The sequence below is a fragment of the Peromyscus eremicus genome, chromosome 5, assembly GCF_949786415.1.
Source record: "Peromyscus eremicus chromosome 5, PerEre_H2_v1, whole genome shotgun sequence".
In the NCBI taxonomy this organism is placed as follows: Eukaryota; Metazoa; Chordata; class Mammalia; order Rodentia; family Cricetidae; genus Peromyscus; species Peromyscus eremicus.
Window position 1 is genome coordinate 108,796,646 of NC_081420.1, and position 72,089 is coordinate 108,868,734.

Here is a 72,089-nt window from a genome sequence, read left to right on the forward strand (position 1 = left end):
TCACAGTTCAATATGATAAAGAGACTCCTGGACTTCAAACCACACAGAGATTCCTTTATGTATTCCCTCTGAGGCAGAGGTCAGCCTGGCATAAATTTACATAAGTAAGTGGAACCCTCCAGACATGCTCCAGGGTGTACTTCTAAGTCTATCTTCAGGAAGGGGCTGATAAGCTTTTTTTACTAAAATGTCAAAAAAACAGAGACTATAAATTTATCTCTTCATCTCTTGTACTCCAACCCAATATAATTTAGATGTAGTTTGTCTCTGTAATTATTTCATGGGGAGTATCAGGAAAGAAATTAACTGCAATTATCTCTAGATGGGTGAGATTCTGGAACATTTTTCATTAATATTATTACTATTATTAGTTTAATTTTCTACATTGTTCATGATTCCTATTTGTTATTAAAGATATCAGCCTCTGATTTCTGACATTATAAATAGGAATCATTGAATAATTGTCTAATACACTCATAGTTGTACAGGTATCCTTATACATGCAATAAGGGAGCTATTAGCAGTAGAAGTTGATGTATCACCCCATGGGGACTTCTATATGACCAGTCTAAATTTTTTTCATACTAAGATCATGTGAAGTTGTGTAAAATATTATCTTTTGAAGACTTTTCTTCTTCACTATAAACATCTGCCTTAATAAAAAATATTTTAGTTATTTGAAAGTGTGTAGAAGGGGATACATTTGCTATGGCAACATGAGAAGGTCAGAGCATCACTTTTAGGAGTTAGTTTTCTTCCTTTCATCATGAGGGATTTTCCACATGGTTAACAAAAAAATGATAACCTATTAACATTGGGAGGTGGTGAATAAGACTTGTGACACTGCTTTTTCTACTTCTGAATGTTTGAGAGTTTTAATAATAAAATATATGCATGAACACAGATTTATATTTGTAAACACCTATTTATACGTATTTTGTGAGTTTATCTGTGTGATTTATATGTCTATCCATCTACTTACCTATTATATGATGATGACATTTCTCTACCTATGATTAAAATAATGACTTACTGTGTAACACGAACCTTAAAAAGTCTTATTAAATAAAAAAGACAGATCCAGAAATTTGGGTTAAAGCCTTAGAGAGATTAGGGAAATATGGAAAGCCACCAGCTAACCTCACCTCACCAAATCTGCAACTTTCAAAGAGCAAACGACTTCCTGTCTATCCAGGCTTGTATGCCTTGCTTTTCTGCCCTCTTGTTGACTCTTAGCCCAGCTACCTCAATTCCTCTTCCTACACAACTCTGTTATTGTCTGTCTGTACAGATGTCTAGATCTCTATGGTTGGTATTGGAATTAAAGGCATGTGTCACCACACTTAGCTCTGTTCCATAGTGCAGCCTTGAACACACAGAGATCCTGCCTGCTAAGGGATTAAGGGCATGTGCTATTTGACTTCTTTGTTTACTTAAAATGGCTGGCTTTTCCCCCCTGATCTCCAGGTAAGCCTTATTTATTAATGCACAAACAAAATATTACCAAGTTTCAGCACAAATAAAATATCACCACATTACTGAGCATTTCTTCAGTGCTGGTATGGATAAGAAGGACTTGACTGACATTATGTACCTAATCTGCAAATGAGTTTTATATAGATAAACTAACTTAAACTAGAGAATTTATTCATAAACGGTAGACTTTTCACAAGGTTTGTGAAGACTCCTAAAGTAAAGAGTGCCTGTCTTTCTGCCCTGGGACTCATATTAGGAATGCCACTTTTCATTTTTGGCCTCAGGCCACATTACAAACTGAGTTTATGTCATTTTATTTTCTATGGTCAAAGTACTGCCTACTTCTTATATTCCACTACAATGTTTAGAGTAAAGTAAAAGGATGCAGTAAGTTCTTTTTTACCCGTTAAACTCCAGGGGAAAGTCCTTTCCTTTCCTCTTTCTTTCCTTGCGCTTGGTTTGTGATTTGTTCACAATCAAAGCCTGCTATTTTGAGATACAGTTTTCCCCAAGATATTCTAAAGGCAATGAATTAAAACTGCATTCCAGACAGTGGAGAGAAGTCTTCTTGACAGACTGCAGTTCCGCTGACCCAAACTTGCCCTGGCACCCAAGGGTGAAAGAGCACTTGAGAGCAGCAATCAGCATCCCATTTCCTTCCTCTTCTGTGGACGGGAGATATTAATTGCCTGATAGGCTCTACCCCACTGCCGAGACTCTCTCTCACAAGTCTCATTTCATTGTACCTGTTGTTTATTGCCAAACTAGCATGTCATATTTAGAAGTCAAAGGGGAAGCGCTCCCCTCATTATAGAGGTTTGAGGCTGTTGAGCTGTTAAATAATGAGTGAGAAAAATTATTATTGTTTAACATGAAAAAAATCAGTGGCATGGAATTTTAAGCCAGCATTTCCATTTGAAGCCATGAATAATGTAGTTATGGTAATATAGTTGCTATTCATAATTACGAACACTTCATTCCTCCACATGTTCTCATGTCACACAGAGCAGGCTGGTGAGATCTGGTCTGCTTCTGATTGTTTTTGCTGCATTTTGCATTATAAATTATACTCCACTCAATCCTGACTACCCCAACTGAATGGCAGCCGTTGGCAATATTAAAGTCAACAGCAGCATGTCTCCAAACCACCTCTGTAGGACAAAATGTATCTGTTAAACTGGAGTTTCACTCCAATCAAAAGTTAGATCTCCTTGATATCAAGTCACTCATTTAACCATTTTAATAATGAAAATTGTTTGTTCTAAGTTTATGGATCAGGGTCCATCCTGTACATGGAGCATTCCAAGGCCACTAGGGAAAGTCTAGATATTAAGTATTTCTAAGTTTTGTTGTATTTTTTTTTACAGCAGTGAAGACCACTGGTATTTTCTTGAATCACATTTTGTTACAAATAATAGAATTTCCACTTTAGTTGACTCTAATATGAAACCACTAGATTGTATTATTTTTGTTTCAATTAAATATTGTAACTGCTCAGTATCTTGACACATCTGGTATTATACACTAAACAGGAAATAACTGTATAAAATACCTATCAAAATTAACAATTCTTTAAAAAAATATCTGTCTCAACCTGGTACTATACCTCATGTCAATGCATAAACACAGCTCTCACCTAAAAGGGGAAATGAGAGTTTTCTGGAGTGAAATATGAGTGACCATGGTCTGGCAAAACAGATTCAAGTTAACCGAAATTCTGTGTTCCCATGTGAATGGAGTTTTACAAAGTTTTTATGCTGATAGAAAAGAGTGTCATAAATCAAGGCATCTTTAAAGTATGTTGGTGGGAAGATTAAGCAGGATGTAGCAGAAATCTCAGCTATGGATCATAGATGCTATCTGTTGACTCTGTTTTTGGTTTTAAAACTAGGGTTTTATTAGCTTATACAGTCAGAATCCTTTATATCTGTTAGCCATAGGATGTTAGGGCCAGATAGGTAAGGAATGGGTTACTTAGAAAGTAAATGATAGCACAAGATAAACTGTAATTTGGCTCTAGACCTGTAACATTCCAACCTCTCCGCATCACTGAACTTCTCATCGGTCAATCAGCCACTAAAGACGGAACCTTTTTCCAGGGATTATCCTTCACACTTAGTTGGTAGACATTTTTCTTCCTCTTAAATATTTTTATTGAACAAACTTTGTTTACATAAAATATATTCTGGTCACACTCTTCCCCTCTTCCAACACCTACCAGATCCTCCACACCTCCCTAAGCACCCAACACTGTGCCTTTCTTAAAATTAAATAAATCATTTATTTATTTTACATCCTGACCACAGTTGTCCCTCCAATCTCTCCTCCCATTCCCTCTCTCCACCTCTCCTCTGGCCCCCTCACCCCACTCCTTCTCTGTTTCTGTTCAGAAAAGGGCAGGGCAGTCCAGTCATCCTTGTTCCACATCTAGTATCCTGTTATGAGTGAGTACATACCATGTTTGTCTTTCTGAGTCTGGGATACCTCACTCAGGATGATTTTTTCTAGATCCATCCATTTGTCTGCAAACCTCATGATGTCATTGTTTTTCTCTGCTGAGTAGTATTCCATTGTGTATATGTACCACATTTTGTTTATCCATTCTTCAGTTGAAGGGCATCTAGGTTGTTTCCATGTTCTGGCTATTACAAACAATGCTGATATGAACATAGATGAACAAGTGCTCTTGTGGTGTATATGGTATATGCCCAAGAGTGGTATAGCTGGATCTTGGGGGAGATGGATTCCCACTGCTACTCACATCACCAGGCAGGCTACCTGGAAAACAGGACTCCAAGAAAGACATAGGGATCGCCCAATGACAGAGAAATGGAATGAGATCTACATGAACAGCCTGGACATGAGTGGGGTTAGTGAAGGGTGAGGGTCGAGGGAAAGAGAGCTTGGGTGAGTGGGAGATCCCAGCTGGATCAACAACAGAGAGGGAGAACAAGGAATAGGAGACCATGGTAAATGAAGACCACATGAGAATAGGAAAAAACAAAGTGCTAGAGAGGCCCACAGAAATCCACAAAGATACCCCCACAACAGACTGCTGGCAATGGTCGAGAGACAGTCCGAACTGACCTACTCTGGTGATGGGATGGCCAAACACCCTAATTGTCGTGCTAGAAACCTCATCCAACTACTGAGGGATCTGGATGCAGAGATCCATGACTAGGCCCCAGGTGGATCTCTGGGAGTCCAATTAGCGAGAATGAGGAGGGTTTATATGAGCGAGAATTGTTGAGACCAAGGTCGGATAAAGCACAGAGACAAATAGCCAAACAAACGGAAACACATGAAATATGAACCAATGGCTGAGGGGTCACCAACTGGATCAGGCCCTCTGAGTGGGTGAGACAGTTGATTGGCCTGATCTGTTTGGGAGGCATCCAGGCAGTGGCACCGGGTCCTGTGCTCATTGCATGAGTCGGCTGTTTGAAACCTGGGGCCTATGCAGGGTCCCTTGGCTGGGCCTGGGAGGAGGGGACTGGACCTACCTGGACTGAGTCTACCAGGTTGATCTCAGTCTGTGGGGAAGGCTTTGCCCTGGAGGAGATTGGAATGGGGGGCAGGCTGGGGGGAAGGTGAGGGGGCGGGAGGGGGAGAACAAGGGAATCTGTGGCTGATATGTAGAACTGAATTGTATTGCAAAATAAAAATTAAAAAAAAAAAAGAAAAGGGCAGGGCTCTCATGGGTATCAATAATGCATAATATATCAAGTTGTATTAAGACTAAGCACCTCCTCTTGTATTAACACTGGGCAAGGCAATCCAGTATGAGAAATAGGTTCCCAAGAGCCAGCCAAAGCATTAGGGACAGACCTTGCTCCCACTGTTAGGAGTCCCACAAGTAGACCAAGCTATACAACTGTCACATACATGCAGAGGGCCTAGGTTGGTCCCATTCAGCCTCCCTGGTTCTTGGTTCAGACACTGTGAGTTCTTATGAGCAAGGTTAGTTGTTGCTGTGGGTTTTCTTGTAATGTCCTTGACGTCTCTGGCTCCTACAATCCTTTCTTCTTCAGCATGATTACCTGAACTCAGCCTTGTTTAACAAGTAGGATACTCTGTGACCAGAACCAAATACATTGAGTGTGGAGGTACATACTTGTAATCTCAGCATTCAGGAGGGAGAAGCTGAAGGGCTACAAGTTCAAGAATATCTTCTACTCATAGTGAGTTCAAAGTTAGTCTGGCATACATTTTTGACAAAATGTAAACCAAAAACCATCAAAACCAAACCTGAAAAAAAGAGCCTATCTCCCAATAACTCACTGAGCTAAGTATTACATTTTCAAGAATTTGAAACTGAAAATATTTCCTTTTAATGACTTCTCAATTAAGTGACTTCTCACTTTAAAAAAATGCAAGTACTTTTGGCATCATCATATTCCTACTGTCCCTAAAATGGCTAAATCAAGACCTTATTTTAAAAAATAACGTTAGATGTGACTTTACAGTCATGATGAGTATTAAAGTCCTTATGCACAAGATAAAAGGTAGCTTTCATTTTACCAAAATTGACTGAGAATGAACAGTGAACTAACAAGATTATATATATATATATATATATATATATATATATATATATATATATATATATATAAGAAAAGAAAGAAGAATGGATGACAGGCAATGAGGGAGAATATTATGAGCAAAAAGCTTATAAATACCCCTGAACCTGGAATAACACAAGCTAAGAGTGAAATTTACAAAGCAAATAAAATTGAAAGTATAGTCCCAGACAACTGCATTCTCTTGTTATCTTCTAAAATATCTTCCATCTGTCAGAGGCATTTTCCTATATTGAGGAAACATCAAAAGTCCTTTCCTTTAGTTTCCACTAAATTTTTTGTCAATGTGGGTATGTCCAGAAGCATGTCTGTCCAACATCTTTTCTTTTTAAACTTCTTTTTCTTAGAAAATAGGTGGGGTTTATGACAGAATGAAGTGGATTGCTCTCAAGGGGTGCAAGTAGACAATTGCTAAAGGATCATTACAGAAAAATTTACTCTCAAGTGGTGAGACTGAATGATATCCAAAGAGAACTTCATGTCAGCCTACCTTTCAGGTAGTCTCTATACTATTTCTAAAGTCTCTAGAGGTAGCTGTTTCTTCTGATGTGCATTTTCCTGTCCAGGGGATTGACAGGCCTCTTATTTGAGGCCTAAGATCTTTACTAGAAAGCCTCTAGCTAGATAGAAATCTTAGAAGGTTTAGGTAGTTATCTTTTAGTGACCTCCAGGCTGTTCAGAATGTCACTTCTCTACCCAGGTTCAGAGATAGAATTCAAGAATAGATAGATTCCATTCTTTTGATCAATAATCAAAGGCATGATGTTTTGACTCCAGGAACTGATTGTAAAGGAGAGCTCCATTCCCAGAGAACTTAAAAAATTTTAATATCTGAATAGATTCCTAATAATCCATAATGAAGAACTGAGACTCTAAAACCATCCAAGAGGTAGGCATCAAGTGAAGCTAGATACTTCCTGCTCAAAGGGGTCATATAAAGATTTAGTGTCTATAATCCTGTTCACTTATTGCCCTGAGATTAGAATCTAGGGGGCCCAGATAGATGGTGTTAGACTGCTCTAGGACTATCTGAGGGAAGATCTGTGAATGATCTGTCATAAAATTAAAACAGCCATTAAGTACATAAAATCTAAAATCTAACATAATCACTAAGATTATAAAAGGTGTAACTCATGGATTCTACCATGAAAATTTTGAAGGCCAATTCCAAAGCTGGTTTTTGAAAGGGATGTTGGTGTCTGGAATGGTTTGAACTTGATATTTTAGATTATGCAAAGTAGATAAGACAATAGTAGAACTATCAGTAGAATCACTTTGTATTAGTAGACCCTGGCAACCAGGTTCAGGATGAAAGAGATGGGACTGGCCTAATTAATGTACATTGTAGTTTATTCTAGCCATTGTCCTGAACAGGAGATAGCTGTTGTGAAATTATGGAAGTACAGGAAATGAGGAGAAGTCAAAGACCCAAGTACTGTCTTACCTAGTATTTGGAATAAAGGTGTAAGCCCAAAATAAAGGATGAGTTTTCATCTTGCATATCAGAAGACATGAACAAATGGCTGGCTGGAAACAAATTCAGATAGACGAGGATGATGCTTCAAGGAAGGAGAAGTGAATAGTAGACTTCCATTTTTGTAATGTTTTAACAGTCCAGTTTTTAAGAATTTTTTATGGGCTGACTGTACTAAAAGTCCATGTTTCCTCTAGAGATTATCCTTTAGGGAGTAGAAGACATACCATCATTTGGGTATCTGTTTTTTATCAATAGTGTTCTATTCAAAAGCTAGAGAGGACATTACTAGAAAAGTATAGGTGAGCAATAAGTAATTCCATAGACAGCCTAAAGACACAATGAAATATTTGGCCATGGAGTCCTATTCATGCCCATTAACTGGCAAGAGCTGAAGGGCAAAAGTGTGAAATACATAGTTAAGAACAGTACAGAAGTTCCTGCTACCATGTAGAGTATTTATGGTCCTACCCATAACTTCTGTTGAAGTACCCTTCACTTAAGGTTGTAGTTCACCATGTCTGGACAGCTCTCTGAGCTGAACACAAAATGGAGACCTCTCTTTCTGGCAGGTTTCCTTACCTATGTGGATAGTTTCTTTAGACTTGGAGGCCTGACCTTATCTGGCAGCTGTCCCTAAACCTAGATGCCTGATCTATCTTAAGTGTGACATCTGACACAGATCCTTGAAGATGGTTTCCCCTGCTGCCCATGGTAGGACCTTCCTTCAAAATGCAAATTAGATGATGCCCCAGCAGCTGTCTCCATCCTCTGTTTCCCTTCACTTTGAACTTAAATTTAGCTGTAACACTGAAATTGCCTTCTGGAAAGCATTTTTTTTTTTTTGTCACACTCACATACCCACATCTATTTGAACCCTGTTAACTTCCTCTGCTCATGCCTCTGTCATGGACTGACCTGTAGCCAAAAATCTTCAAGGAAGAAGGAGACCTGCAAACTTCAAGATTTATGTGAAGTTCTACCTCTACTGATGGTGATGGTTGAGTCAGAGGCCAACCAAAACTGATGCCTTTCTAATGCCAGAAGCATGATTTGAGGCTCTGATCTTGTTATCCTTTAATTCCTTGGCCAGTAAGTTCCCCAGTCATCTGTCTTATCTCATTAAGGGCAAGGAGTCTTAGAAGTTGCCCAAATTTTCTGATAAACTGCTACACTTATTTTCAAAGTGGCTGTACAAGTTTACACTTCCACCAACAGTGGAGGAGTGTTTCCCTTGCTCCACATCCTCTCCAACATAAGTTGTCTGCAGTGCTTTTGATCTTAGCCATTTTGACAGGTGCAAGATGGTATCTCAGAGTCACTAGGACACCTTGTGTAGCCTTGAGGCAGGGGGAAGGGCTTGGACTTGCCTCTAATGGATGTGCTTCCCCATGGGAGGCATTTCCTTCTGTGGGAGTGACTAGGGTGGGTTAGGAGGGGCAGGCTGGGGAGTGGGAGGAGGGAAGAGGGAGATCTTTGATTGGTGTGTAAAATGAATAAAATTTTTTTCTTAATTAAAGAAAAGAAATTGCCCAAGATACAGAATACATTCTATGGTCTACTTTTTCCAGGTAGAGACTGAGTGGGATATCTCATTACTATGTAAAGCTGTAAGAAATTCTACATATGTTTTTGCTCCTCTCTCTCTCTCCTCTCTCTCTCTCTCTCCCCTCTCCAATCCTCCATCCTTTTCTTTTTGCCCCCTCTGTCCTTTGCCTAGATCTTTGTTATAGCCATATTTAGGAAACATATTTGAGTCTTGGTACCCAAAGACAATTATGAATTCCTTGTGATATCAGGAGCAGATGGAATATGAAACCAACTTAAGAAACATTTTTCCTTTCAGAGGAGAAAGAAACAATTATAGTTTACTTTTGCACAACTTTCCTAAAATGTTCTAAAGAGCCAATAGAGCTGTCATTAGTTTGCAGCTACTGGTCATTTCTCTCCAACTTTATATTTAAATTGCCTGGTTATGTTGTTTGTGTAAAGATAAGTTAACAACTTTTGTTCTAAAGTTTAGAGATTAAATTTGTCTCAATTATGAAGATTACATGGAAAGGTAAAGCAATATGAATCAAAGGGGATTTACTAATATAGAAAAGAAAGAATGCTTGATCACCATCTTTATAACAGGAACTAAGCATGCTCAGGAGTCCTGTGTGTCATTTTAACCTTTGTGCGTGTGCTCCATGACTTTGAACTCATGATGCCCAGAAGCATGTTTGCTTACTGTACTTTTTAATCTGTAACCTGTACATGGTCAACAAAATGAGCATTTTTGGAAACTTGCCTACCCCAAAGTGTTTTCCTCTATGAAAATATACAAACCTTCTGAGGGAAAACTTCATGCTTCCTTTGTTTATGGCAGCCACTGCTTTGGAAAGGAAGGCAGTGCTCACTTTGTGTCATATAGGTATGAACTTGTTTTGTACTGATTTATCTTTTGTCTGTGCTGTTTGGCTTTTCCCTTGTCCAGATGTGAGTCTCTTAAATTGCTTACATGATCACTTTAGTGTGATTTACTGCTCTCTCCTCCATTTTGTGCTCTTACTGGCATAGTCCTAGAACACTCAGCTAAATATTAAGCTTTACCAGACACCCAGCACAAATCACTCTTTTCTCATTTCATTAAAGAGTCAATAGAATAAAATACAATTGGTCTTTATTTAGTTATCTACCGTAAAATAAATAATATTAGGCTAAAATTTTCTGATTCTCGAAATTATCTTCTTCCTCCTCTTTCTTCTATCTTTCCTTCTCTACTCCTTCCTTTTTTCTCTAAACAAAGTTATTTTTTGTCCTAAAGTCTATAAATCTCTGAAACAGAAGCACTGAATCCCAGTAATGTGAAGGATGAATGATGAAGTAGCATCCTATCCAACTACTTTCAGAAACATTACTGTAACTCATGATTATTGATTGCCTGCTGAGTAAAAGACACTATGTTTGGCTTTCTAAGTGAATTAATATTTAAAGAGTTTGAGATACACTGTAGTAAGCCAAGGCTACGGAATACGTAAACAATATCAATCTGCATCGAAAATTATTCATTTGCTAAATTTTCAGCAAAACTCTCAGCAGAAATGAGAGTCTTGGATCTTAACTTGCTACATGCGCTAGCAGCTGTGTGACTTGGATCAAGTTCCTTAACCTCCATGAGCATGAGTTTGCTTCAATGTAAAACAAATGCTAATGATGCTTATCACTTTGCTGTACTCTGAGAATTAGATGAGAAAAGGAGTGCTTAGGGCTAAATAAATGTTAATTTACTAACCTTTGCTAACCACTCTAGCCCTCAGCTTTTTCTTTCTCAGATTTTTTGACTGGAGTAGTAAATTCAAAGCTTTCACATTTTTATGAACCCAATACCAGATTCTTTGCGCATTTCAACTTGCAGGTGAGTGCAGAGTACTAGTTATCATCTTGGAAGTTAAGATTGAAATTCAAACACCCTATTAATGTTATTTGATGAATAAATAATATACACTTTTCCCCAAATCTATACTGTTATTTATATATTTTTAAAGTTTCTCCATTGATCTCAAGAATAATATGTGGGTTCCATGGAAGTTTGAGAGAGAAAGAGAGAAGACCAAAGCAACATGTGATATTGAATCAGACTAGGTCTCAAGGTAAGAGATGGTTCACAGAAGCCATTTTGAACAGTTACAGAACTACTGCAACATTTATATCTTCTGTCGTAGTGTTAATTAATCATCCTCAAAGCTACCAGCTTCAATCCTTTGTCTTCCTGTAATAGATTGATTTCCAGGAACCATGACTGAGCAGCTCATCCTGAAAATTAAGTATCTATGCATAGAAGAAATTCCACAGTCTGTGCTGCTGGAATGTTTTCATTCTGTAAAGGTTAATCTTCATTTTCAACCTGGCCATTAACCTCAAAGACACTCCTATGTATTTTCTGAGAGACTTAACTGAAGAACGGCCCACACTAACTGTGGTTGGCATCAGCCTATGGGATAGACCCTTGGACTGTGTAAGACAGGCAAAGGAAGCTGAGCAGCAGCATGCTTCTTTCTCCTACCTGACTACAGGCTCAGTGTGACAAGCTGGCTCAAGATCTAGCTGCCACACTGTCTCTGCCATTTTGAATTGTATTCTTTCAAGCTCTGATCAGAGTAAACCTTGCCTTTCTTAAGCTTCTTTGTTCATATGTCTTGTCATAGCAACCAGAGATATAACTACTACAGATTCAGTAGGCTATTAAGGGACAGCATAATTATATATGCTGTGGTATTTGGGGGAAGTTGATTTGGAAAAATCTGTAAAATGAAGGTTATGCTAAGGGCAAACTTGTATTTTAATAGAGCTTTAAACCTGTACTCAAATGGAACACATTCAACAACATCTCTTTCTCCCAATGAATCTTTACTAGATGTAAAATTACCAGAGAAAAAAGTGTAAGCCCCACCCACTTGCTTGACACAATTCCTGTTTTACATAATGTGGTAGCTGTGCATAAGTGATTTGCCATCTGCTTGTTTTCCCACACAGGCTAGGGAAAAATAACCTGGGACTGAAGTTCAGTGATAGAACACAGATTGGTAAGACGCTGATAATAGTCTGAACCAGAAATATCTTTTTAAATTCTAGTTAATTTTTTACAATGTCATAACCAGGTAAGCATTTAAATTGTATTTTTAAATGTATAAGATAATAATAAAACTATTTTTATTACTTATGTGAAAGCATACAGATCGAGAGTAATGCAGTGTTTGTTATATCCCAAAGCAGAATTAGATCTGCTTAGGAGAGATCAAAGCTAGTTTTTCCCTAGAGTAAATAACTCCCTTTTTCAAGATGTACCTTATAAAGTCACTACTGTACCTGGAGAGCACAGAAGATTGTAACAGAATACAGAGACCAGAAATAACTCAACTGTAGACAGCCTTTCAGTTTTCTGCAAGTGCAATCATCACACACAAAGTAGGAAAAAAGTTTTTTATTTTTTAACTAAACAGATTTAGGAAAAATGAGTATACATAGATGAAGTAAGGAATGGACCCTTATTTCACAAACACAAAACCAAACTCTTAATGGATTAAAACAATCTGAACCTTAACAGAAACCATACAACTATTGAGAGAAAACGGGAAATTCCTTCTTTTGATATTGATATTAACAAAGACTTTTTCATGTCTCATCAAAATTTCAGGCCACAGATAATAACAAAGAAGAGTGATGACATCAAATTAAAATATGAACTGAAACAACAGCCTAAAAATGGAGAAGGTATTTCTATCCAAAGGATATAAGAAACTCAGTTAAGTCAATAAGCAAAACATTTAAAATCCTAATTGAAGAAATCTTAATAATGTTCCCCTAAAGTAGGCATGAAGTAGTCAGCAGGTATATGAAATGGTGTACCAAATCACTAATAGTTAGGGAAATGTATCTTGAAACCATGGTGAAAAAATACCATACATCTTTTAGGATAATTTTATTAAAAAGACAAGAAATATCAAGTGTTGGTGATGGTGTGGAAGAGGAAAAGCCTGTTATCCTGTCAGTCATGATGTCAAGTGGGTACAACTATACTGGAAACCCTGTGGATATTACCTCCAAATTAAAACTGTCATAACCCTGTTACTAAATAGTAACTTTTCTGGGTACCTAGCTAAAGAAATTAAATCAGTAAAGGGTGGAGATTATTACACTCCTGTATTCATTCCAACATTATTCATTATAATGTGATATGGAAACAACCTGAGTATGTGCTGTTGATGTATAAGTTAATAAAGCTTTTTATTAATATATGTGTATACACACACACACACACATACACACACACACACACACACACACACACACACACACATACACATATATATCTCGACATGGGTAGATAGACCTAGAACATATTCTAATTTTTAGACAATGAAATAAAGAACATTATGTTTTCTTACTTATATTCACTTATATGAAGAATTTCTATACAGGTTAGTTTTAACTACCAAATCAACCCAATCTTGTGGGAAGAGATCCTCACTGGGGAATTATTTAGATTAGGTTGGTATGTGGGCTTTTCTGTGGAAGGTTATCTTCATTGTTAATTTATGGTGCCATCATGGGTGGCACCATTACTTGGGCAGGAGGTCCTGAATAATGTGAAATGAGAAAGCTAGCTAACAGCAAGAATACATGCAAGGATCCATGTGTTAATTCATCTCTGCTGCTGATATAGATACAGTGCTTAACAGTGGACCAGAAACTGGAGTTGTAAACCAAAGAAATCCTTTCTAACTGATGTTGTTTTGTCAGGGTATTTTTAATCACAGTAACAAAGAAGGAACCAAAACGTGTTCTTTAAAACATAAGGACAACACACTGTTCAAACTTTTGTCAGCTTTCAGTGTGTAGTTACCTTTTAAGTCCCTACATTCCTATTCTTGCAAATTATGGTTTCTAAAATAAGTACCAGCCCTCTGGTATGCAAAGTATATTCCTTGGTCAAGTGCTTGGAGAAGAAATTGAATAAGAGAGACAACAGCATTAACTTTCTGAGATAGATTAAGACTTATGTCTGAAGGGGAAAAAAAAAACTCCATTGAGTATCACATGGTACACATTGCCTGTACTCCTCTCCCTCTGTTGGTCATATTTACATCTCTTTTTATTAGGCCGTGGCGACAGGACTCATATCTGAGCTGTGGAATCATCTTATTGCTCCTATAAAATATTTCTGATCCTTAAAAGGGCCGTGGTTTTACTGTGTAAAAGGATCTTGTGACAGGACAAGTCAGTGTAGAAGTTCCTCCATCTTGAATTCTTGCTGAGGTCATTCCAGGTTTAATGAGAATTTGATCTTCTTGATGGAGAATCCCTCAGAAAATTACCTAACTTTATTTTAGGAACCAAAGGTCAGGATGTTCTGGCTAACTTATCTTAGTTTCTGTCAAACTGCCTGCTTCCGTTAAAACTGCTTGCTTCTGTGAAGCGCCCCTACAGCTGCCAAGTGAGATGGTAGGACTGGTTTCTGCCATTAATAACCTAATGTTCTGCACACTCAAGGCCACACTTAGGTCCCTGAATACCTAACAGTGATCCCAGCCAGCTGGAATAATGACTTTTAATTGGCTATAAACTGTATCTGAGTGGTCTTCTCTGGTGGGCTACTGTAACATTTAAAACTAGGATCTGTCAAATACATAAATAATGAAAGAACAGCTATATCAGAGTTTGTGGAGATCTTAAATAAATGAGTATGCACTTACCTCCATACCTATGTACTTTAGATGCATCATTGTTTCCACTGTCTGGAAATGCATGGCCAGAAATACTTTCCAGTAGCCTTCCCTGAATATTCTGATGCCCTTAGAGTTTTAAGAAACTCTGACCTAATCCCAGTGACTAGTTTTATAGACAGAATGAGGGAATCCAGGAAGAGGACATGCTTGTTATTGGTAAGCATGCAGTCTGTGTACTATTTCAGTAATATTTCTATAACACAATGTAATATCCATATAATTGTATTAACATTCTTCTACTTATAATGGCATGATTGCTAAATGATATCTGCATTTTGTCTTCTTTGAAAACTCTGCTTCCAATGAGTTATGAAATTTATATTGCTATATAATGATACAACTATAATTTTTGAGATTAAACATGTTTTATCTGGAATAAACACATTTCAAATAAGAAGAGACCAGAGGATTCTATACAAATAGAATTTAGAGTAAATCAATGCTAGAGAATGAATACAAATGGTTCTTGATAATTAGAACTGTGATGACACAAATTTTATTTGAACCTATGCCACTAATAAAATGTAAATTACAATATACTGCTCTTATAGTTCATGCAATATTAAAATTAACATGAAAGTTCCACTGAACACATGGGTACTTTATTACTTACAGTATTGTGAAATGATATGTAGATTTAGTCAAAATGAAAAGGGAATTTATTCAGAAATTTCATTGGAAAATGTGTAGCATATTTTTAAAGTACGTTCTAACACTGGGTAAATGACACCTGGTTACTCCACAGGATTTATTCTTTGAATCAGAACAAAACTTTGATACAGCTGTCACATCCAGTTGAGAAATGTAATGTGTTCTGAGAAAGAAGCTTAGCTTCTGGTCATTTAGTAGTTTGTACATAAATGGTCAACTCTCCAGCTTTTCTAGCCACTGGATTCCTAATGTATATACTAATTCTAGCACGAAGATGTGTGAGTGGATATCCACACGAGCTCTGTGAAGTTCTACAACAATGAGTCCTCTATAGATATGTGTGTGTATATTTACTTTTTTTGTATGTTTGTTACCTTACACAATATGTTTGCACATTCTACTGTAACCTCAAATGTAAATTACATACATTATTCCCAGTCAGCCTTAAAGAATCATCATTTTGAATTCTCAGAAACCAAATTTACAGTTCCCTTTCACTGTCACTCACTGCATTTATCTCTAAAATTATAAGCAAAATCAACCATCTCTTTCTGTCTCTTCTTAGAAATAAGTAATCTTCATTGAAAAGATAACAAACATCCCTATTTGAATATTATAGGTAGTTCCAAGTAAAGACATCTCCATACCCTTGGGAGGTGAAAGGCACTCAAAAAGAAGTCATCAGATGTGATGTGTGCTATAGAAAGCTACAGAATAGTAAAGGTAAGCCCAATAAACCATAACTAGAGCTGAAATATAGAACAGTCATTTAGGAACTGAACTTCCTTGCAGATTAATTACATTAAGAGTTCATACCACTCTAGTAATTTTGGCCAACATAAGGAATACAAATGACAACTACTAACATTGATGTAAGGTAAGGGAAACAGTCATACAAGGCTGATGACAGTGTAAGCTTGAATAACCGCTCTAAAATTAGTCTGGCATTTTCTCAAAACCATGTAAACCAACTATACCTCTTTATCATACACCTGAAGGGCTTTATATATTACTACAGGGACATTTGCAATATGCTCATTGCTTCCATATTCACAATAGCTGAGAAGAAGAAACAGTTAATGTTCATCAACTGAGGTACTGCTGGTCAAAGTTTGTAGCAGTACACTTCTATAACTATAAACACAGATACTTACAAAAGCAGTTTTTGAACAATATTATTCTTTAGAAAAGCAATTCTCAAGCTTTTTAGAGAAGCTTGGGGTTCAAATGACCTTTTTATAGAGGTCACCATCTGCATATATGATACTTACATTATGATACATTCATAACAGTAGCAAAATAAAAGTTATGAAGTAGCAATGAAAATAATTTTATGGTTAGGGTCACCACAAAATGAGAAACTGTATTAAAGTGTGGAAGCATTAGAAAGGGTGAGAACTACAGTTTAGAAAATATTAGTAAATTCTCCCTTACAGCCTGTGATTTCCCTATGAGTAAAGGTAAATCTAACATTGGTTTTAGCCCTTCTTTCCTTCATTTCTTCACTCTTTTTTTCTCCTTCCCCTCCAACTATGCTTTGATTTATACATATTTCTGAGTAATTGTATAACACATTTCTGACAGTTCTATAGTTGAGATGAATGCTGAAGTTCATGGTATACATAATGGACTACTGGTGATGACATCAATTTTCCTCCTGATCCTGAGATTTTTCACACCTTCACCCAGCATTATTTCTTCTCTAGCTCAATGTTCTCTTGGGTGATTTGGTCAACTAAAAAAAGATGTCTTTGGCTTTAAGGGAATCCTTTTCTAAAGCACATTAGACAATGGCAGAAAAAAGTTAAAAAACAGGACATCAGGGTCTTCAAATAGGAAGGAAACAGGTCAATTATTCAAATTAAACGATCAAATATAACCATGAACAACCACACTCAGAAGTCCACACCCAAAAGTCTTTTCATTGTCAGGTTTTGTGCCTGAACATCAAGCTGAGCCTCTAATATGAAATGGCTTCAAATGTAATGCACAACACCATTAGGGGAGTCTCCTAAAATGCAAACCATGGTCGTCTGATGAAGGGCATTATTCTTTTATTCATAAAAAAATCACTATGGGAACAATCACTAGGCAAAATAAAATGTTACCATAAGTTTAAATCTGTGATTAGAGAAGAAATAATCTTCTGAATGCCATGCTGATTAGGGAGATAAAGCAGAAAGTCTTCTAACATGACTTAAATTATAGCAGATAAGACAGGATGCTTCTTGCATATGCAAGTAACAAAAATATTGGTCACTGGCATCGAGGATAATAATTGAAAATGATTTTGTCACTCTAATAGTTAAACATGTGCTCAATTTATCTAAATCCTATTGGATAAGGAAGATACAACTTAGAAAATACTAGGCTTAGTGTGAATCAGACTATTGTAGATTATTTTGTAATATTTTAATAAGGTCTTACGTTACTTTTTCTATCTACTGAGTCTAATTTCAAAAGATAAAAGATTAGGATGAAGGTCACTCTATTCCAAGGGTACAAAAACTGCCAAGAATCTATGTAGAAAAGCTTATTTTGGAGGAGCAAGGACTGGTCCTCAGTCCTTTAAAAAGAGTTAGCTATATCCAGGGGCACTGTTAAGCCATAAGTAATATGAGACTCCATGCTTGCTTGTATAACCCAATTGTAAGTACTGCCATCCCATATTTGTCTAAGTAGTATTTATTGAGAACCTAGAGTCCCTTGTAATAGAACATGGTGCTCTTTTGTTATGTATTATATTTGTCAGTCATTTGAGTTTTTCCCATAGGGAAATAATATGTGGGTAGGAATAACAATCAAAATTGCTAGGTGAACACTACAATTACGTATGAAAGGCAGCTATATGATTTAAATGTTTAAAGAGAACAAATTATGACAACTCTAAGTTTCCATTCTTTAAGGTGGTTTTTGCTTTATGGGGGCAATACAACCGTTGACTTTCTGTCTTGTTCCTTTGCATTACCTTGGGTATCTTTCAGTATATTAATAGTATGAGTCAGGGAAATAAGAATAATCATTTTAAGTAGACAAGTTAGCTAAAATATCTAGTAAGTAACTTTTTCTATAAGTTTGTTCTGACTTAATTTTTTCAAATGAAAAAAATTGCATCAAGGAAGGAAGGAAGGAAGGAAGGAAGAAAGAAAGAAAGAAAGAAAGAAAGAAAGAAAGAAAGAAAGAAAGAAAGAAAGAAAATAATTAAATAAATGATACTCTTGGGAAATGTGTTTGTCTTGTGTTCCTATAGCCTCTGCTGTGTGTCTCAGCCTCCAGCATGGAAAACAGAAGCATGTGTATAAAAATGTAGGCTTTTGAAATGTCTGTCCCAGTTGCAGCTGCGAGAAAGCTTGCCCCAACTGTAAAATGAATGCTTCAATCAGGCATAAATCTGGGTCTTCTTAGAAAGAATAAAGTCTTTCTGAAAAAGCAAAGCCAAAAGGAATATGCCCCACTGGACCAGCAAATGCACTTTGCATTTTGCTGAAATCATGGAAACAGGGGCAGGAACCCTGGAAGTCACGAAGGGCAAGAAGCATTAAGGTTCAGCTCAATCACAGGTGAACTATAGAAGGAGCCCAAAGAAACAACTGTCTGCTGGCATGTGCTTTGTGACCAGGGAGAATTATCATTTTTCATAACTTTGTACACTGATATAGAAAAATTCTTTGGATTCATCCATTGTGATACAATGCTAAACAGATGCACACTTATATGTGGTTTTGAGATAAAATAAAATTACACTCATTGTGGAGCAAAACATAAGAATTAAGCTTAGACATATAAGACCAAAATGTTGGAAACGGCATATCAATTGTTTAAGAAAACATATAATTAATATTCATTACCAGTAGTGAGGCAACAATGGGAGTTAGACATCCATAATATTTAACCTGAAAACCTAAATTTAGATACCAGGTAATAAATAAAAATTATATTTATTGCTAATTTATGTGAGTACTGAGAATAAATTTCTATTAACCTACAAATATTTAGGCATCCATTCTGAATGATCATTCTTCTGAAGAAAGATATAGATGAATTCCATCATGGATAAAGTATAAAAAATTAGTGAGACACATCTTCTATTATTATTTTAATCAGCTAGAAAAGTGCATTCCAAATTTAACATGCTTAGGATTATGTAGAAGTATTGTGAAAACAGAGCCTGACTTGTTAGGCCTAGAAAACATCTCATGATTATGGACTTGTAGTCAGTACCTAGGTGAGACATGATGATATTGATCCATAAATCACACATTGGCTGGCAAGGGATAGAAAGACTATGTCCTCATTATACATAATCATAAAATGAATCAAATCACAGACCAAAATAGAAACCAAATTACACAAAAATATGTATGTAAAACCACCAGCTTCAAATAAAGTTACCTCTGTGGACCAAAATGAAGACATAAATTTATTGATTGATAGGAAATTTTAAGGTAGCTTTATTTTTTTAACTTATGTTAGTATTTAATACCACTAGGAGTTTTTCTCTTCAAAATAAAAAGTAAAATCACCTCCTTACATATTGGTACACAACCAGTGTTCTTGAAATATTAAATTATTTAAGGTACTGTTGCTGTTGATTTCTGTTTCTGAGTACATTCTCTGGGCCCCTTAAGCAGGTCAAGCTAAACCATTGTCACGCCTATGCCCATGGAGGCTCCACCGCTACTGGTCCACAGTGGATGAGTTCCCATTAGTTTAATTTGGTTGAACTGCTTAAGGGGAACCTGGCAGTGGGATCAGGATCCATTCCTGATGCATGAGTGGACTTTTTGGAGCCCAGTGCCTATGGTGGGACATCTTACACAGCCTTGGTTCAGGAGGAGGAGCTTAGACCCCCCTCAACAAGGTTCTGCTGACTCCCTATGGGAGTCCTTGCCTTGGAAGAGATGGGAATGGGGGATGGGATAGAGAGGAAGGCTGGGAGGGTGGGAGGCAGGAGGAGGGGAGCATCTATTGATGGTATGTAAAATGAACAGAAAATTTAATAATAATAAAAAAAGAAAACTTCTCTGGGACTTTGTGTGCATTCCTCCCCTGTACTCCTCATTGCTATCAGATGAAATTAGATCCTTATCTCACACTGCACAAAACTCAACTCCAGAGTGCAACATAAGCAAAGATCCTCTGAATCTGAGAGAGGAGAATAGCATGCCTGGTAACATAAACCTAGCTGACTAACTATGGCTTGAGAAGTCATGGACCCTAAAGGAGAACTCACTATTGCCACTTAGCTAACCCAGTGTAATGTCTAACTGTTTTAAATACTTACCTTTATATCCACTGATTTGGAAGCTATCATTCCTCATCTATTTTTTTTTTTTTTTGCACCAGACAGAAATCATTACAGAAACCCACAACAGACCAAAATACACGCAGAGAGAACCATTTACCATGAGGTGCTCAGCTACAAGTTAATACATTTGTTTATTATATGACACCTTATGCCTAAGCCTTAGGGAAGATTTAAGAAAAAGAGGTGGAAAAATGGTAAGAACCTCAGGACCAAGACATGTTGTCTAAGATAGTGTGTTCTATATATAATCGGCTGTACCTATGAAATCTCAAAAATGTAATCAACTTAAAAATAATGCATAACACCAGTTGATACGCCAATATGAAAGGGGGAAATTGAACAATGACTTACCTCTAGATAAAGAGCTTCAGGCAATGGAGAGAGGATGAAAGACCTATGTTGAAGAAATTTGGGGAAGGGTGATGATCACTGAATACCACTGAAAATGCCACATGCTACATGGAAAGCTACTACTGTGAGAGCTTTCACGTGTGTGTGTGTGTGTGTGTGTGTGTGTGTGTGTGTGTGTGTGCATTGCTTAATGTAGTTTCCCTATGAGAGACCATCCCTTCCACATACACCATAGGTTATCAAATAGAAAAGCTGGTTCTAGTATAGGTTGCTTACTTTCAAGCCACTGCTCAGTGAGATATCAAGGACACTGCTCCCAAACATTACAGGATATTCTCATTGCTTTTGGTTACCTTCCAGGACTTGATGGTAAAGCCCTATTGCTGAAGGACACTGATACTTCACTCATAGTCAATGGATAAATTAGGCTGGTGGCAGCCAAGCAGCTTCTTCTTTTTTGAATAGCTTCCGTAGTACTTGAGTAGTACTTGAGTGTTCCTTTTTACGAACTACTGAGGAGAGAATTCATCAATGGTACTATTCAGCTGGGAACCTTAAAATCTAAAACAGAGACTTTTAGTGTGATAAGATATCCCCACTGATGCAATACTGGCACAGATATCATATGAGTAAACAACAACTTTATGATGAGATTTAAAGTCTGCTTCACAAGACAGAACCCTTGCATGTTACCATTAACTAGGCCAAAACCCCACAGCTGACTAGATCATAGATCACTATAGCAATTAATTGATTAATTGATTGATTTTAATATTGGTATTTTATGACTTAATTCTGCCTGTTTTGCTTTTGTTTGTCCTTTCAGCTTTCTTTTATGCATCTGCTTTTTCATTTCTCTGACTTTCTATAGACTATTCCAATAACTTTAAAAGTATGTTTTTGTTTCTCTAATGTATGAGGTTATTTGTTGGTAGACAATGTTCAGTGAACCCAGAAGGCATATATATATAAACATCATCTTTTCACGCCCATGTCAGGTAACCATTTGCCTCTTTTAGTGTCACAATTAAACAGCTATGTTTATTTTCTTCACTTTCCATTGCACTGTATTTTTCTTGTACATATACTAAGGACCACTTTAAACCCTTTTATAACTGTTGTCTCACACATCAAATACGATCTGAGGAACTTAAGTGGAGGAAAATTTTGTTGCATTTAGGATTTTCTATTACTTGCTCTTCTCTTATTTCCTGTGTTGTGTGCTCATCATTTTGCCTCCCATACATCTTGACAGCAGAACTGCTATTAACATTTCATTCTTCAGGAGACTTGTGTCTTTTTCTCCCTAAGCTTGTATTATTTGTTTTTTTAAAATTTATAACTGTTTTTAGTTTCATTTTTAAAAATTATATTCTACTATTCATTTTATTGTGTGTGTGTCACAGGAGTTAGACAGGCTTGTCTAGCAAGTGCCTTTAATGGATGAAACATCTCACCATCTATTATTTATAATTTTGTTCTTATTTATAATTTCTGTTGCAATTATCCATTTATTCTATAGACAAATATATTACTTCTTTACTGTCCTATTTACTGTTCTATTTATCTCATGTGCTATTTTTTAATTTCATTTGTTGTTTTCTACTTTTAGAATTTTCATTTAATTTCTATCTTTTCCTGTTTACTTTTGATGAATTTTTCACTTCTCTGAAGAGACATATTTATTCATTTATTCATTGATTTGCTGTGGTCTGAACCTTGAACCTTGTTCATCAATACAAATATTCTACCTCTGAACTGTATCCTGAGTCTTTCATTTTCGCAGATGAATTTTTAATTACTCATTGACACATCCTCACAAAGCATGTGCTAAGGACAGACATCCAGGGGTGCTCAGTATGATCACAGAGGTGTACTGCATTATAAGTCACTATGCATTTGCCCATGGCTCCTTTGCTAGGATTTCCTCATTACTGACGTAGTTGTTCTCCAGACAGCAGAGGGGTGAGGGGTGATCTCACTGACTCTGGTCAATGTTTAAAAGCTTCTTGTAACTCTACTCCAGTAGACAGGAGTGGAGTACCCAGAAGCTGCCAGGTTTGATGGAAATCCAAATGTTTCTCTTGTTCTCCACTTATATTATGTAAGGTTAGTGTTCATTACATCGAATGAATCTCATGTGATCCTTCCCTTTTAGGTGAAAGCACATCTCATTATCTTCTATTCATAAAAGAAATCTTAGCCACCCACCCAGGTTACTTGTATAATGGATCAGAGTGGCATTATATTTTACTCTGATGTGTTAGCAGAACTACTATTACTTTTAAAAGTTTTCATTTTTATTTTTATTTGGGAGATATAAGGGTTCCATCTGTGATACTTTCACATTGTTTTGTGATTTAGAAGATAAATAAGAAATTCAAAGAATTCAATATTATTTCTAAAAAAACAGAGTTTTAAAGTAAGTCAGTGATTCAAGAAATGGTTAACGAGAATAAGTGTATTTTTCTTTATATTTTATTATATTCACATTTTTAAAATGTTATTATGTATATTAACAACACAAATCATTGTGTATACTTTTATGAATTAGAAAATAAGTTTGTCTGTTATTTTATTTTGTGTTGTTAAAGTGGATGCCTTTTGTGTATAAATATATTTATACAAAAATTACTTCGATATGTATATAAACAAATAAGTCTTAGCTGTTTTCTTGCTGTGATAAAATGCTCTGAAAAAGCAGCTTAAGGTAAGCTCACAGTTCAAGTTAGACTACGCAGTCAATGCTCAGGAGGTTGGAATTGCTGGTCACATTGCATATACAGTCAGGAAAAAGGAGCAATGGGTATCCATGACACTTTCTTCTTATATTGTATAGCCCAGGACCCAAGCCCAGGAAATGATGCTGTCCAACTTTTGGGCCTGCCTTCCATCTCAATTAACCTAATTAAATATTCCTTCTCTGGTATACCAGGTGGTTCTAGGTCTTGTCAGTTGGACAATCAGCATCAACCATCATTACATATATTTGTAGCACAGTTGAGCACACTTGAAATATTACCTAGAACTCTAATTTCGTTTTATTGATGTAATTAGATCCTTAATTATTTGTTTCATGGTATGTTTACTAATGAAATATTTCAGTAAGTAAGCTAATCAAATTCCTTTATTTAGAAGAGTAGTCCTCAGTTGAAGAAATGCCATGTGGCAATTCTTGGAGGAGACAGTTTTTATTGTCAAAACTACTTGAGTGTTATCTCATAAATCAAGTCCAGCAGTCTTCTAACATCCTGTGGTGTGTTTAGAACTGTCCACCCATCCACATGTCTGCAATAATGAATTCTTCAGGTCAGAGTGCCTATGGTTCAGGTTGAGAAGCCCAGGAATGGACAAATATGTTTAGGATCTCACTAAGTACTGAAATATTTTAATTTTCTAAACATCAAATTTGTTTATATTCTCTGACTGCTCTAGAACTTACCAGGTTCTTATAGAGAAAGTGGCTCAGAACCCGAGGTTCAGCAAAGGGCAACTATGACCAACATACCAAGCCATATGTTTTCCTAAAATTGCTGGTTCTTAAGAAGGCCATATCTCATATGAGGATGCACTCTTCTACCAGACAAAACCAATCTCTAAATATCCATAGCCAGAATGAGTCTGAGTCCTGACATCTGGGAGTATAATGCCTGTTCCTCTGTGATCTTTCTATGAGCAGGCCACATCACATACAACAAATGTCTATTGTTCAGTTGCTTTATTCCTTGTTGATAGAATATCCAGACAGAATTCTTCTAAAAGCAACATGATTTTAGTCTAATTTGCACTGAATTCCTTATTTGGCTGCTGCTTTTCTCACAACTCCCTCTTATTCCATCCTCTTTGAAAACTCTTTATGTTGCCTTCTTTTATTTTATTTTTGTAAAAAACAAAACATAATTAAGGAATGATTCACACATACATATTTTAAATACATTTACAAAGTTTTGCAACTGTAGCAGCAAAACAATTTTAGAACACTTTCAACACTCACAAAACATCTCTGGACTCCTTTAATTGAAACAATTCTAGAGGATGGAATTTGATTGCAGGAACAAAAAAAAAAAAAAAAAAAAACATGCTGGGTGGTGGTGGTGCACGCCTTTAATCCCAGCACTCTGGAGGCCAGCCTGGACTACCAAGTGAGTTCCAGGAAATCCGGTCTCAAAAAACCAAAAACCAAACCAAAACAAAACAAAAACCTCATCCCTTGCTTTCACACATTAAGTGAAAAAGATAAAACAAAACTGCAAGTGGTCTTTGGGTGAAGCCTGTATACTTCTCCACCTTGGCATAGGAGTCTTTAGACTGTTGGACTAAACTGTCTACGTCATCCACAATCTTCCCTTTAGTGCTTGCTTTGGGATTGAAAAAAATGCATCCTGCAGTTACTTTCTTCAGAGGCTGCTAAGCTCATAAATTGAAGCATAGCCATAATAAAAATGACCAACTTTGTTACCAGAACTGTTAGGTTTAGATCCTCTGCTTTGGCATCCATAACAAGCTAGGAATGGCTAGTTGTCTTCCACAGACCAATTAAAGAGACAAATTGTAGTGAAAATCAGAGAGTGGAGATGTATTTGATGTGGCCACAATCGTAAAAGTTACAAATAAAAAAAGTCTAGGTCTTCTCAATTCAAAGTCCAACTTTGTAGTCTTAACATGAAGTTTTGGTTTAAATACTGGCAAGAAGTATGTACTAATTAAGCAGTCCCTGTCAAAGACCTGTCACTCAGGCATAATTGTCTTGGCTCCAGTCTCTACCACAAAGTGTCCTGATAATTGTCAGAATTGGATGATATCTTTTTCTGGGAGAGAAGTTCTTTCTCTTGTTGGCACCATGTAGTGGGTAGCCATTCCAGCTTTGTTCTGGAAGTTCCAACCCCCATTGAGACTTCGGCAACTGTCACGCCTACAAGGCGGGGCCAAGGGAGGCGCCTGGGGACCCGAGATCTGGATCGGCGAACACTCTCTTGGTTCCAGGACCCGGGATGGTGGAGGTGGACAAAGCAGAGCTCCAGAGAACACCGCTGGACTGTGATACACCTTCCCCAGACCCCGCGACCTACATATCCCTTAATTTGTAAGTTACGCCATTAAATAAATCTCCTTTTAACTACGTGGAGTGGCCTTAATAATTTCACCAATAGCACCATGTTTGGCCTTTTTCAGGATGATAATCCTGAGGAAATTCTAGTGTTAGGACCCACTGTCACAATAGTCTGATTGCCAAATCCAGGGGTGTAGAAATATCTTCCCTCCTGCCAGGACAATGTACAGAGGAATTCCTGGAAGGAAGTGGAGTTTGGAAAGGCTGATTGACTAAAACTTCAGTGACAGTTGTATGTAGAGTGGAATACTTCTGGTCCATGGCCTGATGGTAATTTATCTTGGGCTAGCTTTATTCCCTTAAGTAGCTGTCCCTTGCCCATGACTATGTCTGCCCTAAAGTCCTGGATTAACAGGCAAAATCCGTTTGAAACGCATTAATTAGATAAAATTCTGTTTTTGACCAACCAAAGCGCTGAAAATGCTTTCTGATGACATTTGATGTCTATAGCTAAGGTTTCTCTGCTTAGCCAATGCTTCTCTGATGTTTCCACACATGTATCTAGACTTTTAACTGTTTCTGTACTGTTACTACATAAAGTTCATGAAAATGCTTCTGTGTTGGGACATGAAATTTGGGATAAAAATATTTTTACTCATATTGGACTTTATAATCTATCATATTCTATTCCCTTTGAGGTTTGAATTGTGCTTTCATTGACAACAGTTACTGACTCACTTAGGCACACTCTTAGGATAAAGGAAAATAAGTTGAGGAAGGAATCTTTGGTCATGAACACAAAAATTCAACTTGCATATGTTTTAGTAAAAGGATATTTATTGTGCTACATCCCTGAGAAATGGATGGAGTCTACTTCCTGTCAAAACTGTATGTGTAGTTGTCAACAATGTCAGCAGGAATTTCCTCCATTCAGTGATGTCACATTTTTTTTTAATTTTTATTTTGCAGTACAATTCAGTTCTACATATCAGCCACAGATTCCTTTGTTCTCCCCCCTCCGGCCCCCCTCATTTTTCCCCCAGCCCACCCCCCATTCCCACCTCCTCCAGGGCAAAGCCTCCCCCAGGGACTGAGATCAACCTGGTAGACTAAGTCCAGGCAGGTTGAGTCCCCTCCTCCCAGACTGAGCCAAGCGACCCTGCATAGGCCCCAAGTTTCAAACAGCCAACTCATGCAATGAGCACAGGACCCAGTCCCACTGCTTGGGTGCCTCCCAAACAGATCAAGCCAATCAACTGTCTCACCCATTCAGAGGACCTGATCCAGTTGGGGACCCCTCAGCCATTGATGTCACATTTTTTAAACTATTGGATTTATTTACTTCTTTGTTTATTTTTATTACTTACTTTGGTATTTTTCTTCAAGTGTCAGGAACCAGGTTCTTTTCAAGCCATAGAATAATTTCTTAACCCTGATTATCATGATGCAAGTACAGGAACAAACTGGGGACAGCCATTTCCATTGCCTATATCAAGCCTATGATACAGAAAAAAAAATTTAGACCTCCTGTAAGTCATATGTATAAAATTGTGTTAGGATAACTGGAAATTAGCTTATTGGAGATGTGATGGGGTGCTTAGGAAGCCTCTCCACCAAAGATAGTATTGGGGTAGAAATAATCTGAGTTTCATAAATGCAAAAAAAGTGAAATAATCCTGATATCCCTTGGATATTAGGACTTCCCATAATTACAGATATAGGATGTGATTGTGTGTGTGTGTGTGTGTGTGTGTGTGTGTGTGTGTGTATGTGTGTATGTGTATGTGTGTGTGCATGCATGTGTGTGCATATGTAATTGCATTCATATACATGTATAGGGCAAAAATGGTAGAAATATATTAATCTTCAGAGAACTTACTATAACTCAAATGCATTTTAGCTACTATGTTTTATTTGCCACAGCTCTATTTTATTTGATCATTTTTCTGCATAGCTTGGCTCTCCTGGAACCTGATCTGTAGACCAGGACAGCCTCAAACTCAGAGATCCCCTTGCCTCTGCCTCCCGAATGCTGGCAATAAAGGTGTGTGTTGCCATCCCTGGCTACAACTCCTTATGTTTAGTTTAAAACTAAATTGGCTTGTTTCTTTAGTCAAACCTATTCCTTTCACCAGAATGTTTGTGTAACTACCATCAAAATCCCACCCCACTTGAGAATATAAACAGAATATAATTATGAGAATTAAATTTAATTAATAAACAATATATATGTATATTAATTCAAGATATATTTGGTTTATTACCATATATATACATATATGTATATGTATATATATATATATATATATATATATATAACTTAGTCTTCTCTCATACATTACAGACCATTATCAGTTCCCTCTTCTTTCCAGTCCTTTCATCTTCCAAAGTGCCACTCTTTCTCTGTTTCCCTTCAGAAAAGAGCAGGCCTCTCAGGAATATCAACTGAACACAACATGACAAGTTACAATAAGATTAGGCACAAACCCTCATACCAAGGCTTTTATATTTACCTATCTAATATTTTAAGTGCCTGTAACTTTTGTGTTAGTTAAATAGTTTAACTGAGCTTCATAAGTAGAATCCTGGTGTTCAAATATTGAAGGCCAAGTAATACTTAACTCACATCATAAAATAGCATGTAGGGGCAACAAACAAAGTTTGACTTCCCATCACATGTCTCCTGGCACCTATCAGGTTTACTATCTTATTTCTCCTTAATTCAAACTTTTTACTACACTGCATTCACAAAAATTTGGAATCTACTTCACAAGTGTTTATGTCAACCTTTTTCTTACACTCTACTGCATTCAAAACTATGTAGTCTCTATAATTCAAGTTCATATAAGAATTAAAGATCCTAGCATGCGAGAGAGAGTTAGCTCCCCTGTGATTAGTCACAAAAGCCCATTGCTTCATTGCTATCACCAATGGGAAAGAGCGAACATAAAAACAATGAATTTGTTTGAAACTTTCCAAGAAGGTACTTTGATAGTCTTCCAAAGAAAATAAAATCAGGATGTCCGTAGATCTTCAGGATGTTTAAAGTAAGTCTTTTACACCAGAAAATTACACCAGATGAAAGTTCACTTTAATTTTTTTAAAAGATTTATTTAGTTTCATTTTACATGTGAATGTTTTGCTTGCAATTATGTCTGTGAATCACATGTGGACAGGGCCTACAGGGACCAAAGGATAACATACAGAACCCTGGAATTGCAGTCAATGTTGTGAGTCTCATTGTGGATGCTGGGAATCATGCCGGGTCCTCTAGAAGAGCAGCTAGTGCTCTTAACCACAGAGCCACCTCTCTAACCACTTTATTTTGTTCTTGTTTGTTGTTTGTTTCAAACAGATAACAATTTGTAAAATTCACTATGTTATAAAGTGTGTAACGCAAAAGTAAGGAGAATATGTATGAGAGCATAAAGGGTAGGTGATATGAACTAGAACCTTGTTTTAATTTTCTTAATGCATAAAATAGTTTTACAAACAAATTTTACTATAATAAAGGGAATTCTCTAATCCTTACTGCAATGTCAAAAGCAATAAATACAAATAATTCAATTTCTTATGCAATACAAGCTAAAAGTTAAAATAAATAGAAAAGTGTGAGGAAGTCAAATGTTAACAATTTAGCCAAAAAATTATTTACTTTTTTTTTAATTATGAAATGATGTTATAATTTATTACCAATTGTTACTATAACCGTGTCATCAGTTGGGAAGGAAGTGTTCAAACACATGAGCCTACAGGTAAACATTCATATTCAAATCATAATAGTTGCTGTTCTGTTTGTTTCTGACAGAAACTGCAATACTGCAGAGGTGGCCTTAACTTCTCTTTTTAGATGAGGGTGACTTTGAATGTTGATTCTCCTGCTTCTCACCTGGAATTACAGATATGTGGCACCACACCCAACTAAGACTAAATTAATCTAATGTATAGAATGCCAAAGATTACCATGGCCAGAGATGTGTAGGACAAATTGGGAAAAGATATAGCAATGACTTCCATAATAATAGAAATATAGAATTTTGCAATATTTACAGCATAATGCTTGTCAAAATTCACAGAACTCTTACCACTTTCGAAAAGGATACACTTTAATGTATATGACTTATACTGCAATGGAGTTGACCTTTCCCTTTTTAATTATAGGGTTGGGCTTGTGGTCTTTCTATATTGAAGTAATAGCTTTCAACTTCATCCTTTTGGCACTTTTAAACAGAGATAAATTTGAGAAAGTACTTAAAGAATTTTTAAAATGCTGAGTAAAAATTTAAAGATAATTATTTTCGATCATGTTGGTATTTTTCAGTGGCATTCTCAACGAATGTGTTTATTAAAGAGAGAAATCCTATGCTTCCCTAAAGTTTGAGACATATTAGAAGGAATAATACACTTGCCTTAGTGTGTGAGAATTTGTACATGTTCTTGCTTGTTTGTTTGTTGTGGTAGATACTGGGAATCTGGGCATTGATAAGATCTACAACATGGGTGACTTTATGTAAATAGGAGTGATTCAAAACCATCTTTTGCAATTGCTTTTAACATTCAGATCATTTTCCCAATTAGAGAAGAAAGTGTTTGACAAACTGTTTGGGTTTCATCAAATTTGCAATGTTTGAAGAACAGATCAAGATGTTTGATGAAAATAAGCAGCAGCTGTATTCGCCCTTCCCTGTCGCACACAGAGTTATTTGGGAGTCGTTCATAAATCCTTATTGCTCACCGACTCAGTGAACAGATGGCTTTTGGAGGCCATGTTGATGGCCAAGAAATCATCTCATTATTATCATGAAAAGCAACTTCCACTCATCATCTAGATGAATGGGACAGTGGTATTTCTAGCCCCAAAAGGTGCTAATTAAAATTTAAAGACCGTTATTTCTTTTTTCAGATGGAATCTTCATGAGAATCAGGGCATCACCAAGACTCTAAGATTTCTAGTCCTTCCTGTTAGGATACTTGATTTTAATCTCCAATTTTAAATTCTTAATCTACATCTAGACATGTTGGCCCCCATCTGTCATGCGACCTTCCAAACATCCATCTCCAACTATATCACAGATGCTAGAGGAAGAGTGGGGGAGGAAGCAGTTCTTATTGAGTGCAGGATAATTTATATGCATTATTGCATCCTTTTTACATAAAGATGGAAAGACTTTGGCAACAGTGAGTATATACAAGCTTTAAGATAAGTCCCAAACTAATTTAAAACTACTTTGAATATTTGTTTTGCTATAAAAATAACTAAGGCAATCTGGCTTAATAGAATGAAATGGACTTTGAAATCTAATTAACCTGGATTCAATTCCTTACTCTAGTCTCACTAATCATTCGACTATGGAAAAATATCTTACCTATGTAAACATATATATAATGGGGAAAATAGTATTTTTGGTGATTTTATACAAATGTAATGAGCAGAGATATATGTGAGTTCATAAATGAACTTGGCACAAAATTGGCATTTATTAATACAAAAATACCTTTGTTTTGCATTAAAATTCGATGCCAATCAAATCATCTGCAAAGTAGCAAGGTATGATGTTAAAAGGCTGATTTGAAATTCTGGTTCAGTTGGTAATTTATGCAACATAATGGAGTCCTAAGGCAAGGCAAAGAGTATGATTTGGAAGCTTGACCTAAGTCTTCTTTTCTGCAAACAGTGGGTGGCAATTCTCAAAAGATAAATTGAAGTAATATTGGAAATAGTTCTGTGGACCATATTGAGGTTTAAACTTATATGAAATAAAACATGTATATTTTTTTCAGTGTAAGACCATATACTATCTTCAGTAGAAATATTATTTGAAAGCAACCAGTACTTCAAGAGTTTCTATTTTGAACAAACAAGACCAAGGGTATAGAGAAGTTATAAAAATAGACATAGTATAAATACTCATTTAATCGCAAACCATCACAACACTTGAATCTTTTAGCACATGCAAAACGTAAAACTTAAATCTGTCTAGCTTGATGAACCTGTCTGCATCAGTGCCATCTCTCAAAACAAGAAAGTAACGTGGAAGTCCATCAGTCTTAATGAACACTTCTCATGTTTCAGGCTCTGTTGTCATTGTTCGAGATTCTCCCATGGAGCTGCAGATGGGATAAGTTGGACAGGGTTCAGATTGGTGAATCAGCTATTAATGAATAGGCGTACAAGACTCTAGCTGTGGATAGATTAACACAAAATAACCGCAGACTAATGGGACTCTCCATTCATGCCACAATTACAACATATTCTGTAATTCTCAGAATGGACAAGTGAGTATCTCTTCTCTTTTACACTATCCCTTAGTTTCCTAATAACATCTATTCTGTCTAAAATAATGAATAAGTCATGTTACATTTACATAGCACATTAGATTTCAAGTATTCTCTCCCACATAAATTCAAATATGCTGTGATAGAAATATTGTATCCTTATATGTAAAACGCTTGGCTCAACTCTGACTCTTGTCTCCATAAAGCTGTTGCTTTAAGAACAGTTGATCTTAACAATGGTCCTTTGAAGAAGACTGAGAAGGAACTGCCCTATTACAAAGAGTACTGAAAGCAAACACATACAGTTGCTTAGGTGGTCTCTGAGGCTCATGGGCAATCAAGGCCAATGCTCTTATTTTTCTGCAGGTTTGTTGTCATCTCAATGTTTTTATAAAACTCCCCAGTGACATTAACACTCAACTTAAGGAACACAATTTAACAGTCACCTCCGTTTTAAAGTGAGCAAGTTAATTTTCTCCATTAAGCCTTTGAAAGAATCACTGTGTTTGAATCTACTTGCTGTAATGGATGCAAATTTTAAATTTCAGTGCTAGAACCAAGCAAGGCCTTAAAACATGTCACCCATTTTAGTAAGTATCATTCCCTAACATAGTGATTTATTGAAAGCAGTGCTTTGAATTGGATACATAAATGCAAATTTTTAAAATTTTGTCATTTGGTCAAGTTTGTTGCTCAAATCATTATTCTTCTCCCGTGTGTGTGGGGGGGGGCAACAGAAAAGAATAATATAAGACTTTTTCATTGAATAGTGAAATTAATTAAATAATTCATTTCAGATTATCATCCCCATGCCTGGCAAAGAATAAGTGATCATTTCTCATGATGACAGCCTTTACTTTCTCTAAATGTTCATTCTCCTTATTCCGTTTTGAAACTTTTGCTTGAAGGAAGTGGGTTAAATACTTGACAGTTTTCTCTCTCTTTGCATTTTAACTGGAATCCTCTAGACCCACATTTTGTATATTTAATTCTTCTCATTTTTCTGGTTTTACCTATTCAAGCTACTGTAACAGGACCCAATGTCTTATAAACACCAGAAATTTAACTCTCACAGTTCCTGAAGCTGGAAGTTTAAGATTTGGGAGCCAGTAGATTCAGGGTCTGCCAAAGACATAAAATTTCTAGCCCATAAAATTTTCTTTTCTCTGTGTCCTAATACAGGTGACAGGGAGAGGGACTTGTGTGTGTGTGTGTGTGTGTGTGTGTGTGTGAGTGTGTGTGTGTGTATGTGTGTACCCTTGCTACCCAGTCACCTCGTCGGAGACTTCAACTCCATCAGGCTAATTCTTCAATTTTAAGTTTTAAGATAGCATTGACCATGTTTCTAATAGTGACTGGTTCAAGCTTGCAGGAGTTCTGCAGCACTGGGTAGCTCTCTCAGAAATGCCTCCATGCTTGTAACTGCCACTGTGTCGATGGCTAAGGGTACTATCCTCTCCCTACATTTTTGTCTAGTGTCTCATAGTACAGGCAATTTAGATGGATTATTTAGACCCAGAAGAAAAGTATTCAAAAAGAAGAATCCACTCATAAAATAATTAGGAATTTTTAAAAAATCACCAATTACCACCCGAAGAAATACATTCATGAGATTTTGGACTTCTATCATTTCTAATGGACTTCTTTAACTGTCCCTAACATTAGATTGACCTTCAGAGAAGAATATAGAAATAAAATTCTAACCTACCTGATAACTATATATTTAGATGCCTTGGATTCTTCTCCTAAAGCAATAAGATATAGGTAAATGAAAGCATCTTGATGTTTCCTTGATATTATTTACATTCTGAAATTTATCTGAAAACTATGATACTTTGAATATCAATATATTTTTAGGGTAATCATATTTTAAATTAATATCATCCAAAATATATGCTTAGATACCTAAATATTTTATTTTATTCTTTCATGTTCTACTATGAGGCAGGACAACAGCCATATTTTGAAAGCAGATTCTCTTCTTCAGGTCACCTGTATGCCTTATAGAAGATCTCTACAGATCTTCAATTCAATTTAGTTAAGTTTGCCATACTTTTACTGTGCTCTGCTTATGAGACAGGTGCACTATTTTTTTTTCTTTGGAAATAATAAAGTATAAAGGGCACAACCTTTTCCTTAAAGAAGCTATGACTTGTTGGTAGAGGTAAATATAAACACAAATAAGGAGATTACTTGAGAAGATCTATATATCAAATCTATGCAAATGAAAAGGGGCAGCACACATGTTCTTATGTTTTTTTTCATGATATGAAAGCTATCACAAACATGTAAACATATAGAAAAACTTTATATGCACAGGAGTAATTTAAAATCCAAACATTAATACCTTCCTAAATTAGATTTTCATTTGTACCCTAGCTTTTCTTTCATTTAGGCCATGCCTTACAGCTTGCCTGCTGGGTTAGGTCATTTAATTAAATTAAATGGTTAAGAGTACTTCCTGCTCTTGCAGTGAATCCAAGCTCAGTTCCCATTATTGATGCCAGGTGACTTACAACTATCAGTACCTGTAGCATCAGGGGACTTGGCTTCTTCTTTTGACCTGTGCAGGCACCTGTGCTCACCTGTGCATACTCCCTCTACATAATTCAAAATATCATAAATCTTTGACACGAAGAAGGCACCTGGGTAGGCTCATTTGTTCCACATTAATTTTGAAATCTAGGTGCTTTTAAAAATGTGATTAGTTTCAGAAAAAAATATACTATCAAGAGTGACTGAGGACCACATGATTGAAAGTACTTAAGGGTCAAATTTTTGTTTGTAAGTTCTTTTTATGGGATTCAAGATAAGGAGCAGTTTGATTACTTAAAAAAACGTGTAGATGGTTCTTTATCTTGATTGACAGAGCAAGTTATATAACTATATAACCTCTTCTCTACACGGTGTATCTCTTCCCATAATGCATGTTATTTTAGTCATATGTATGTCCAATTTTGCTTAGGTGTAGATGGGCAAATAAGAGATTCTCCATAAAAGTTCATTTTCAAGCACAGTTTGCCTTGTTGTATATTCACACAAAAGCCAGTCTAAACTGGATAAGCTTATTGTTTATAGTTCAGGAAGGTGTTTCAGGATGTACTTGCGTAGACATGGGCATTGTCAAGGGGTTTCAAAGAAGACTACCACATTTCCATTGTTTAAAGCAAGTGTACTTGAAGCTTGATGCAGGTGGCATCCTAGACTGCTAGCTAGAATTCTAATGCAATTCTCACAGATTAATGTGTGTATAGCTCAAGCCAAGGGGGTCCCAGGTTGTTCAACTGTTGCCTATACTTGTCTGCCTCACTCTGTATATCAGTCCCAGTTTATTTTTGCTGTTGTGATCAAATATCATGACAAAAGTTGTCTTGGGAGAGAAAAAATTTATTTAATGTACAAATTTGGGTTATAATCCATCATTGTGGGGAAGTAATAGAGGTCTCAGTTTGAAGAAGGTCACATCTACAGTCAAGAGCAGAAATTTAAATGCATAAATGCCTAGTATTAGTTAGTTTTTTCTATTCATGTACAGTCCAGGGCCCCAGAACAGGGAATAGTGCTACTCACATTCGGGCAGGGTGTTCCCACAGCAAGAAAGATAATCCAGACAAGCTAGATAGTCCCTCTTTGGGTCTCTTGTCAGCTGATTGTAGGTCATGTCAAACTGACAGTTAAATGGGATGCTCACCCTGAGATTACAGGTGTGCACACAATGAGCTGTCAAACATCTTTTGAAATACAGGTGAGGACCATTTCTAAATTTATTCATTTCAATTTTGATAACGCTACAACTTCTTTTCCAGATTTAGTTTTCTTTTGCTTTCTTTCTTTTTTTAAAAAAATCTTGAAATTCAAATTTTCATGGAGAAGAGGAAGCTCACCTTCACTCTTGCAATCACTATTTAGAATAAATATTCAGAAACTTTTGCTCCCCTAACATGTTGGTTCTTTGCCCCAAGCCCTATGTTCATGGTCACATTTTGTGTTAATGGGAAAGCATATTCATTATCCACTACCACACAACAAAGTTCCAAAGTGTAGTAGTTATAAAGAATATTCCTCATCTTGCTCATTTTGTGGTGTATTAAATCTAGTGCAAGGTATTGAGTTCACTATTCCGTGTTCTCATAAATTTATTGACAATCTTGGCTTGGATCAGAGTCAAAACATTGGGGAGTATCCAGCATTATGGACAGTCATGTGACTTCTGGAACGAGTCAGTTTTTCATAGTCTGTTAAGATGAACACTGGAAAAATGCTGTCCAAAGAGTAGAAAGTGGGCTCCTTGACAGATGAGTTCTCAACATGGCAATATGGTTCTACAGAGCAAGCAAGTGTCAAGGACCCACAGAGGATGTGAGCCAAGATATTAACAGTAGAGCTTTAAAATGTAACCTTGGAAATAGCAATTTTTCACTTCTGATAAGCTGTGCTCTTTACAAATGGGTCAATAGGCTTTGGGCATATGAAACTATAAGGGATTACATAGAAAAAAATGAAAAGCAAGTTTAGAAATTAGGTTAAAAAAATGTTTCTCACGTTTCCAAAATCATATGTGTCAAACTTTTTCTTAAAATAAATTAAAACTAATTATAGAGCCGGGCGGTGGTGGTGCATGCCTTTAATCCCAGCACTCGGGAGGCAGAGCCAGGCAGATCTTTGTGAGTTCGAGGCCAGCCTGGTCTACAGAGCGAGATCCAGGAAAGGCGCAAAGCTACACAGAGAAACCCTGTCTCGAAAAACCAAAAAAAAAAAAAAAAAAAACAAAAAAAACAAAAACAAAACCTAATTATAGATTTGGAAATTGTGGAAATCTTCAGTTAGGCAGAAATAAACATTTTTATCATATTTACAGTCCCTTAAAAGGCTAATGAAAAAATCCCTATCATTTTATCAAGGTTCTAAAAGATTAACATTATGCAAATAATAATCCACAGTATGTGACACAGTAGGTTTTTCCTTGATCTTCTAGATCTCATGGAAACATGTATTGTCAAGAATGGATAAGAAACAAAAGGTGAGTTAAAGAACATTCATGTTTTATACATTAGAAAACCACATGCAGATCCTTGGAGCAAGAAATTCACTCATTACTTAGCATTAATGAAGACAGAATTAGGACTAGAATATGGGCCTTTTTAAGTTCCAGTGGCTTTCTCATTTTACCATTTTACAAGAGTTTACTATATTTAAAAGACCAAAGTGGATGGGGAAGTCCTAGATTATTCATTTTTAAAGGTACAGATTGATGAAAAGAGAGGCAAAGAAGAGACTTAAAATTCTATGAATAAGCAGACAATTTCATTTGCTAATATTGTTATTCTGATATTTTTGATAGAAATTACTTTAGTCAGAATACATTCACATTATTTATTCTAAGAAATGCATTAAAATAAAATGAAAAATTGTGGACCCTTAAGCAGGAAAAATGAACTAATTTGGTCCATGCATAAGGAAAGATAGTGTAAATTCTCAATGTTACCTTCACACAAACTTCAATTTTATCACTCAGACCAGAAGATTTCTACATGGAAGATGAAGTCACACACACACACACACACACACACACACACACACACACACACACTCACTGCACAAATACACAACACACATACGCATAAATTTAAACACGCATTAAAGCAGTCATATTCTTAATACTAATTCATAGTGTTCATGATAAATTCATCAGAACTCAAATGAATGATATTCATTCCTTAAAGTGACAGTTGAAAATTCATTTCTTCTCTCTGTGAACAAGTATTTGTGTTAGGTGAAGGTAGAAGGGACAAAGATCTGTGAAAATGGCTAAGGAAAGTGTACTAATACAGATGTTTGAATCACTTTATGAAACAAGTCACTTTACTGAGTGATGGTCATATTAAACTTTAAAACTGGTTCAAACCTCCTTATCATCACTGAGTGAGGGATTTGGAGTGACAATTCAATATATGGTGTTATACTTTATTTATAATTCACAAGTGGCTTTGAAATTTTGACTTTACCCTTTCTACCGGCTGCTGTCAGTTTCTATTACAGCTGATGTCTAAAGGACAGATTGAGTACAAGAGTAAAAAAGTAATTGCTACAGTGAGCTTTGATGATGTCACCAGCTTATCAGATGACTGGAACGTGTCCTTTTATTTCACTTCTGAAGGTCAAATCAAAAACCGCAGTCTTGTTCTTTTGTATTAATGTGTTCAATGTTTCCTCTTTAGCTTTTAACTGTGTTTTTTTCCCATACAGCTCTAAATCTTAAACATCCCAACTCTAGGAAAATTTCAAACACAGTATTCTGTGTCTGGGAAGATGGGAACTTCAGTTTACCCTTGTAAAATTTGTGGAAGGAAACTGAAGGCATATTTAGGAGAAATCACCAAAATAGTGGAATAATTGAGTATATATCATATATACATATGCATATATGTGTATAAAGATATATTTATATATGTATATAAACTGTGTATATGTGTGGTAAATATATATGAGGTTAAGAACAATAAGTAGAGTATGGGAAATAATGAAACAGCATGATCAATGCAACAAATAAACCAAAACCAATTCCAACCAAGTAAACAAACAAACAACATTTTTGTTTATCTTTTATTTTCCAATATTTCTTCAAATTTGCCTAGCTTTGTTAAATTGTACATGTTAAAATGTTATCTAGGACCCTCGTAAGCAAAAGTTCAAAGCTCTGGTCAAATGGTCAAACACCATCTCCTCATAAAATGGAAGGTCTAGTTATTGATGGCCGTTAGACAAACAATTGTCCAGATAAATAAAATTATTAATAGTGGCACTAAAAAGGAATTTAGAGTATCATGAAGACATGCACATAGTTCTGTAGATTTAAGAACCTCACATTACTTATAGCTTATTAGTTACTTTTTTTAAACCTATGGAAAAATTGTTTGACAAGAGCAACTCAAAGAGTAAAGAGATTGGCTCATGGACTAAAGGAATATAGTCCACCATGGTGGAGAATGCATGTAGCAGTAGCATGAGATATATGGTCTCATTGCATCTGCAGTTAGGAAGAAAAGGGGAATGAATGCTGATCCTTATCTGGCGTTCTCCTTTTCTCTTGTATTACCCCATATTGCAATGTTACCCGCACAGTTGGCGGGTTCTTTCTGTCTCAGTTAAACCTCTCTGAAAACACACCACAAACATGCCCAGATGTGTTTCTCCTGGATGATGGCAAATCAAGTCAAACTGATAACTGTGTAATATGATTTTATTTTGAGAAGTATAACAATAAAGTGCATAAATCAGAAGAGCAAAGACTTGAAATCAGTTTGAATACAGAATTGATACTTCTGTATTATTTTCAACTTTTCTCTAGTATTTAGTTGTATTTATTTGTTTTAAGTAAGAGAAAAAATCCCATATTAGAATTTTGCTGAAAATAATATGATACGATGTGTTGGAGATTTGGCACAGTTGTTATGTAGTGAATTCTTAATAAAAGGCATGGAGGAAGTAAGGCTCTAATGTGTTTTTCAGAAAAGCTGATGACATTAAACTCAAGAGTAGAGCTCAGAACCATGTGGATTACACACAGCAAGGAAGAAAATGGAGTTTGGGAGATAAAGTAGAAGAAAAGATTAGAGTTATTTAAGAGGTTAAAGCTTATGAGAAATTCAAAGAAGCTATCTCCAATCTTTATCACCTTTTTATTTCACTCTTTAGAGCAGGAAAGTGCCAAGGAAGGTAACATTGGGATAGAAGCAGTGGAATTAAGTACTCTGCCAAGAAGTGTCACATCTGACTTTTGTGTTCTTCCTAGTATCCTCTCCTTCTTTTCCTGCTTCTGACATGGAAAATTTTTACAAATTATTACAGCATACTCTCATCGTCTCAGATGAGGTGATTAGCTTTTATGCTAATCTTTCTCCTCATGGATGGCCATCACACTCAGATTCTATCTTCTGGTTCCAAAGGAAAATGAACATGTTATATTCACCATCTTTAATATTACACTGGCAAAAATCCGTTTAGGGGCTCAGTAGATGGAGCAGTTGATTAAATGTCTTCTGTTCATGAGGACATGAGTTCAAATTCCCAGAACCCACGAAATAATCAGGCAGTGGCATACATCTACGACTTACTGGGCAGCTGCAACTGATGGGTTCCAGATTCAGTGTGACAGTCTCAGCAAAATAAGGTAGATCACAAACAGGATGACACTTAATATTGACCTCTGACAATCATGCACCCTTGTATGCACACACACACACACACACACACACACACACACACACACACACACCAAACAAGCATACACATACAGCACTTGGGAAAATTCATTACAATATCTAACAAAGGATATGTAGCAAAATTTATACAGAGTTAGTTCTTAGCATGCGAATGCTTAGTGTGTGCCTGAGGATGCTATTGTGATGCGGTCCCTGGCTTTCATTTTGAAATTTCATTTCATTTCATTTTACTCACACAATCCATCCTGTATATGTAACAGTTCTCTCCACAACATGTTTAGCTTCAAGTCTTTAGTTGTGCTGAATGTATTTCTCAGATTTTCTTGCAGAAGAGAAATATAGGGTCTGTGTTCATAGCATTTGCCTTTGTTTCTTCAAAAACTCTTTATTTCAAGATTCTTGTTACTAGACAAAATTCAGGAATTCTTTCTAAAATACTTAATGGGATCTGGTTCTGAACTGACAAAAGACTGCATAGGAAAGAAAAAATATAATTCTTAGCTGTCTCTTGTGTGTTCTTCTCCACTTCTTTAGATTGAAAGAACTAATTTAAGACTGTGGGGTGGGTAATGCATGATAAAATCAAGTCAATGGTAAAGAAAAAATTTTAGCAAGAATGTAGTATAATAAAAATAAAACCAATTATGTATCCATAAGACTAGGTATAAATATGTCAATTTAAATAGGAGCCGGTATAACTAATGTGTAATTTCAAAGGCCTAATATAAATAAAACAAAATCGATATTGAAGAAATCAACATATATTATAAAAATAATTAGATTTTATTGCCAACCCTGATAGCTACTGTATATTTATGTGGAATTTTATTGTGCCATGTTTAATAAAATATCAGTGATTTCTTGAGTTTTACGAAGCATTTCATCATGTTAATATTCTATTCCTTTCACATAACTTGAAATAATTATCAAATATTTCTGCACAACATTTATTTGAATAAATCCATCAGCCTCGAGAAAATGGAAGCCATGCCACTTTCCCTCCCACTTTTAAAATATTAACGTTATTTAACCTGTTTAATTCATTGCAAAAACATCTTAGCCATAAAAAGTGATATACATGGGTGCCTATGCTCTTGATGACTGTTTTCTCATATTCTTGTAAGACACCATGGGACCAGTCTTCATTTTCTTTTTCTTAACTACTAATCATATGATAGAAGAGAGCCATTCTTCCAGTCATCAGAATTACTTCAATAATCCAGTTTAATTTCTTGTGCTCATAAACTACATTCTGAAATCTATACCTCATCCAGTTACCAAATTTACTTTAGAGTATGTCAGTGCATATCAGACATGAAAACAAAGCAAAACAAAAACCTTATTTCTTACAGGCTTGCAGCTACTACCCTTATAAATTACTAGAATAATGAAAGCAGCAGTGTAACTCTGATGTAATGCTTGTCTAGCATGTGTAGAGATGGCACATTCAGTGTTGTGTTAAATTTTCACTGTTCCTTAATGAACGTGAAATGTTATGAGTATTCTAGTTTCCTTCAATAAACATTTAAAATAATCCCATTTTCATTGCAAAGACTAAGAGTGACAGATATCGTATCTGTTTCATGTTAGTTTCCATGATTATTCAATCATTAAAATTTCTACAGTTCTAATAATTATGTTGTATCCATTTCTCCTTACTTCTAAACTCCCTCATGACACAATTTTGTGTGCCATTATAACTTATTTTCTTCCTTCTTGAAAAAGGATGCTCCAACTTAATGACTATATATTTATCCTTCAAATTGTTTTTAAAAAGTTTTGTTCATGTTAGTGATTTCAGAATATGTTTTTTCAGACCTAATGAAGATTTGTGTTGCTTTACTTGTCATAGGAGGTATTTTGTTGGAAGTAAAGATGGGCAAGATGTACATTAAAGATGAGATATGCACATGGTCTCTGAGGAAACATAACAGCCAACAATTGAAATGGGAATGTTCCTGCCACCCTGCTCTGAATGTCCATTTCCTTCCAAAATGCAAATACAGACAATCTAACTCAACATGTGGGAAGATTGAAAGTTGAGACTTTAGTAGACAAAGAGATATGAGAGTGGAGTCCTTGTGTATGGGTTTTGTTCCCAAATAAAAGAGACATTTTATCTCCTTTGTCTCCTTGCATTATTGAGGGAATATTAGTAGAGTTATATCTATGAAGAAAGGGCCTGTAGCAGACACTATATCAGTCAGCACCTTAGACCTAGAGCTGCTACTCACAGAACTGGGAATAAAAGACATCCATAAGCCACTTCGTTTGTTGTATTTTGTTGTAGAAGTCCCAGTGGATTAAAATAAACTGTGGTAATTTCTTAAAAAGTATCAGTCTTCTTTTATGGCCTACTTGTTAGCATAGCTACCATTTTTGTTAAATTTGTTGATTCACTTCTCAGATGTCTTTTTCACCATGTCAAATTTGTCTTAAAAAAATAAAAAAGTCCCCTTACCTGATGCCACAGAGACACTTAGTCCCTATCGCTAGGGATGTTGCCAATTTAATCAATAACTGGTACATCATTTTCAATTTTTCTATTTCCAAATGTCTGTCAACTTGGAGACATTAGAAAATGATGGATTTTAAAGTTTACCACCCAGGAAACCTGGGTTATAACTACACATTCATCATTCCCAAGCTCAGGCTTCAATATTGGAATTAACTATAGAGGGTCTAATAGTAAATTACTTCTAATAATAGAAAATGTAAATTGAAAAAGGAAAGAAAAAATTTAAATGTAGTAAGTGGTCTCAGAGGTGCAACTAAAAGTAAAAGATTGGATAACCCAATGATAAAGTTTCCTAAGTTTGACTTGAGATAGAAGGTTTTATACATTATGCTGATTTTAGTCTACAGAAGAACCAAAGTATATGCAAGGATGCCATCAAATTCCACTCTTAGCAGAGGATATCTAAAGTAGCTCGTTATACAAATGTAAGTACACTAGGTAAACAACTTAACTAGCTAGTAAATACGGATGGACACTGCTTCTCTTTGCAGACGATTCTGAAGTATAGGATTTTTGCCACAGAATGGAGATTCTTGTCAAAACTAGATTTTTCTTATAATAAATCATTTGGGAGAACTTATGTGTGGAGAAAATGATAGCTTATAACATGATGTTACAAAAATTTAACTTGACATCATTTTAGCAATATACATTTCTCTTCTCTCAATAAATTTGTATAAATTGCAGAAAGTAGCCAGAATGTTATGGCAAGACATCGTCCCTCTCTCAAAATTCCTGACTGGAATCTGTTATTAGATCTTGTTTTCTTCTATTTGAGTCTAAAGATCCTATTATTCCCGTGTGTGTGTGTGTGTGTGTGTGTGTGTGTGTGTGTGTGTGCATGTGAATGAATATTATGTGGACACACATGTTTAAAGAGGTAGAGAGATGGTATAGCATTTTAAACAGATTATTGATTTAGTAATGAACATCAGATATTCACTCCTTAAGAGATTGGCTAATAACTCATAAGACCACCTTTACAAGTGCTGTTGGTATTCTAGATCTGAAAAGGAAAACATCCATTCTTCCATGATCTAGATCAAGGGACATATTAGTGTCAATGATTACTCAAAGTCCTATTTTTTTCTATATCAGGCTGTTATAGATGAAAACAATTATTGTTCTGGAAGAGACCATTTCTTATTGTTAGTCAGATGATGTCATTTTATTCAATTTAATTTTATAGCTGGGTACATCTCAAAAGCAAAGATTTTGTACACATGTGAAGAAATGTCACTCTATTGGTTATTTTTCTTATCACTATGACCAAATAACTAAAAAATAAACAAGATACAGCAAACCAAATTTTTTTGGGACGAAGTGTTTAGTGGGCTCAGAGTTCTAGGGTACAACCCATGATGGAAAGGAAGTTCTGGAGTGGGAGTATTAGGCAGCTGGTTATGTATGCTCACAGTCATATATGTACTGATAAAAAAAATATTGCGGCTTAGCTGGCTTTCTCCTGTTGCCCCTTTCATTCAGTTGAAGACATTATGTCGTGGATGGTTCCATCATTCATAATAGGTCTTTCCTTTTCAGGTAAAACTTAGTGGAAACACTATTACATTATTTGACTCAAGTACTATTGTGATATATGGTATTAGGAAATTTAATACACTGTAATTTCTGTTATTGTGTGCAATGATCTACAAATATTAGCTATATGTAATTGAATTTCCTGATAGTTTTATAACTTTTTCTGTTTGCTGCTGTTAGGACTGATGAAATTATAAATTAGAAATGTGGATTTCTTTTTATTAATTTTTGTTTCTATTCATTTTTGTTTCTCTTACTTTGCTGTTCTGCTCACATTTTGGTAAGCAAATGATTAGTGCTGCTGCGTTTTCCTGCTTGATTTGACATATTTGTCATTGAAGAATGCTAGTTTGTATCTAGTAATTTTATTTTTCTAAGTTCTTCTTTATTAAGAAGTTAATATATTCACACACATTAGACCTTCTCTAAAATGAATAAATAAATAGATAGATAAACAAGCAAACCAACAGCATTCACCTGAACGACTAAGAAAATACAATATACCAAAATATGTGGATCACAAGTCACTGTTGAGAGTAAACTTTTAATTTAAACATTAGAAAAGAGGGAGCATAAGCCAGTTAAATTAATAGAGCTAATACTTCATACTCAACAAAAATTGACACAAATATACACAAAGGAAAAGAGAAGAGAACCATAATTAAGACTAAAATTAATATTTAATGACATATCATTATGAAAGAACCAACAGAATAAAGAGAAGTATTTGGGAAAATTGTCAAAAATTGATAAACTATTCAAAGTCCTGATGAAGAAAAAAATCACAAGTTATGTATACCTTAAATAACAAAGGATTTTACTCCTAATTCTACATAGCACAGAAAGAAGTAAGGACCATTCTGAGATATCCATATGCATTAATTTGACAATTTGGATGAAATGGACCAACTCCTAAAAAAAAAGGCTACCATAACTCCCCCAATATGAAATAGATGATTTGAATAATGTTACACCTATTAAGGACATTGGTTATAAAATTAACTCTCCCAAAATAGAAGTCTCCATGCCCAGATGGTTTCACTAGAGAATTCTAACAAGTGTTGAAGACAAATTAGCACCGGCTTCACACACAATCTTCCAGGAAGCAGAAAGAAACAATTCCTAATTTATTTTATAAAACTAGGTGCTACTCTTAGTGCAGATCTAGTTAAGGATGATACCAGATTAGAGAATTGACGTTGAGGTGTCATAGAAAAAAAGATTTTTTTTTCAGACATACTGTCATGATTCCCAGGCTAGGCTCATACTATATAGTAGACAATGACATTGAACTTTTGGTTACTTGAGTTACTTCTTGTGTGCTGGGATTACAGGCAGGTACCAGTCCTGATTTATGTGGTGCTGGGATTGAATCCAGGATGGTGTGCATGCTAGGCAAACACTCCATCACTGAGCTACATATATCACCAACCAAAATTAAAAAAAAAAAAAAGAAAAGAAAAACTATTGAAGTATTAGGAAATACAATGCAGGAATGTGTAAAATCATACTCAATGGTTAAGTAAGATTTATTCCTAGGTTGCAAGTCAGGCTCAGTGTTCCACAAGCTAAAAATGAAAAATAAATTAGATTAATCAATGTAGAGATAATGTTTGACAAAGCTCAATACTGATTGCAGTTAAAAATGGAGGGAAAACAGAAATAAAAGAGAACCTTTTTCAATTTGATAAAGAGCATATACAAACACCTTAATTAACATGTCTAATAGTGTTATGGAAGAATATAAAGCCATCTCTTTGCTGTTATGCAACACAATGCTAGAAATTCAAGACAATGGAAATAAAACAAAATAGAAATTAATGTTGTACTAAGTGGAAATGAAGAAATTTGAGTGTAATAGCAGATGGATGGTTAATATAAATAAAAAATTCTGGTAAATGACTAAAAATCACCAGAAGTAATTATGCTTAAGAAGCAATGAGATTTTTACCCCAGAAATAGAAAGAAATATAATTTCTCATCACTGAAAAAGTAAAAATCTTCTATGTAAATTTAGAAAAATACGTGTGATTTGTTTACTCAAATCTATAAAATGCTAATGAAACTGAAAGATTGAAATAAATTTGTAAGCATACCATACTATTGGTTTCAACATACAGTAGAGATGTTCTTCCCAAATTTATATGCCAGTTAAGAGTAACTTCTGTAACAGTTCCAGCTATGTATTTTATTGTTGTTTTTGAAACTCTCTCACACGGCTGCTTGCAAACCTTCTGTGTCAACCATGCTGGTCCTGACACTTACGATTGTCCACCTGCCTCTCCCACTGCTTGAATTTTAAGTATGCATCACTAGGCCCAGCTCTTGCAACATTTTTGTAGACAAAGCTAATAGTATTTAAAAATTCATATCAAAAGAGAGAGAGAATAACATACCTAAAACAACCAAAAATTAAGGATGGAGGAAGAATGTGTTTTTCTCATTTCAAGCATTATCTATCTACTGTAACAAAGACTGGGTGTTGTTTGTGGAGAAAGAGACACAGAAGTTATTGGAATAGGATAGAGAACCAAGAAACTGGTCAACACAGTTGATGCACAACTGATGTTTGACAGATATACAGAAATAATACAGAGAAGGAATGAGCTCTTCAGCAGACCCTTGGAGGAACAATTGATTAACCATGGAAAAATGATATACCTTGATCTAAACCTGAAAAATTTGCAGAAACTAATTTGAAGCAAATATATGAATATGAAATGTATTTTGAAAATCAGGCAATATTTTTAATGTTTTAAGTGTGAGCCAAAGATTTTAATGCATGTCTCTTAATGGACTTGAATTAAAAATAAAAAACAGATTGTTTCACAGAGCCAAATTCTTGCTAGGTAGTGCAGGCTGGTCCTGAATTTACAATCCTGTCTCAGTCTACTGAGTGAGTTCTGAGATGCAGATAACAGACTACAATTTCTAGCTAGAAGAAATGGTTGCTATTTAACAGGAAGAAAGTATATAACCTAATTAAAAACGGACAAAGTCATGAAGAGGCATCTTGTAAAAAGTGTTCTAAGAAGTTCACATAACTTTTTGAGAAAATATTCACTATTATGTATCATCAAGAAGGAACTGCAAGTTAAAACAATGATATTTCAAACAAAACTCTATTAGCATTAGTTCTGCTCCCAAACATACATGTTACCAAGCGTACTGAGTAGCGGGTATCTTCTTATTATTGGAGGGAATGGAAAAAATCCCCCACCATTTATACAAAGCTAAATGTATCTTACACAAAATACAGTGATAAAACTCACTGGTGTTCATTCAAATACTGAAAACTTGTATCCACACAAAAACCTGCACATGGACATTTAATGCTGCATTATTCTTATTAGCTAGAAAATATAGACACCCAAGCTGTAACTAAATAGATCAATGCCAAACAAACCATGGCACATCTACTCAATGTAATATTTTACTCAATAAGAAAATGAAATTATTTTTAAACCAAGAGGAAATACAGAGTATTCTCAACTTCATATTGAAAATGAGAGAAATCATTCCAATTAGCTCATATAATGTCTCTTTTCATGTAGATGGTGTCCTGCGGAGAAAAACATAGAGCTGATGAGAAGAGGTGAGTGGTTACCAAGAGTTTGGTTGGTTGAGAAGAAATATAGAAGAATAAGAACAGAGTATGTTTTATTATTTTTATCATATCATCTTAATTATTTGACAATTTTATATACTTATGTAATGAATTAAGGACTAAGACATTCTACATGTTCTATATTGTAATATAATAGTGGATAAATATTGTTGTCTATTTGACAATATCAACACTGTGTATCAATCTTCATGTAAGTTGTGGACCTAAGTAAATAATAATAAATTAATATTGTTTTTCAAGTGTAATTGTGCCCCACTAATGAAAGATGTTGATGACTGGGAAAAGAATGTGACTGATACTGTAAGAACTCTATACTATCTGTCCACTTCTGTGTGTGGGTGATGGTTGCTTATTTACTTCAGCAAAATGCAAACTGCACTAGCTAGCATTTCATTCCATTGAGGCAATAAGGCAAAGACAGTGGAGGTGCAGGGTAAATCTTCCATATGATTGGAACCAGGCAGACCTAAAGAAGAATCAATATTTTGCAAGGGAGGAGGGGACAGAGTTGGATTTCAAAGTAAAGATATTGAATATTTGTCAAGGGGTCTCTGTTAGTTTGCAAATTTGTAGCAGAAGATTAAACAAAGGGAAAAAGTCTCATTTCAGATATTAACTAAAAACTAATTAACTTACCTGACTTGCTCATAAACAATGACTTACCCACAAGCAGTTGATTTAAGAACTAAGGGGGGAAATACAATATCTGCTGCTTGTACAATTCATAGGAGAAAATACTTTGATGCCAAAAGAAAATTTAGACTTGCATCATGTCCACATACGTGGCATCTTCATTCATTTGAGGTTTGGGATTTATAAAGAAAATATAAGGTTGTAAGTACAATTTATGTCTTACTTTTTTATTTTGAAATGTTTCCCAAATAAAGATCTTTTTATTACCTTTTAATCAACCTGTGTTTTATCTTTGTCTAGCAAATGAACTGCATTTTAAATCAATGTCTATTTTCTCCATTCTTATTTTTCAAAGTCATGTACATATATCACTCAGAACATTTAATTACCATGAGATAGAATGCCAGGGTTCCCATACTAAATTGATATAATTTCTTCCTTGCAAATATGAAATATGTTATTTTATTTAACTTGTGTAACTTTATTAAGATTCTCCTCTAGGCTTTTAAAAATACTGACAGTTTGTCCTGGGAATTACATTAACAGTATTGGATTTTTATGATGATTAATGAGTCTTAGCAAAGTTTGTGAAAAGTTTAATACAGTCAATGAAAACAATAGGAATTTTAAATTTTGAGACTTTTGTGAATATTACCAATGCCACCACTAAAAAAGCTTTTTCCTTCTCCTCACAATAATCATTTATTGCTTTTCTTTAGCTGTGTTCCTATTACACTTGTACTTAGCACACGTTCCCTATGGATATTTGCACACTGCTCTCTCTGGAGAAGCCAGATCTTTCCTTACAGACTTAGCAATGTCTAGTTCTTTGAGACCGAATTAAATGTGGCTTCCCTTTTACAATGTTTCCTTGATGCTCTCAAAGTGCTCTGAGCGGTCCATACTTCTAGTTCTCATGTAGTTCTATTGGTCAAACCGATCTTGAACATCCCTGTTCTCAACCTAGAATAAATGTTCAGCTATATGTTAAAATAAATTTATATCTGTATATCTTTCTACCTTTCCTGTATGTACCACTTGGTATATTATCAAAAATGCTTATCTGTTGATAGAGTAAATGAAAGCATGCTACAATCATTTGTTTTGTTTTCTCTTATTTTCTTTATTTTATTTTATAATTTAATTTATTTTACATATCAGCCACGGATTCCCTTGTTCTCCCCCCTCCCACTCCCCTTTTCCCCATCCCACTCTCCATTCCCATCTCCTCCAGGGCAAAGACTCCCCTGAGGATTGAGTTCAACTGGTAGATTCAGTCCAGGCAGGTCCAGTCCCCTCCTCCCAGGCTGAGCCAAGTGTCCCTGTATAAGCCCCAGGTTTCAAACAGCTAGCTCATGTACTGAGGACATGTCCTAGTCCCACTGCCTGGATGCCTCCCAAACAGATCAAGCTAATCAACTGTCTCACTTATCCAGAGGGCCTGATCCAGTTGGGGGCTCCTCAGCTCTTGGTTCATAGTTCATGTGTTTCCATTCCTTTGGCTATTTGTCCCTGTGCTTTTTCCAATCTTGGTCTCAACAATTCTCGCTCATACAAACCCTCCTCTTTCTCGCCAATTGGACTCCTGGAGCTCCACGTGGGGCCTGGCCGTGGATCTCTGCATCCGGTTCCCTCAGTCATTAGATGAGGTTTCTAGCACGACAATTAGGGTGTTTGGCCATCCTATCACCAGAGTAGGTCAGTTTGGGCTTTCTCTCAACCATTGTCAGTAGTCTATTGTGGAGGAAAAAAAAAACTGCACAATTGATTTGTTACAAGACAGTTTCTGTTTTTTAGTTTCTATTATTAAGAAATTTTCTATTCATTTTACATATCAACCACAGATCTCCCTCTCCTTCCTCCTTCTGCCCTCCAGCCTTCCCCCCAACACCCCCGACCATTCCCACCTCCTCTAAGGCAAGGACTCCCATGGGGAGTCAGCAGAGCCTGGTACATTCAGTTGAGGCAGGTCTAAGCCCCTCCCCCTGCACCAAGGCTGTGTAAGGTGTCCCACCTTAGGCATTGGGTTCCAAAAAGCCAGCTGATGTACCATGGACAGATCCTGATCGCACTGCCACTTACATTACTAGCAATAGTGGAGAGGGTACCTGAACTGGCCTAATCTGGTAATCAGATTGGTGAATACCCTAACTATCACCATAGAGCCTTTCTCCAGTAACTGATGGAAGCAGATGAAGAGATTCATACCCAAGCACCAGGCCAAGCTCCAGGAGTTCAGTTGATGAGAGAAATGAGGGATTTTATGAGCAAGGGACATCCAGATCATGATGGAGAAACATACAGAGACAACCAAACCTAACTGGTGGAAACTCATGAACTGTAGGCCAATAGCTATGGATCCTCCATGGTACTGGATTAGACCTTCTGCATAGACGAGACAGTTGTTTAACTTGAACTGTTCAAAGCAATTTCTTTTAGGGACAACCACATTCGTTTTCAGGGTGAGTAGACCTTGCTGTACTTTAAAATAAAGCAGCCAAAATAGCCAAATCAGTCAAACTCACTTTTTGGATGACCTAGAGTAATTTTGGTTTTCAAAATACTAACTTCACCTTCCATGGATGTCCTGTCCACTGTTGTTTTTAATATGTGATGTTTGGTATCACATGTATTAGCTACTTTTACGTGTTAGTTATATTTCTAGTATTGTGATAAAACACCATTACCAAGGACATTTATAAAAGAAAGCATTTAATATGGCTTATGACTTCAGAGGTTTAAAGTACAGGATGGTGGAGCAAAAGCTTGGCAGCAGGAAAATAGGAGAGCTCAAACATGTAGATGACGGACTGTGACTGCCATTGTTCCCTGCAATGCTTCCTGTTCTCCACTCCTGCCCCCCTTTACTCTTCCTCCATTTTTATCTACTTCTTTTATTTAATATAAGTAATGCTGGCTGTGGGTGAAAGACGACAGTAGGATATGCTGAAGAGGTAGAAGCAGAAGGATTACAAGTTTGGTGCAACCTGTGCTAGACCATAACAACAACAACAATAATAATAATAATAATAATAATAATAATAATAATAAAATAAAGGAAATAGGGATGGCAGATTGATGTGGGAGTGTTTTTTAAATCTCAAAGCCTGCCCCATTACAGACCCTTTTCCAAAAAGGCCTCTTAATCCTCCCCCAAAGAGTTCCACCAACGGGGGACCAAGTCAGACATAGGAGCTTACAGAGCCATTCTAATTCAAACCTGCACAGATATGGAACTGAGGCTCAATATTGAGACTCCACTGTACTAGCTAGGATTTCTCATATGAAGATGTGTATTTTCCTGATTTAAAACCCCTTGTTTCATTTGTTGGGGAGGGACTGCTTTGGGAACCACCTACAGGGAGCTCTTTACCTGCTACAAGTTAATTAAGTCTTTTTTCTTTGTTCCCAGTTGTGTTCAAAGGTTTTGCATTCACCACAGGACTATGTTGTCCTGGGAGACAGGAGGAGAGTAAGTTCTTACATGTGACTGTCAGGTCAGACTGTTTCTCTCCTTTAAATATCTTCTTGGGAAGGAATCCCGTCAATGGCAGTGGGAGCGGGGAAGAGAGACCCATCTCCTGATGTCCCTGTAACAGCCTGGGGCCTTTTTCTCAGAGACTTCATGCAAGTGACATTGGGGCTTTTGATGGTGCCACTGAAAAGAATTTCAGAAAAAGTCAGTAGGAAGTAGAATTAAAGTTTTTTAAGAGCAGACTTCAACATAGGTTTAAGTGGGTGTGCTAACAGAAAGAAGCCCTCAAGAAAAGGTTGGTGGACCCCTGGGTACCGGTGTGGCTTCTCCAGAGAGAACTGCATTTAGATGTCTGAGTAATAGTATCCAGAGATACCATTTTGGTGACCTCTGAATTTATATTGCTCAAAGGATTGCTAAGTAACTTATATTTTTAAATTTTTATTGTTTGGCTCAAGTTGCTCATGGATGGAACCTTGTGAGTGATTAGGACTCAAAATTGGGTCCCCTGCAAGAGTCGCCAGTATCCTTAACCACTGACACATCTCTCCAGTCCCCTTTTGTTAGTTTTATGTCAACTTGACTCAAGCTAGTCATTTGGGGAGATAAGACTCTCAAATGAGAAAATATACCCTTGATATGAACTTGTAAATAAGTCTGTATTAAATTTTCTTGATTAATGATTGATATGGGAGAGCACAGCTCACTTGGAGCAGTACCATCCCTCTGCTGGTGGTCCTGGATGGTTTAAAAAAGCAGGCTGAGCAAGCCATGGAGAGCAAACCAGTATGTAGCACTCTTCCATGGTCTCTGCATCAGCTCCTGCCTCTAGGTCCCTGACTTGCTTGAATTCTTTCCCAGACTTCCCTGAGTGATGAACTATTAGAGGGAAGTATAAGCAAAATACATCCTTTCTGTACTAAGTTGCTTTTGGTTGTGGTGCTTTGTAACAGCATCAGAAACCCCAGCTGAGCCAGGTTCTCAGATCTTCAGAGAAAACGGTGAGAATGTCCAGAGTGGAGCTTCTTATTCTCTCCTCTCCCAACCCCAGTAAATGAGAGGTCCCAAGGTACACTGTCTAGAATTGCAGCTGGAAAGGTAAAACCATTGGTCACAGGGTTGTAAGAGGGACTTAAAATACTTTTATTTTTCCCATTAATGAAATTTATAGTTTTGTTTGTGAAATTTTCAAGAAGTTGTAGGTTTTCATCTAGGAAAGGAGAAAGGTCTTATATGCATAGGCTGTAAGAGTGTCTCATTGCTATTTTAACACCCTCATTTGAAATCTCTTTATAAAAGGAATATTGTTTCCATGTAGGTAATATTCACAGATAATTTTGTAATTGTGCTGGAATTCTTCAGTTTCAGCTAGTGAGAGACTCCAAAGGGAGGGGTTCCTTTCCCTTCCCAGGTCCCCATAATGTCCCCTATCTTTCTTTCCTACCTCAGTCTTACTGTGGACAATATTTTTTGTTGAATGTCCATCTCCACCGTCTCATCAAAGAGGTTCCCATTTCCTCTAATTTTGATGTTAAAGGTTCAGCCTCTGGAGTTGGCTTGAGGTCTAGCAGGGCTCTGAATTATGAAATGCAGCTTTTTGTCTCCACACCTGTCCTGACTGATTTCCTCCTGTGCTTTCTCCTCGTGGCTTTTTAAATTAAAGTTCTAGTCCCCAGAGTTGTATCTCTTGCCTGAAGCTGTCATCCTGTACAGCGATAACAGCACTGTATTTACCATGACAAAAAACGAGAAAATAACAGGAGAATGAAAGACTTGTTTGACCTATTAGTGATAGTGTCTTTTCATTATAAAATAATAAACTATTTTACTGATAGATTGTGCTAGATATTTTCGTTTATAAACCCATCTCCACCACTCTGCATTCTGTTCATTTTGCTGTGGTTTCAGGAATAAAGAGCTATTTTAATCAACACACAAAGATTGACTCTTGATCAAAATGAAAATTCCATACCAGACCCAAAATGTCTGTTTACAGTTGAACCTGTATTTTAAGACAGAGCTAAAACACAAAATTAAAAGAAATGGATCATGAAATGGGTTACTTTCATATTTGAATTCTTTTTATAAAGTCCTAATACATTTAATTAAAGGGCATATGTTATGACTAGAGAGAGACAAACTATATAAACTGGGACAAACTATAGAAATGAACTATAATTGTAGGCTCTAAGGAATTAAAACACTAAATGAATACCTATTTATAGGAAATAAATTCTACCAATTACTCTTCTTTTTGTAATTGGATGCAGGCGTGTGTTGGGTATATTTAGCAGTATTTTAATTGCAAAGAGTGCCAGAGACATTTTTACATGTGGCCATTTGATATCTGCTTGTTTCTTTTGTTTAACTTCACATGCTGAATCTTTCAGAATGCTCTGTGGCTACATTGTCACATGGTCAGCTGAGTGGCCACACATATAGTCTATCTCACATTACAGTGATTATGTCTAAGCAACGGGAGACACTGCTAACAGGGCAGAGTACTACGTGTAAAGCTCACAGGCAACCTGAAGAATATTGTATGTCCTGAATGAAACAAATGTACCTGGAAATGAACACCTTAAAATGTCTCAGAATCTGTCATTCCAGTGTGTTTCTGACATTTAATCAAGGTCAACATTGGGTGATTCATTTTGAAAAAGTTAGAGACATAGTTTTGAAAGACAAAGATGTTAAACCAAGTCCTTCTTTGGCAGAGATACAGTAGTGTATCATTAAACATTATGCAGGAACAAAGACAAAAATCTAGACTATCTTAGGAAAAGAAGAGTAACCATACTACCCTGTCCCGATAGCCTACAGAACATTAACAGAACATTTAGTGATAAATTAGCATTATTGGATTTATGGGGCTTTGTATGGGACTTTGTTTTAATTAGTGTAATTTCAGTTATTTCTTCTTCTGCATGTATTGTATTTAGCTACCTACTGACCTTAACAACAATAATAACAACAAATGTGTAAAAGAAACTATCTCTGAACATGGAGGGTGATATTTGTGTGTGTGTGTGTGTGTGTGTGTGTGTGTGTGTGTGTGTGTGTGTGTGTTATGTGGTATGTGTATGATGCATGAAGTGTGTCTGTATCCTATGCTAGTTGAGTAAGAAAAGAAAAAAATGGACATTATTTAATAATTTGTATTTAGTAATAAAATAAGACAGAAACTCATAGCCATTTTTACTATAACTACCAGAATTAATCCAGTCTAGAAATCATAGGACTTCTGTTTTATTTCTTAAAGTACTGTGCTCAATTTTTTAATGTTTGTTAATTACACAAAGTGAGAGATTCATTATGATATTTCCATGTTGGTAGACGATATACTTTGATCACACACAGTCACTTCCTCCAGTACTCATGTAGGTAGACGATATACTTTGGTCACACATAGTCACTTCCTCTATTACTCATGAAGGTAGATAATACACTTTGATCACACACAGTCACTTCCTCCAGTACTCATGTGGGTAGACGATATACTTTTATTACACACAGTCACTTCCTCCAGTACTCATGTAGGTAGATGATGTACTTTGATCACACACAGTCACTTCCTCCAGTACTCATGAAGGTAGATGATATACTTTGATCACACACAGTCACTTCCTCCAGTACTCATGTAGGTAGACGATATAATTTGATCATACACAGTCACTTCTTCCAACACATTTTTATTGTTTTTCTTCTTGTTCTTCTTCTTCCTCTTCCTCTAATTCTTTTCTTCCCCCATTTCTCTCTTTCTCCCTCCCTCTATTTTTATCTAAATATTATAAAATAATGCAGGTTGTGCATGACTCTACTGGCTAGGTTTAATGTTAATTTGATAGAGTTGACAAGATAGAGTACACTGAGAGGAGAGAACCTTAATTGAGAAACTCCCTCTCTAAGATTTTGGCTACACACAAGTTTGATAGGAATTTTCTTAATTAGTGTTTGATATGGGAGGACTCAGCCCTTTGTGTGCAGTGCCATCTCTGTGCTGGTAGTCCTAGATTCTATAAGAAAGCAGGCTGAACAAGCTGTGACAAGCAAGCCAGTATTTAGCATTCACTCACGGCCTCTGTGTCAGATTTCTAATTTGCTTGAGTTCCCTTCTTGACTCCTTTTGATGATGAACTGTGATATGGAAATGTAAGCCAAATGAACCTTTTACTCCCTAAGCTGCTCCTAGTCATGGTGTTTCATCACAGCAGTGTTAATCCTGACTAAGACAGTGGCACATACCAGTAGAATACACTGAAGAGGAAGAAGTAATAGGCTCAGATGTTTGAAGACAGCCTGTACTACATCTTAGAAAGAAAGAAAGAAAGAAAGAAAGAAAGAAAGAAAGAAAGAAAGAAAGAAAGGAAGGAAGGGAGAAAAAACGGAGGGATGGAGGGAGGGAAGGAAGGACAAAAGGAAGGAAGCAAGCAAGCAAGCAAAACGATAAAAGAACAACCTTAAATTATACAAGATCATGGTGTTTATTAAAACACTTTCATACATTTATGTCATTATAATTTGCTCTTATTCATCATCCCAGCCCACTGCCCTCTCCAGCCTTCTTACATGACCCTGTCCCTGGTTGATCCCCTTATTTCCTCCAAGTAATTCTTTCTTTTGCTTTCATGCCACATGTCCTCATTAAACTCTCTCTTATTATTAGCTACTTCCTTTTTTTTGAGTCCTGCTTCTCTTCTCCCACAGTCCCATTTCTACTTTCAAAGCATTAGACTCTCTAAACTGATTAATTGAAAAACAATAATAAACAGTTACCAACTCTCCAAGTAGCTACCTGTACAATGATTCTATTGTTCATATTTTATATAAAGTGCTGGAATTAGGATGAGGCATTAATGACATTTATGACATTTCAGCTCAGCCCACGGGATCCTGCCACTTCATAAGATGATCATGTTGTAGATAGCAATCAAAATGAATCATGAGATATAGTAACAAGATTAGTATCCTAACATCGGGCTTTGAAAGTACAGATATATTTGGAGTTTGAATTGTAGTCCACATTATTTGTGTCAGCTTGGGAAATCTACTTAACCTACTTTGGATATAGTATTTATTAAAAAATGAATGTAATACTTATAATAAATCTCTTGAAAGATAACATTATGAAATGTATATAATAAAGTATGTATGCTCTGCTTAGGTTTATTACTAGAACATATGTCCTAAAGTTATACCCTCTGTACCCTGGCTCTGTGCTACAACTTGACACACATGGTCACAACATGCAATGTGGATCAACATTCCAAGATATCAGTCAACAAGTTATTCTCTTGAAATTAGCAATCAGGAATCTTCATCCTGGCTACATGCCACTATGAGGGTTGTAGATTTGTCCCCATCATTCCATTGTTCTTGCACACACACACACAGTCAGCACCTCCTCAACACATTTCAGAAGATGAAAGCGGTACCCACAGTCTTTTCTTTGGACTAAGTCAACCACAAGTCAGGTTCTTCTGCACTACATTTTGTCTGTAGCTTGAGATTGAGCTTCTGAGCTTAGAATGATTTGACTCCCTCTCTTTCCTAAGATATTTGGTTAGATTTTTAGCAAAATAAGAGTGCATAACATATATGAAAATGAGTAGAATAGAACACAGGTATTGTAATACTATAGAAACATCCTATTATGTCTATACAGCTTCTGAATGTTAAGAGTGTTAAGTTGCAGGTCCAAGTTGAGAGTTCAGATTTGAGCAATAATGGTGGGAAAGTGCTTGATTTCTTCATTTCAACTTTCTCCAGTATCAGTCACTTGGAGTGGCATCAATCTCTTTCTACCACCTTAGCACAAGTAAGTAATGAAATTGGTGTGATGTTCTAGGTATTTTTGGAGAAAAAAAAAAGGAAAAGAACCATATGTCCATCTCCGTCTTTAGAGCATACAAAGTAGTACATTGGATGAATAGTTTTGCAAATACTGTTACCTATAGCTTACTCTAAGCAATGTGAAGGAAGTGTCCTATGTGACAGACAGTGCCTACTCCATCATCAGTTTACTACTTGGGTTGTGGAGCAGTCATTCTAGAGTATGCTTGTCCTTCTTTTCCTTAGGTGCATCTTTCTGGAAAGTGTATGAATCTTTGTCTGATTTCTAATGATATAATTTTATGTAACAACTATTTCCTCATTTCTTACTACATACAATTTTTTAAGATAGACATTTAGCTCATTTAAAACAAATCATCAAACTTACTATTCTGTTTTACATTAAAGATGCACTGGTAACACAAATCCTAAACATCTCTGTCATATAGGATCATTAAGGTTAATCAAGAATAAGGTTAAAATTCATTTGAAAAGATGAGTAGAAGAAAATAGAAATTCACTCTAACTACATAGAATTTTTACTCAAGTAAACTTAGATGTGTTTTCCTTACTTCTCTGGACTTCATTCATATGACTAATAGAAGATAGGACATTGAACTCATACTAATTTACATAGATTTAAATGTAAAAATATGTAAATTTCCCAGTGCTGTGGCTACAACTGGAACTGAATCACATTATAGCATTTATCTATCTTTTTGCAACAAAATATGTTTCTGCACTAAGTCTTCCCATTGATTATTACTAATCCCTAAAATGTCTGCTTTCGACTCTTAAATGATATACAACCATATTTCTCCAAAGAAAAGGGAGAGCAATTTAGTACCAAATTTAAGGTACTTTAACTCAGAATTAAGCAAGAATAATAGATGTAAGCCAAATGTCTATTTCATTTTCATTGCTGAGATTTGAAATGTAACACGCTTGAAATTTTCTCAAAGATGTCAAATAGCCAACATTTTCAGAGACAAATCTTTTTTTTTTTTCTTACATTCAATGAAAGTTATGGCCTGGTACTTTCTTGTGATCATAATTTAGATGTCAATCTTTACTACTCTAAAATAGTGGCCCTGGAGTTTTAGCTCTACTTAAGACCAGCTTCCAAATATAATAAAAAATAGCTATGAAATCAGAACCCTCTTAGTAATTCTACTGGCTCACGGCAGGACCACTTGAAAAGTCACTCAATATAAGAAAGAAATAAAATGTGCAAGGTTCAGAAGGCAGCACAAGAAAATGAAGTTGAAATGGCTTGAAATATTGTTTCTTACCACTCTGTTCTTAACCCTTTTTTGTCATTTCAATGAAAAGTTTTATTTAAACCTCTAACTTGTATATACTGAAACACTGACACAATGTTGCAAGATGTTTCTCTTACAGATTGATTGATTTCCCATTGACTCATGGCCATGACAGATAGGAGTGATCTGCCCCCACAAGAACAGCTAATTGCATGCTTTCTGAATTTTATGACTCATAGTCATTAAACAAGGTATTTTTTGTTCATTTAAATATAAATTTTCCTACATATTTCTTAAAGTTTTTCTTTTCATTAGAATTAAAATATTATATATTTTTTGTTTCTGTTAGGGAAATAAACTCAATTCATACAACACTAAGGAAAACAGGTAGCCTCTGCCAGGCTGCATGATGGACTTACTGTAAGAAGCCACCTTGAGGGAGGGAGTCCTGGAAAGGGCAACTACATTATCTCAAATGAGCTGTAATTAATTAGTCTTCTCCTCTCCTTAGCCTGCCTCTGGTGAACCAGTTTCCCTGAAGTATGTGCTCCTGGAGATTGACAGGCCCATTTGGATTAACTCTTTAAAAGAGGAAAGGATAATAAGTAATGTTTTGAGTAGATTAAAATGCCCTGTCTACCCAGGGCCGGAAGTAGAAATAGATAGATTCTACTTATTTATTTATTTATTGACCTGAAAGCAATAGTTATTTATTTCCCCTTAATGGGCCTAAGCAAAACCCTCTCTTCCACCTTTTTATATAGTAAATTAAATTCTATGGAGGGAATTCCCTTTCTAGTGCTGTCATAGAAACAGAAGATGAGATCTGAGTTATCCAAGAGGGAGAAGTCTACCCTCATTGGCCTCAAAGTCTATCAATTCCTGTAACACTGAGATTAAAGGCCTGTGCTACCTGTACTTTCCAATTTTCCTTTAGCATGTACATAGAAGAATATTTATTTTCTAAGAAATATTTGTCATTGTTTAATAATAAATACAACTACTAAGGGTATTTTTTTACATTTCAAAGATACTAAACAAGGACGTAGCAAGGTCTCAGATTCTGAATATACAGTCATAAAGGCCATTATTACTACCATTGCCACTTCTACCTGTGCTTCTTACTTCTTTGTGATTCAGTGCTGTGGAATAATCCTCTTGTACATTGTAAAGATTTGTCAGTGGAAATGGTTCAATAAAGTGCTGATTGGCCAGTAGTTTGGCAGAAAGTATAGGCAGGGAAACCAAATTAAGAATGATTGGAAGAAGGAGGACAGAGTCAGGAGACATAACAGCCAGCCACCTGAGGAAGCAGGATATGTAGAAAAAGCAATAACAAGCCATGAGCCACATGACAAATCATAGATAGAAATACGAGTTAATTTACGTGTAAGAGTTAGCTAGTAACAAGCCTGAGCTATTGGCCAAGCTTTTATAATTAATATAGTTAATATAAGTGATTACTTAGCACCAGGCAGTCAGGACAGGAAATATATGTTACAATTCAGTATGGCTATAATTGTATTGGAGGGACACAATTGCTTTCTTACCTGTTGGTTTCAGATTAGTTTCATTCTATTTCTTCCTTTATGGTGAAGTAGCCTGATTTCTTGTCATGCTGCTACAACCAGGAAGGCCTTCAGAGGCTTTGCCTTTCTTCAGTTTATTCTGTAACAGAATACATGAAATCCTTTCAGACATCACTGACCTAGAAAGCTTCAGAATAAATTCCTGGAGTGGTTTCTGAGTCATAACTAATGAGCTTCCTTGTATCTAGGGTTGTTTGGGTGGATTGGAGATTCATGTGTTCCTTCAGTAGACAGAGTCATCCAGTAGAATTAAAAAAAAAAAACTAGAGAAATAGAGGTGACAAAAACACTGTTCTCATTCCAAAAAGTTTATAGACCAGTAAGCAAAAAAAGATAGTTATGTTTAGTAAGGAAATATACAATATAGCAAGTGCTCAAAATGCTGGGTATTTGAAGTAGGGGTCATTAACACTTAGGGAGGTTACAGAGAATGGCAGGATTGGAGCATCTTCTTAGGTGACATCAGATGAAAGTGTGTGACTAATTGAAATGAGGAGAGAAGGACTCATAGGGAGAGGGCATAACACAAAAGCACAGTCCTTCCTCTATAGCAAGACATACAATACAAGACTTGATGGTAATGGTGAGGAATGGAATTAAGCACATTAGCAGAATCCACATCCCAGAGAAGCTGATGGAATATGAAGAAATGTTTTCCTAAGGATAATTTGTAAGGTGTATTACCATCAGGAAAGTGAGAGTTTTTGTTTTTTGTCTGCCTGTTTTCATTTTGGTATGTTTTTGGTTGAACATGTGTTTACCTGTCCTTAAAAACTACTAAGAAACTGGGTACACTTGAAGCAATGTGTGTGAGAAAATTATTGAAATATAGTCCATGCAAAAAGACTAAAGGAATCCCTTTTCACATCAAGGTTTTAAGTGAGAGAGATTATAAGTCAAGGAGCTTGAGGACCACCTGAAAATGGAGTACTGGTCTGCCTTGTCTTTAGAAATAAACGTTTAGCAAGAGAATTAATGGATATTGATACATATGTATTTTCTACACTATAATTGTTGAGCAAGGTTACCAGAAGTTATTTATTTGTTGAAAACTGAAGGAACTTGGCATGGTGAAAAGGTAGATTCAATGTCAAGTGTTTTCTTTTTTATTTGTATTAAGCAAAATTTGGTACTTCTTTTCATCTTACTACCTTATATTTGTATGTAAACTTTATGTAACATTCTTTTTGTATATGCTATGTTCATATGATAGTTTGTTAGAAAAATTGTGATTGAAACTTGTGATTACCTTTTAAGCTAAACAAGTGGTGAGATATAACGGAGACTGCATCCTAACATAGTGCAGGTTAAATAATGGATTCATCACATGCTGTAGGCATAACCTTGAAAAAAATTGCTTTTCTTTGAAAAAATTAATGCTAACAAGACTAAAGCTATCAAAGATGGGAATCAAATTTGAAAGCTATAGGTTGTTTGAATCATTATTGGAAGATTTTTGCCAGTTTACTAAACATGTAATTTTATGTGTAATTTATTATATTATGTGAAACTATCAAATAAAAATATGAATTTGAACATTTAAACATGTACTTTGAAAGTTTCATTTTAAGAATGCATATATGCATAAATATTCCAAATATTTTATTCAAAATATAAGGCAAAATGTGTGTTATGTTAAACTAATAACATTGTAAAAAAAAGATACAAAATTTTATTTGATAGGCTTGAAAAATAAATGATATCTACAGAAATGGCTAACAAAAAGTTATCATCTAAAAAGATGAAAGAAATTCAATGTAAATTGCCTCTGACATGATATACAGATTTAAATATTCATAGGCTTCAACTTATTACAAACATGTCCTTAGAGGTTTCCAGATGATTTTTCACACTCATTGTAATGGTCCCATAATCTATTAATCTTGCTGCTGGATTTTACTCCTTGGCAGGGACTATGTCCTTAATGGCAATTAGTGTTCCACATTCCTAAATCAGTATTTAGCATACAAAATGTCTGTACAGACTATAATACCAATAGCTGAGTAGCTATGCCTCATGCAAACAGTAAAGGTAACAGACAATTAAAGCAATTACTAATGGCATTTTCTAAGACCAGGCAAAGGAAAGTATTAAATAAGGAAGAGTTTAGAGCAATATGTTTTGAATATCTCTTCAAAGGGCAATGGGAAGAACATTCCAAATGAGCATAATAGCATGTTGAGGGACCCTATCATAAAGTTTAATAGTTTATTGTTGACAAGATATAGCAAAATATCACAAGATATCACATACTGACCTTAACTGATTAAATATAGGATCTTGTAGAGCATTTCTAAGTCTCAGATTTTGTTTTAATGATTTTAAAAAATGAAGTTATAATTGCATCAGTCCCTTATCCCCTTTCCTCTTTTACCACATTCTCCTTGTTTTCTTTTACTTTAGTTGTTGTTATAAATATGTATGAATACATAAATACAACCTGCACAGCTTATGTAATGTTACCATCTATGTATATGACTTCAGATCTGACCAAGGGTTGGTAAGTCAATCAACATGTTCTTTCTTGGGGAAAACCATTTTTCTTGTTCTCAGCATTCCATAGCTGTTTGCATTTCTTTGTTTAGAGTTGATTTCCTGTGAGCGTTCCCCATTCTATGTTAGCATATCCACTGGTATCATCACTGTTCAGATCTTGATTAGGCAGCTATGTTGATGAGACTTTATTGGTATAACATCTCACACATTTCTAGTAAACTCTGTCTCACAAGAAATTTCTTGATCTTCTAACTCTTATATTCTTTCTCCTCCATCGTCTGCAATTATATCTGAGTTTTACGTTCAGGAACCCTGGACACTGGACATCACACAGATTTCTTCCCTAAACTCATCTGCTCTTGAAAGCTTAGTAGGTGAGGCCTGGTTCTAAAATTTTTATAGTACATATCACAGTGAATTCTGATCTGTTCCATAGATGTCTGGTGGTTAGGTAATAATAATTCCACAGTAACATTTGGAAAGCAAACAGAATTCAAGATCTCTTTAATGGAACTGACAATCCTTGGCTTAGGAAAGGCCAAAGTTAGTGACCACATCATTTCTAGAAGAGTCAAAGGGACCTGGCATCTTTTCATCTAGCATGATTAAAGGCACTAGAGTAAGAGTGAGAATATATAACATATAGGCTTGATTCTGCATTTTGAATGCTAAGTGGCTCAGTTCTCATACTTGTCAAATGGAGTGTGGTATGTTACATTATCCTTTTCAAACATATCATAAATGATCTATGATTCCAATAAATAGAGTAATTATTGCACATGCAGAGAAGGAAAGAAACACTTACCTGTGCTGTGAATTGGATTGTCCCATCTACTCTATCCTAGAGGCAATTTCATGTCACAAAATTGTCCCTTAAAACTTGCAGAGAAAGAATGACGAACAGTTATTAGCATTGTATCTGTTACAGAACCAACCTGTATTGAATTCTGGGCTCAAATATTGCACCCACTCTTGATAGCTATTAACCTTCTATAAAGTAAACATGAATGACCCAGCTCTGCAAGGAGTCTTAGTAATAAATGAGTTCATAATATAATAACACACCTATAACACTCGGGAAACAATGAAACGTGCATACAGTGCTTAAGTTATTGTCTCCTGACATGATCCCATTTCATTCATACTGCATTCCTGCATCACCATAATCCTCTCTAGACCAGTTAAAAGTGGAAAAAATATTTAATTTTAATTCTCTTAGTGTGGAAGGAAAATATTAAAAAGCACGTGTGGTGTGAATAGGAAAAAAAGCCTTTTATTACTTCTTCCAACTGAGGATGTACCAGAGACCTGGCAAACAAGGAACTGTTAAAATGATTATATATGGAAGAAAAATGGATTTTTAGAGGTTGACAGAAAAACAAACATACAACAAGCAAACCCATGAAGCTCAGTTATAATCATCTTTCTCTATGTCATTACTGTTAAGAATGAAGCCACTCTTTATGTTTTTTTTCTCCTACCTGTATTCAAAGTTTCTTTGAAGATGTACTTTACTTACCTCAAAGTTTCCCATTACAAATCAAAACAAATTAAACTCTTCTCCATAACTGCGATACCTGAGGTATCCTCAGGCAGCCTTCTTTATTATACCATCACCATTTTCCCTTCTAAACCACCTACACATCTCTGTAGCTGTTTTTGTGACATGTTTAGCGAAATCTTATCTCATGTGCTTCATACATTATTTGTATTGATGCGAGAAAATAGCTAATAGAAATCCTTACTGGTTTTTTTCTAGTTACTTTTGTGTTGCTTTCTTAAACACCATGGCCAAAGTCAACTTGAGGTAAAAGGATTTATTTCAGCTTAAACTTCCAGGTACCAATCCATAACTGTGAGAAGATAGGGCAGGGAGTTGAGAAAACTTGGAGGGTAGAACTAAAGCAGAAACCATGAATGAGTGCCTCTTTACTGGCTTATTCTCTCCCTCATGCTCAGCTGTGTCTTATACAGCGCAGGATTGCCTGCTCAAGGATGATGCTGTGCACAGTGGGCTGGAGCATCTAGTATCAATTATCAATGAAAACAGTTCATCGTAGATTTGTCCACATGTTAATAAGGTCCCGGCAATCTCCCAGTTGATATCCCTTAGATAATTGTAGGATATGCTAAGTTGACAGCTGAAGGAAGCTGGATCTGTACACCCATTGTCAGCTTAACACACAAACTGTATCATTGTTAAATCATAGTGTTTCCTTTCTTAATTCTCTCCGATATCTCATGTTACTATCACAATTTAAAATATGATACTTCAGAAGTCCCAGAATCTTTAAAAGTTCTAACACTTTAAAAGTTCAGCGTCTCTTTAAAAGTCTACAGTCTCTTAACTGTGGGATCCTTTAAAGTCAGAAACAAGTTACATATAGGAGGAAGAATTTCTTTTGGCTCCTGTTCAAGAAAGTTCACTGTATCTTTTCTCCATGTGCTTGGGCAGAACACTATGGTGTCTGGAGCTGAAGTGGTAGGGAAATGTTGTCTATTGCATGACTGGTAAGGAAAGAGAGTGAGACTGGAAGAGACCACAGAAAGGACAAAATACCTGCTCCATTGGCCTGCTTCCTCCACCTAGGGTCCTACCAAAGCTTTCAGAATGTAGTATCATCAGCTATGGCCAAGCATTCAAAATACTATCCAGTAGGAGACATTTAATCTCCAGTCTATAAAAGATGCTTATGTTGGTAACTCCATCCTAGAAGGTTCTTCTCAGATTTTGGCTAATTGTCTGCTTGTCTTCAGTCATCAGCTCAGATGTCCTAACATGAAGGTACTTAACAAGGATATTTTCTCCAGTCTGGATCACACATCAGCAACTGGCTGTAGATAACTCACTGTATTTTCACTTTGTATAAATTATTAGACAAAGTCATTCACCCTAAAAAATACATCACTTTTCTCATTCCCAGCACACAGTGAAATATCTGAAAAAGGGAATTTTTGAATATGATAATCACTGTCTCTAAGGTTTCTAGAAAAGAGCATGACACAATATGTATTGGACCTGCATTTGCTCCATGAATATTTGAATGAATGGATTTTGATATTAGTGGCATTCTGTCTTGTCAGCCCAGCAGTACATACACTTGTCTCAACACATCTAGGAAATAGACAGACTAAAGTGAGCTTCCCCACCTGACTGAAAAGTAGTGGATTGTAGCTTGAGTTTTACTGCCTGGCCCAGGATCAGGGCAAATCTCTCTCACCTGCCAGTCCCACAGCCGCTCAAAACCGACCAAGTAAACACAGAGACTTATATTGGTTACAAACTGTATGGCCATGGCAGGCTTCTTGCTAACTGTTCTTACAGCTTAAATTAATCCATTTCTATAAATCTATACCTTGCCACATGGCTTGTGGCTTACCGGCATCTTCATATGCTGTTTCTCATCATGGCGGCTGACAGTGTCTGTCTCTCTCAGCCTTCCAATTCCCGGCTTTATTCTCCTCCTTGTTCCGCCTATACTTCCTGCCTAGCCAATGGCCAATCAGTGTTTTATTTATTGACCAATCAGCAACACATTTGCCATACAGAACATCCCACAGCAGTGGATACATGGACAACACTGAAATATAGATGCTGATGGTGGATCCATTTATTAAACCAGAATCTCCCTGGGTGGTTTTGGATAACCTCATCCAACAAGGGAACTCTAATCTGCCTTCTAAACCTCAGAAAATGGTGTTTAGAAAAAAAAATGTTTCTAAGATTTTAATTTGTATTGTGTAAATTCCCAACACACATCAGTCTAGAAAAGATGCAGTTTTTAACTAAAGTAGAGGAGAAAGGGACATCTGAAATTCATCCTTCATCTTTGTTACATTATTCATTAAATCTTAGAGTCTCGGAACATACATGTTGCCTATGAGCCATATACTCTTCATGCCACCTTTCCCTCTTTCATGTTAAATTTTTCTTCACTAAGCATTGCTTCAACAGTCTAAGTGTCTCAGATAGAGCAGTGGCATGCTCTAATTATGTTTCAGATAACATTGCCATGTTGCCAATGAATGTTGAGTAACATGGGTGAAAGAGACTTCATACTTGAATGGGCAAAAACAGAAGCTATTGAGAGAATGAAGTAAATTGGACATTTAAGGGGAAAAATGGCAAGAGTATAGCAATGCCTGTAGAAAAGGAAAGATATATTGTTGTTACTTCAATGTCAGATTTCCCCTAAAAATTCCTGTGATGATTAATCTTAATTATCAACTTGATAAAATCTAGAGTCACCTGGGAAAGAGTCTTCTGAGAATACCTACAGGGAATTCTCTTTATTCGGTTGAGATGGGAAGACACACCAACTATGTAAGGCATCATTTCCTGTGATGGGATCATAGAACTACATAAAAAGGAATAAATGAACTAAGCATAAGGATTCTTTGCTTTCTGCTTCCTGATTGAGAAGACAACGTGATGAGCTGCCTCAAGCTCCTGCTGCCATGCTTTCCCTGCTGCGATGAATTTCACTTTTGAATTGTGAGCTTAAATAACGCCTTTCTTTCTATATGACACTTGTCGGGTTATTTTGTCACAGCAACAGAAAAATTCTCAATTACTAGAATCCTGCTTTCTGTGAATGTATATCTACACATTGTTTTATATTGACTTTTGGGGTAGAATTCATTTCATTTACATATTAATCAATCCAATTGTGATGGGCCACTGTAATTACCTCACATTTAGAATACAAATTTTGCTGATTAGAATTCTAAAGTGATGATTTATTTGAACCACATAACAATTCCAAATGATCCCCTTAGGAGAATACTCTCATTATCAATTATCAGCTAAAGTTGCTCCAAAGAGCTCACCAAAGTAGGAAGGAAGGAAAAAAAATCAGAAACTGTATAAAGAGGCATAAAAAGACATATTGACATAATTGTAGTTAATGTGCTATGCATCACGACCAAAGAGTAATTTTTTATATCTCTTACTAAAAATGAAGTGAGCTAATTTAATTTATATGCCCATGAGCAAAACTGCAAAGCAGAAAACTGCAAACAGATATTGTCAGGCATAGCACCTTGTCTCTTTTATGGCATGAACCTCTGCCCTGTCGTGACTTTTCCCCAGTGGCTCTTTGGCCATGTTACTTGAAATTATAGAGATATGATTAATTTGCCTAGGCTGTGCTCTGAACAGACACACTGCATAGGGGCTTTGATCTGATCACACAGGGAGACCTCCGTATGGTCTGGCCTTACTGTGTTGGAATCAGAGCAAAGGCTTGCATGATTATATGTGTCATCATTAATTGAGCACGAACGTCAGTGTTCATTAAAAACAAAGGAAAATGTGGCATTGCAGCCATGCTTAACTTTCTCATTAGATGCTCTCATTAACCACATAACAGTGAGGGTTATCCTGCAAACTCATCATGTAGCTTCATGGAATGGAAAGTATTATATTTTTTGTGCATGACCATATTCTTTAAAAGGTGCACATTTGGATATAGGACTGAAAATACTACCAGAAAGCCACCTGGCAGTATTGAGTAGCCATTTGGATGTAATTAGTTTGGGAGTATGCCTTCTACAAGAAAGACACCTGCAATAAACATAATTTGAATCAAGTTGGTAATTTGTTCATTTTCAACTTACTGGTGATTAAGAGCTGGTTGTCCCAGCATTTCGTACTCTCATGTATATGATCCCTCCATCCTCCTCTTTACCCTCAATGCTTTTGTGACAGATATCAAACTTGTGTCTTCCAAAGATGCCTATCCCTGCCATGTACCCTTATCTCTATTCACAATGGCAGAGAGGAACTGTTTTGAAGCACTGCCCTGCAAACCTGTAATTTGGAAAATTTGAGGGACATACTCTTTTTTATGACAGTAGTGAGTGATACCAACACCTAAGTATAGATAATGCCAAAGTTATTTAGTGACTTCTGTCTTTGTCTTGGCCAAATTAGGGTGGGACTGTGGTGAGCTGTGTGCAAATACTTTTTTAAGCTGAATGCTCCTGTTTGGGTTATAGAAGTGAAAACAAACATTGCATATAATTCTCAAATCAGCTTGAAACCAAAACAAAATGAAAGGATTCTTGGGTCAGTGGTATTGGTGAAGTGAAATTCAAAAATATGTTGCTTTGGAAGGAACAGAATTTACTTATGAAAGAGCAGACAACTAGATTGTCTCCAATTGCCTAGGTATGGGAAATGAGAGAAAAAAAGCTAGTAACCCACTCTGTTTCGTAAATAGAGACAACCTATGTGAGGGGAAACATCACTCCCTGGATGCTCAGGGTAAGAATTAGGTGTGAATAAAATGAACCATACATTGTACATGGATGGGAAGTTTTGCTCTATGTTGAGTTTCTCTGCCTGTAGAATTAGGTTTGGGAGTATATGTCTAGTTTTGTCTTCAAAATGGAAAGGAATTAAGTACAGTGAAAAAAAAAACTGATGAAGTACTGATGCCTGATTTGTCAAAATAGCTTAAGAGACTGAATATCAAATAATGTTGATAGAAAAGAAATGATATGGAATTCAAATGACAGAAGAAGGGAGAGAGGACAGGATGGGAGAAAAATGAAGCAAAGGTAGAGAAGAGAAGCAAGGAAGAGAGGAGAGGGAAACAAGACAAAATAAAAACCAAAGTCTCCAGGTCACCTAAAATAGAGATGATTCACTACATATGACCTCGAAATAAACTCTTAAAAGATAGCCGCAGACCCACACATTTGATTGAAGATGCCTCACTGGTTACCAAGAAAAACTTAAAATGTGAGCCAAGTCCAGGACCACAGGGTAAAACTTTGGTTTAAGTCCCAACTTAGCTGATAACTCTACTGTGATCCTGTTGAGGAAAAAAAGGCATATGCTGTTTCTCATGTCAGAGAGTTTTATACAGTGAAACTGAAGTGAAAGCTCACCTTGAGCTTGTGAAAAACTGACTTTTAAAAGAGCAGTAGGACAAGATGGTCTAGAAAAAGAGCTACATATGTAGGCATAGAAATAGAAGCTACATGATGGAATCTAGAAATATGTGATATGCAGAGGCCTGTGAGTCAGAGTCCATTGCAGGGATAAATGTGGTTACATGGAGTACCCACAGATACCAACTCAATTTTGCCACATGATACTGTTGTTGAAATTCCTTCTTAGAGACTTTTTCATTGAAAAAAGAAAAGTTGACTCTTCTCAAGTGGGATATTGTTATTGAATGAATAAAATATATACCTCTATTGCACTTAACACATTTATAACACTATAATCATTTTATTAACATTAAAGTAATTTTAAAAAAATGTGACATTGAACAAAGATAATTAAATATGTGACTTTCAGAATTATGTTAGCAATACATGATAATATTTTTTTTATTTTACAGAAAATTTTTGCAAAGATTATCATTTTGTGAGAATGACATAGATGATGGGATCTGCTTAAGCTCAGAGAGAAAGGTTAGTAGTGAGGATTCCACACACATGTGAACTCTGTTGTTCACAAATACTAGATATGTTCCCATAAGTTGTTCCTTAAAGAATGACAAGAATAGAACTGCATGACTAAGCAGGTCAAAATGAGAAGAGAAAATTAAGTATGTAGCTCCTGGGAGTTAAAAGAGATGACCCTTGGTATAACCTAGATAGCTGCTTCACTCAGAATAGGCACTTGATACACACTGAGGTTAGATATTATTCAGTTTTGTATTATAATTCAATTGTTTTTACACTTTTATAATGTTCTCATTATCCAAAATCTGTAACAAAGTAAACAGAAAATAGGAATAAAAATGATTTGCATATGCAGTAGGCACAGCTGATATGTGATTATGGCAGATTGAGAGAATCTGTCTAATTTTGAACCCTTTTCTTCTCTCAACACACTGGAAGTTTCCATGTTATGTTTGGAGATAAGCTATGTATTGACGAATTGACTACAGTTCCCCAGGGGATGAGTGGAAAAGTTGAGACAGAATCTTTCTGTCACTTACTATACAATTCCATTTTCTTTGCTCTGTAAATTAGGTATTATTATTATTATTATTATTATTATTATTATTATTAATGCTCATAGTTGTTCTATCTACAGGTATGTCTATGTACTACATGCATGCCTGGTGCCTATGGAGGCCAGAAAGGGGTATTAGATTGCCTAGAACTGAAGTTACAGATGTTTATGAGTTGCCATGTGGGTTCTGGGAAGCAGATTTCCATCCTGTGGAAAGCATCAAGTACTCATAACTAAGGAGAGATCTCTCCAGCCCCTAAGTAAAGTTCTTTCTTGGCTGTAGTAGGAAAATTCTGCTGCAAAAAGTAAAAAACAATGTGACTAACAAGCTATACATCTAAAGCAGTTCCTACTTCCCCTCATCAAATTCCAATGTCTGTTTGGCTATATTGCCGATTAATCAACAGACATAGAAATCATACCATGGTTGTCACATAAAAATGAAACATGCTTCTTAAGGCTGATGTTTTAAAACCACTT

At 35.9% G+C, this 72,089-nt stretch overlaps 2 long non-coding RNA genes across 2 annotated transcripts; both read left to right on the forward strand.

Annotated features, from left to right (window-relative positions):
* The first annotated feature begins 6,821 nt into the window (after positions 1–6,821).
* LOC131910739 (uncharacterized) lies at positions 6,822–12,815 on the forward strand. Its single transcript, XR_009379207.1, has 4 exons — positions 6,822–6,945; positions 11,061–11,165; positions 12,049–12,173; positions 12,710–12,815. It is a non-coding gene; the product is annotated as an uncharacterized LOC131910739 (long non-coding RNA).
* Positions 12,816–16,088: 3,273 nt separating this feature from the next.
* On the forward strand, positions 16,089–42,782 carry LOC131910740 (uncharacterized). Its single transcript, XR_009379208.1, has 3 exons — positions 16,089–16,175; positions 32,235–32,437; positions 42,512–42,782. It is a non-coding gene; the product is annotated as an uncharacterized LOC131910740 (long non-coding RNA).
* The last annotated feature ends 29,307 nt before the right edge of the window (positions 42,783–72,089 follow it).